Consider the following 57,844-nt stretch of genomic DNA (forward strand, 5'->3'; position numbering starts at 1 on the left):
GAGCTACTTTCCGAAGTCCGCGGACTGCCTTGACTGGGCTTACGGAGACGTCATCGGCGACAATTCTTATATTTTCGTCGCCGGATACATCAATCCGCACTCCCCAGTCGTTTTGCAGCTTGGCGGGCAAGAGTCCAAAGATTGGACCCTGCCTCCGCGTACCTCAGTCTGTAGAGCCCCCATCCACGGATCCCGAAAGATATTCCCCAACTGGCAACACTCCTGGATGCTCGTTTCTGAACCCTCGCCGGATGGTGTCATGGAGCTGCTCTCGGCATATGTTCCTCACTGTAGGGTCTCTACAAGTGAGGAGCTGAGCAGCCCTGGCGATGGTCCAGATATCGGCATCATCAGTGAGGCGGCATGTTCCTAGGCCCCCAACCCGCCGGTCCGCGTAGAAAAACGGGACCGTTGCGTGATTGGGAAGGTTGCAAATAAGGCCTAGAAACTTCCTGCACTCAGTGTCCAGTTGGGTAAGACAGTCTTTCAGGACCCGACCCGAAGCGAGGTGATGGGAAAGGGAGGGAAGAAGGTGGCTACGGAAGATTTCAAGTTTTTGCCATGGTGCGAGGTGGGAGGCGGCAATCTTGTCGAGGTTAGGGATAAGGTCAGTTGGTGGTCGGAACCGCAATTTTCCTCCGATTGGTGTACCAAGATATGTTTCTTGGTCGTCTGGACCCAAGCACCGAATTAATTGATCACCAATTCGGCACTGGGCGTCAGACGGCTTGCCTTTGTCGAAGACCAGGCAAGCACACTTCCCGGCATTAAATTGCAGCCCCAAGGTGTTTGCGGTGAGGTAAAAACGTTTAAAATATTTTGGAGCTCGGAAGGGAGAATTTGTAACCACGGCAATGTCGTCAGCATATGCCGTGGTTTTCTGCGAGCGAGCCAAATAATAAAAATCCGGGGTTAATATTGGACTTTCCGGCCCTGACGAGGGGCTCGGAAGCCAGGTTAAAAATAGGGGAGCTAAGAGCGTCACCCTGGCGAACACCTGCTGTCGGGAAAATGCGGATGGATTCTTTCCCAACGGCAAAATCCATCCGATTTCCCGAATATATGTCCACCAGGATGCGCCGGAGGTCCTCTGGTATTGGAAGTGATGTGAACAGCTCATTCAGAACGGCGTGAGGCACAGATCCAAACGCGTTGCACATGTCCAGCCATGCAATAGACATGTGCTTTCGTTTGGTCTTTGTCTCCTCGACAACCGTCTGTAAGAGCTGTGTATGTTCCTGAATACCATGGACCCCCGGGAGGAAACCCTTTTGCTCGGGAGATAACCAGCCAAGGTCTGAAGCGACTTGCGTTATTCTCTGGCTGATCACTCCCGAGAACAGCTTGTAAATGGTAGGAAGAAGGGATATTGGTCTAAAGTTGGAATAGTCACTAGTGTCCCCTTTCTTGAAAATGGGGACAGTTCGCGATGTCTTCCAACAATTAGGAACCCCTAGCTTCCAAACCATTTTACAAACTGTTTCCAGCAGAATGCAGTTGGGGTCGATGGCTCTAAGATGACGGTATTCTAGGCCATCAACCCCTGGTGATGTGTTGGTAGCCCGGCGAAGCTTAGCTTCAAGCTCTTGTTGGGTTGGCGCACGATTAAGGAAGTTCATCTGGTCCTCTGAAGGTTGGGACCAGTCGCAGGTGTCGTAGAGTTCCCTCGCACTTTGGCACTGCTGCGGAGATGGTCTCAATCGGTTGTAAGTCCTCTTGAGATATTCCTCCGCAGCTTGTACAGTACCATCGTAGGAGGGTGAACGGTCTTCGAGCACCTCTCGAACGGCTCTTCTTGGGTAAATGTTGAAGAGCCGCTGAATCTTCCTCGCCTCATACGCCTTTTGCTTGATATTTCGCCGGGCCTTCTGCATCTGCCGGTTTTGATTTCTTTTTCTTTTGTCAGGGTTTCCTCGGGGTTGTTCAGGGCTAGGGTCTTGTAAAATTTGTGCTTTAGGGAGCCAGTCAGCTGTGCAACGTGCGAGGACGTCGTCTAGGTCATGTAGAGTCCCACAGCTCAAGAAGGCAGGAACCCAGAGACTGACAAAATCGTCGTCTCTTTGGCTCTGCTCTTCTGAGCTGTTTTGACTACGTCCTCGATTGCTTTGCTGACTGGGGACAAAGGTTAAGGTCTCAGGGTTAGGTGAAGGGTCTAAAATCTCTTGTGATAAAATTGTGGGGCTAGTATTTTCTTGTGGGGGAGTTCATAAAGCCAACTAAAATTTTGTGTATTAAAAGAGGAGGCGAACTCCCTCCCAAGATCTAAAATAGGGCTTGCGGTAAAATTTGCTGGAGATAGGACATTACCAGGGGATTCCTCGATCGCTGGGATTTCCACCACGGATAGCTCATCACGCTCGTCTTCTGTTGCAGTAACACCCTCTAGAGAGATCATTGCAGCAGAAGAGTCACGGTTGGAGCCATCCATACTGGATATCCCAGCAAATCGGATGGAGGGTGACCCGATTGGAATGTAACCTTTGGTAATGTCCTTTTAGTGTAGGGCCATCTCCAGCAAATCCACACACTCCGCATTCCCAATATTTAACTAGTCGGAGTGTGTGGGCTGTCTCTAGGTGTCTGTGGATACTACCCATGGCTCTGGTGTTAGTTGCCAAGGTAGTCCACTCACACCTAGGACACTTCGTGGGTTTCCCAGGGTATTTTAAAATGATTTTGTCCCCTTCAATTCTGGAAGGGGAAAACGTGGGGAGAGAAGAGTGAGCGGGATAAGGAGACCCCTGCGAACCATCCATTGCAGATGCAATGGTTAGTTCGAGGGATTGGCGGAGAATACTGGAGGAAAGGGACTCAGTACAAGGTCTTGCATGTCTGCCGGCTGAAATAAACGAATTAAATTCCTTTTTACAGCCAAGGCAGACATACTGGGTGGTGTACTGAACCCCTCTCCTAGAATGTCTTTCTTTTATGTGTGTCTCCGCCAATTGTCTCTTGCGATCCCCAGACCAGGGACCGCTACCTCGCTCACCTTGACAGGATTTCTCCCCACATTTTAAAATGTTTGGCAGAGGAACTGGGATTTTAATGATTGTCCCATGGAGTCTTACTCTAGTAGAATTTCTACTAGATGCTCCTTCCTCTGCCATTGCTACCCTGGGCCCACTTACATATAAGAGTGTAAAACAGAAATTCTTATGAAGTAAAAATCAAAAATGAAATAAAATTCGGAAAAATATAGGGAGGGAAAAATTTAAAGACCAAAAATTTAAAAAAAAAAAAAAAAAAAAAAAAAAAAAAAAAAAAAAAAAAAAAAAAAAAAAAAAAAAAAAATTAAAGAAAAAATAGTAATGAAGAAAAAAAAAATATTTGTTTTTGTAAAAAAGAAGAGTTTTGATGAAGTTGGATAAAATAAAAAAATAATAATAAAAAAATGAGGAAATGGAAAAAAAATTCAAAGAACGGAAAATGAGATGGTTGACTATATGGTTTTGATGTAAAATGAGATTTAAAAGTAGTGAATATTTAAAAAATTTTAAAAATTTAAAAAATTTTCTGGGAACTTAGATTAAGATAAATAAAGATACCAAAATAAAAGTGCAAATTAGAAAATCTGAAAATAAAATAATTTTTTTTTTTTTTTAATAATAAAATTTTAATCCGAAGAAAAGAAAATTAGCGATCAATAAAGTGATTTGAATTTTTTTAAAAAAAAAAGATAAATCAATTAAAAATTAAAATAAATAAACAATTAGAATGGAATATTAAGATTAAAGAAAAAATAGTATTGAATAAAAGCAAAATATTTGTTTTTGTAAAAACAGAAGAGTTTCTCGGATGAAGTTAGATAAAAAAGAAGAACGATATAACGAACTAAGAACATAACATCCATAAAAACCAGAGCTCTTTTAAAAACACGTCTGCTCTCGACAAAGTCTAGCAGACGGATAGCAGACGGACGGTCGAGAAGCACACGTGTCCTCGGTAGTATAGTGGTTAGTTTATGGAGGGGTTTCCGGAAGGGGAATAAACATGTATGGGGTGAGTGCATTTTAAAATATTACTAAAATTACATAAATAAAATAAATGGGGAAGAGTCTACTAATCTACTGGGTAGGGAGTTTCTACGGGAAGAGGGGGGATATCCTCAGCTTCGGGGTTTGGTGCACCATGATGGAAATGGGCACACACCATATCCATTGATCCCTGGATCGCTGCCAATCGGGCCTTGAATCGGAAGGCACCCCAGGATCTTCCGTTGATTCCGAGAATCGAACGGATTTCGTCGTTCCTGGGGTACCATGATCCAAGAGACCCGACAACCAGGGGGAGAATCCTCCCATGCGAAGAATATTTATCATATTTCCGCTGGTAGGCATTCTCCATACTCCCTGGTTGGTCATAGGAGACCACGACGTCAACCATCACCCGGGAACCGGATAGTTGAAATTCAACATCCGGTCTTAACCTTTGCCCGGGGATGGCATTGTTGATCGTGACGTCGTGTCCCTGCTTGACTAGCAGCGACTCCAAGAGATCTTGGATGGTGTTGTGCCTCTTGGTGGCGAGCTGGAGACCTTCTTCACAGTGGTTAAGCACATGAAACCCGGTCTCGTTTTCCTTTCCGCATCGGCGGCAACTCGTATCTTGCTCCTGTGAGCAAAACCACGAGTGCCCCCGAAGAGGAAGGATGTCGAGCCGGGCCCTGTGAAGATATCTCCAGTCTCGGAAGGAGAGGGGCGTACGGCAGGATACCAGGCGAGCCATGTCTTTCGACTTGTCTTCCAGGGAGAGGCCAGTGGCAACTACTCCCTGGTGGCTCTTGTCGGAAATTAGGGTCCCTGGTATAGCGCTGCCGAGCTACTTTCCGAAGTCCGCGGACTGCCTTGACTGGGCTTACGGAGACGTCATCGGCGACAATTCTTAGTATTTTCATCGCCGGATACATCAATCCGCACTCCCAGTCGTTTGGCAGCTTGGCGGGCAAGAGTCCAAAGATTGGACCCTGCCTCCGCGTACCTCAGTCTGTAGAGCCCCCATCCACGGATCCCGAAAGATATTCCCCAACTGGCAACACTCCTGGATGCTCGTTTCTGAACCCTCGCCGGATGGTTTCATGGAGCTGCTCTCGACATATGTTCCTCACTGTAGGGTCTCTACAAGTGAGGAGCTGAGCAGCCCTGGCGATGGTCCAGATATCGGCATCATCAGTGAGGCGGCATGTTCCTAGGCCCCCAACCCGCCGGTCCGCGTAGAAAAACGGGACCGTTGCGTGATTGGGAAGGTTGCAAATAAGGCCTAGAAACTTCCTACACTCAGTGTCCAGTTGGGTAAGACAGTCTTTCAGGACCCGACCCGAAGCGAGGTGATGGGAAAGGGAGGGTAGAAGGTGGCTACGGAAAATCTCAAGTTTTTGCCATGGTGCGAGGTGGGAGGCGGCAATCTTGTCGAAGGTTAGGGATAAGGTCAGTTGGAGGACGGAAACCGCAATTTTCCGCCGATCGGTGTACCAAGATATGTTTCTTGGTCGTCTGGTCCCAAGCACCGAATGGGTAATTGAGTACCGATTCGGCACAGGGCCTCAGACGGCTTGCCTTTGTCGAATGACCAGGCAAGCACACTTCCCGGCGTTAAATTGCAGCCCTAAGGTGTCAGCGGTGAGGGATAAAACGTTTAAAATATTTTGGAGCTCGTCAGGAGAATTTGTAACCACGGCAATGTCGTCAGCATATGCCGTGGTTTTCTGACGAGCCAAATAATAAAAATCCGGGGTTGATATTGGACTTTCCGGCCCTGACGAGGGGCTCGGAAGCCAGATTAAAAATAGGGGCGCTAAGAGCGTCACCCTGACGAACACCTGCTGTTGGGAAAATACGAATAGATTCTTTCCCAACGGCAAAATCCATCCGATTCCCCGAGTATAATGTCCACCAGGATGCGCCGGAGGTCGTCTGGGATCGGAAGTGAAGCAAACAGCTCATCCAAGAACGGCGTGAGGCACAGAACCAAACGCATTGCACATGTCTAGCCATGCTATAGACATGTGCCTACGTTTGGTCTTTGTCTCCTCGACAACCGTCTGTAAGAGCTGTGTGTGCTCCTGAATACCATGGACCCCCGGGAGGAAACCCTTTTGCTCGGGAGATAACCAGCCAAGATCTGAGGCGACTTGCGTTAGTCTCTGGCTGATCACTCCCGAGAACAGTTTGTAGATGGTCGGAAGAAGGGAAATTGGTCTAAAGTTGGAATAATCGCTAGTGTCCCCTTTCTTAAAGATGGGGACTGTTCGCGATGTCTTCCAACAGTTAGGAACCCCTTCCAATCTTCCAAACTATTTTACAAACTGTTTCCAGCAGAATGCAGTCGGGGTCGAGGGCTCTTAGATGTCGATATTCTAGGCCATCGACCCCTGGTGATGTGTTGGTAGCCCGGCGAAGTTTAGCCTCAAGCTCTTTTTGGCTAGGCGCACGATTGAGGAAGTCCATCTGGTCCTCTGAAGGATGGGACCAGTCGCAGGTGTCGTAGAGTTCCCTCGCACTTTGGCACTGCTGCGGAGATGGTCTCAATCGGTTGTAAGTCCTCTCGAGATATTCCTCCGCAGCTTCAACAGTACCATCGTAGGAGGGTGAACGGTCTTCGAGCACCTCTCGAACGGCTCTTCTTGGGTAAATATTGAAAAGCCGCTGAATCTTCCTCGCCTCGTACGCCTTGAGCTTGATCTGTCGCCGGGCCTTCTGCATCTGCCGGTTTTGGTTTCTTTTTCTACCATTTTTAGGGTTTCCTCGGGGTTTTTCAGGGCTAGGGTCTTGTAAAATTTGTGCTTTAGGGAGCCAGTCAGCTGTGCAACGTTCGAGGACGTCCTTCGAGATCATGTAAGAGTCTCACAGCTCAAGAAAGCAGGAACCCAGAGACTGACAAGCGAAATCGTCGTCTCTTTGGCTCTGCTCTTCTGAGCTGTCTTGGCTACATCCTCGAACATTGCTTTGCTGACTGGGGACAAAGGGTTAAGGTCTCTGAGGGTTAGGTGAAGGGTCTAAAATCTCTTGTGATAAAATTGTGGGGCTAAGTATTTTCTTGTAGAGGGAGTTCATAAAGCCAACTAAAATTTTGTGTATTAAAAGAGGAGGGCGAACTCCCTCCCAAGATCTAAAATGGGGCTTTGGGTAAAATTTGCTGGAGATAGGGCATTACCAGGCCCCTCTCCTCGATCGCTGGCATTTCCACCACGGATAACTCATCACGCTCGTCTTCTGTTGCAGTCATCCCTCTAGAGAAGATCATTGCAGCAGAAGAGTCCCGGTTGGAGCCATCCATACTGGATATCCCAGCTTAAATCCGGATGGAGGGTATCCGATTGCTGTGGTCTGAATGTAACCTTTGGTAATGTCCTTTTAGTGTAGGGCCATCTCCAGCAAATCCACACACTCCGCATTCCCAATATTTAACTAGTCGGAGTGTGTGGGCTGTCTCTAGGTGTCTGTGGATACTACCCATGGCTCTGGTGTTAGTTGCCAAGGTAGTCCACTCACACCTAGGACACTTCGTGGGTTTCCCAGGGTATTTTAAAATGATTTTGTCCCCTTCAATTCTGGAAGGGGAAAACGTGGGGAGAGAAGAGTGAGCGGGATTAAGAAGACCCCTGCGAACCATCCATTGCAGATGCAATGGTTAGTTCGAGGGATTGGCGGAGAATACTGGAGGAAAGGGACTCAGTACAAGGTCTTGCATGTCTGCCGGCTGAAATAAAGGAATTAAATTCCTTTTTACAGCCAAGGCAGACATACTGGGTGGTGTACTGAACCCCTCTCCTAGAATGTCTTTCTTTTATGTGTGTCTCCGCCAATTGTCTCTTGCGATCCCCAGACCAGGGACCGCTACCTCGCTCACCTTGACAGGATTTCTCCCCACATTTTAAAATGTTTGGCAGAGGAACTGGGATTTTAATGATTGTCCCATGGAGTCTTACTCTAGTAGAATTTCTACTAGATGCTCCTTCCTCTGCCATTGCTACCCTGGACCCACTTACATATAAGAGTGTAAAACAGAAATTCTTAGGAAGTAAAAACAAAAAATGAAATAAAATTCGGAAAAATATAGGGAGAAAAATTTAAAGACCAATTAAAATATGAAGAAAAATATTTTTTTATAGGATTTTAGTATTTAGGATAAAAATAAATAAATAAATAATAAGGGAAATGGGAAAAAAATTTAAAAGAACGGAAAATGAGATGAAAAATAAATATAAATAAACAAGTAGAATGGAATATTAAAATTAAAGAAAAATAGTATTGAATAAAGAAAATATTTGTTTTAAAAAGAGGTTTCTCATGAAGTTAGATAAAGAGAAGTACAATATATCGAGCTAAAACATAACATCAAAAAAAACCAAAACCCTTTTGAAAACACGTCTGCTCTCGAAAAGAAGAAGAAAAATAAAAAAAAAAAAAAAAAAAAAAAAAAAAAAAAAAAAAAAAAAAAAAAAAAAAAAAAAAAAATTGACAAAGTTTAGTAGAAGATTAAAAAAATAATAATAATAAGGAAATGGAAAAAAATTCAAAGAACGGAAAATGAGATGGTTGACTATATGGTTTTGATGTAAAATGAGATTTAAAAGAAGAAAAAATTTAAAAATTTTAAAAATTTAAAAAATTTCTGGGAATTTAAAAGATTAAGATAAATAAAGATACCAAAATAAAAGTGAATTAAAAAATTGAAAATAAATAATTTTTTTTAAAAAAAAAAAAAAAAAAAAAAAATAAACAATTAGAATGGAATATTAAGATTAAAGAAAAAATAGTATTGAATAAAAGCAAAATATTTGTTTTTGTAAAAACAGAAGAGTTTCTCGGATGAAGTTAGATAAAAAGAGAAGAACAAAATAACGAGCTAAAACATAACATCAATAAAAACCCAGAGCCCTTTAAAAACACGTCTGCTCTCGACAAAGTCTAGCAGACGGGGTGAGAAGATCCTCGTAGTATAGTGGTCAGTATCCCCGCCTGTCACGCGGGAGACCGGGGTTCAATTCCCCGCCGGGGAGGGGGTCAGCTTTGCTGTTTCAAGTACATGCTTCTTTTTAAACAGCCACCTGTAAACAACAACAGCAACCTTAAAACAAACTGAATCTTGCTCTGGTTACTATTCCCTTCGCTCTCCTTCGTGTAGAACAAGTCTACAACATTGAGCACTGGTTTCTTAAACGTTGACACTTGAACCACGTTCTTCTCGACCACGAGAATACACATTCGATTTTGACTCATGGAATCCGACATCACACGCCATCTCATGTTTATCTCTTGAACTACATAGCCAAATTGAGTTCAAGTTGTGTCTTTTGTCGAACTAGGAACCTGCTAATGGGGACATCACTTTCAACCCGGATGTATAGCTTTTGATCTCTAAAAGCTTCCTCGGTAGTATATTGGGTTGACATCATTATACTTACATTCCGTGAGAACGCGGAATGACCACACATGAAAAAAATGCAATCAAAGTACATAAGCAACATGAAAATTAATACTTGAAGAATTTACAGAGATAGGGGAAAAGCACGGAAAATATGCGGAAAGAAATTACATGTAAGTAATAAAATACATAAAACGTCAGAAAATTCCATAACAAGAATACAGTTAGAAGAATGCTGTGAACAATTTGTGCATCGTGTTGACCTGAAGTACCAACCAAGTGTTTCCTAACCACCTCCATCTATTCGTGGATCGCTGCCAATCGGTTCCCTCCTGAATGTAGACCAGCTAGGGTGGTCTATTCCTAAAATAGACCGGATGTAGTCATTTAGAGGGTACGAAGAATCTAGGGATCCAAGCACCAGTGGCAGCCCTCGCCCTAGGTGTTGGTACTTGAGGACTTTCCGTCTGTATGCTACTTCGAGCATGTAGCAGAGATCGTCGAGAAGCACACGTGTCCTCGGTAGTATAGTGGTTAGTTTATGGAGGGGTTTCCGGAAGGGGAATAAACATGTATGGGGTAGGTGCATTTTAAAATATTGCTAAAATTACATAAATAAAATAGATGGGAAAGAGTCTACTAATCTACTGGGTAGGGAATTTCTACGGGAAGAGGGGGGATATCCTCAGCTTCGGGGTTTGGTGCACCATGATGGAAATGGGCACACACCATATCCATTGATCCCTGGATCGCTGCCAATCGGGCCCTGAATCGGAAGGCACCCCAGGATCTTCCGTTGATTCCAAGAATCGAACGGATTTCGTCGTTCCTGGGATACCATGATCCAAGAGACCCGACAACCAGGGGGAGAATCCTCCCATGCGAAGAATATTTATCATATTTCCGCTGGTAGGCATTCTCCATACTCCCTGGTTGGTCAAAGCAGACCACGACGTCGACCATCACCCGGGAACCGGATAGTTGAAATTCAACATCCGGTCTTAACCTCTGCCCGGGGATGGCATTGTTGATCGTGACGTCGTGTCCTTGCTTGACTAGCAGCGACTCCAAGAGATCCTGGATGGTGTTGTGCCTCTTGGTGGCGAGCTGGAGACCTTCTTCACAGTGGTTAAGCACATGAAACCCGGTCTCGTTTTCCTTTCCACATCGGCGGCAACTCGTATCTTGCTCCTGTGAGCAAAACCACGAGTGCAGGAAGTTTCTAGGCCTTATTTGCAACCTTCCCAATCACGCAACGGTCCCGTTTTTCTACGCGGACCGGCGGGTTGGGGGCCTAGGAACATGCCGCCTCACTGATGATGCCGATATCTGGACCATCGCCAGGGCTGCTCAGCTCCTCACTTGTAGAGACCCTACAGTGAGGAACATATGCCGAGAGCAGCTCCATGACACCATCCGGCGAGGGTTCAGAAACGAGCATCCAGGAGTGTTGCCAGTTGGGGAATATCTTTCGGGATCCGTGGATGGGGGGCTCTACAGACTGAGGTACGCGGAGGCAGGGTCCAATCTTTGGACTCTTGCCCGCCAAGCTGCAAAACGACTGGGAGTGCGGATTGATGTATCCGGCGACGAAAATATAAGAATTGTCGCCGATGACGTCTCCGTAAGCCCAGTCAAGGCAGTCCGCGGACTTCGGAAAGTAGCTCGGCAGCGCTATACCAGGGACCTAATTTCTGACAAGAGCCACCAGGGAGTAGTTGCCACTGGCCTCTCCCTGGAAGACAAGTCGAAAGACATGGCTCGCCTGGTATCCTGCCGTACGCCCCTCTCCTTCCGAGACTGGAGATATCTTCACAGGGCCCGGCTCGACATCCTTCCTCTTCGGGGGCACTCGTGGTTTTCATCAGTATCCCCGCCTGTCACGCGGGAGACCGGGGTTCAATTCCCCGCCGGGGAGGGGGTCAGCTTTGCTGTTTCAAGTACATGCTTCTTTTTAAACAGCCACCTGTAAACAACAACAGCAACCTTAAAACAAACTGAATCTTGCTCTGGTTACTATTCCTTTTCGCTCTCCTTCGTGTAGAACAAGTCTACAACATTGAGCACTGGTTTCTTAAACGTTGACACTTGAACCACGTTCTTCTCGACCACGAGAATACACATTCGATTTTGACTCATGGAATCCGACATCACACGCCATCTCATGTTTATCTCTTGAACTACATAGCCAAATTGAGTTCAAGTTGTGTCTTTGTCGAACTAGGAACCTGCTAATGGGGACATCACTTTCAACCCGGATGTATAGCTTTTGATCTCTAAAAGCTTCCTCGGTAGTATATTGGGTTGACATCATTATACTTACATTCCGTGAGAACGCGGAATGACCACACATGAAAAAAATGCAATCAAAGTACATAAGCAACATGAAAATTAATACTTGAAGAATTTACAGAGATAGGGGAAAAGCACGGAAAATATGCGGAAAGAAATTACATGTAAGTAATAAAATACATAAAACGTCAGAAAATTCCATAACAAGAATACAGTTAGAAGAATGCTGTGAACAATTTGTGCATCGTGTTGACCTGAAGTACCAACCAAGTGTTTCCTAACCACCTCCATCCATTCGTGGATCGCTGCCAATCGGTTCCCTCCTGAATGTAGACCAGCTAGGGTGGTCTATTCCTAAAATAGACCGGATGTAGTCATTAAGAGGGTACGAAGAATCTAGGGATCCAAGCACCAGTGGCAGCCCTCGCCCTAGGTGTTGGTACTTGAGGACTTTCCGTCTGTATGCTACTTCGAGCATGTCGCAGAGATCGTCGAGAAGCACACGTGTCCTCGGTAGTATAGTGGTCAGTATCCCCGCCTGTCACGCGGGAGACCGGGGTTCAATTCCCCGCCGGGGAGGGGGTCAGCTTTGCTGTTTCAAGTACATGCTTCTTTTTAAACAGCCACCTGTAAACAACAACAGCAACCTTAAAACAAACTGAATCTTGCTCTGGTTACTATTCCCTTCGCTCTCCTTCGTGTAGAACAAGTCTACAACATTGAGCACTGGTTTCTTAAACGTTGACACTTGAACCACGTTCTTCTCGACCACGAGAATACACATTCGATTTTGACTCATGGAATCCGACATCACACGCCATCTCATGTTTATCTCTTGAACTACATAGCCAAATTGAGTTCAAGTTGTGTCTTTGTCGAACTAGGAACCTGCTAATGGGGACATCACTTTCAACCCGGATGTATAGCTTTTGATCTCTAAAAGCTTCCTCGGTAGTATATTGGGTTGACATCATTATACTTACATTCCGTGAGAACGCGGAATGACCACACATGAAAAAAATGCAATCAAAGTACATAAGCAACATGAAAATTAATACTTGAAGAATTTACAGAGATAGGGGAAAAGCACGGAAAATATGCGGAAAGAAATTACATGTAAGTAATAAAATACATAAAACGTCAGAAAATTCCATAACAAGAATACAGTTAGAAGAATGCTGTGAACAATTTGTGCATCGTGTTGACCTGAAGTACCAACCAAGTGTTTCCTAACCACCTCCATCTATTCGTGGATCGCTGCCAATCGGTTCCCTCCTGAATGTAGACCAGCTAGGGTGGTCTATTCCTAAAATAGACCGGATGTAGTCATTTAGAGGGTACGAAGAATCTAGGGATCCAAGCACCAGTGGCAGCCCTCGCCCTAGGTGTTGGTACTTGAGGACTTTCCGTCTGTATGCTACTTCGAGCATGTCGCAGAGATCGTCGAGAAGCACACGTGTCCTCGGTAGTATAGTGGTCAGTATCCCCGCCTGTCACGCGGGAGACCGGGGTTCAATTCCCCGCCGGGGAGGGGGTCAGCTTTGCTGTTTCAAGTACATGCTTCTTTTTAAACAGCCACCTGTAAACAACAACAGCAACCTTAAAACAAACTGAATCTTGCTCTGGTTACTATTCCCTTCGCTCTCCTTCGTGTAGAACAAGTCTACAACATTGAGCACTGGTTTCTTAAACGTTGACACTTGAACCACGTTCTTCTCGACCACGAGAATACACATTCGATTTTGACTCATGGAATCCGACATCACACGCCATCTCATGTTTATCTCTTGAACTACATAGCCAAATTGAGTTCAAGTTGTGTCTTTTGTCGAACTAGGAACCTGCTAATGGGGACATCACTTTCAACCCGGATGTATAGCTTTTGATCTCTAAAAGCTTCCTCGGTAGTATATTGGGTTGACATCATTATACTTACATTCCGTGAGAACGCGGAATGACCACACATGAAAAAAATGCAATCAAAGTACATAAGCAACATGAAAATTAATACTTGAAGAATTTACAGAGATAGGGGAAAAGCACGGAAAATATGCGGAAAGAAATTACATGTAAGTAATAAAATACGTAAAACGTCAGAAAATTCCATAACAAGAATACAGTTAGAAGAATGCTGTGAACAATTTGTGCATCGTGTTGACCTGAAGTACCAACCAAGTGTTTCCTAACCACCTCCATCTATTCGTGGATCGCTGCCAATCGGTTCCCTCCTGAATGTAGACCAGCTAGGGTGGTCTATTCCTAAAATAGACCGGATGTAGTCATTTAGAGGGTACGAAGAATCTAGGGATCCAAGCACCAGTGGCAGCCCTCGCCCTAGGTGTTGGTACTTGAGGACTTTCCGTCTGTATGCTACTTCGAGCATGTCGCAGAGATCGTCGAGAAGCACACGTGTCCTCGGTAGTATAGTGGTCAGGCTTCAAGGGTATTTTCCAAAAGGGAAGAAACTTGTATTAAAAGGGTTCATTTTAAAATGTATTAAAATAAGAGAAAAGTACAAAAATATATTTAAAACAAAATACAATTAAATAAAATTGACTAAAAAAACTATTCTACTGGGAGTGGGGAATCTACGGGACTTGGGGGTTTTCCTCGTCTTCGGGGTTTGTTGCACCGTAGTGGAAGTGGGCACACACCATTTCCATTGATCCCTGGATTGCTGCTAATCGGGCCTTGAATCGAAATGCACCCCAGGACCGTCCATCGATACCAAGTATCGAGCGAATTTCTTCATTCCTGGGGTTCCATGATCCAAGGGACCCGATAACCAGGGGGAGAATCCTACCAAGGGAAGAATATTTAGCAATCTTTCGCTGGTAGGCATTCTCCATGCTCCCTGGTTGGTCATAGCAGAACCACGACGTCAACCATCACCCGGGAACCAGATAATGTTAATTCAACATCTGGTCTTAGGCGTTGCCCGGGGATGGCTTTGTTGACAGTGACATCGTGGCCTAGCTTGCCAAGCAGCGTTTCCAGGAGATCTTGGACGGTGTTGTGCCTCTTGGTGGCTAACTGGAGACCTTCTTCACAGTGATTAAGAACGTGATACCCAGTCTCGTTTTCCTTCCCACATCGTCGACAACTCGTATCCTGCTCCTGAGAGCAAAACCACGAGTGCCCCCGAAGAGGAAGGATGTCGAGCCGGGCTCTGTGAAGGTATCTCCAGTCGCGAAAGGAGAGGGGCGTACGGCAGGATACCAGGCGGGCCATGTCTTTCGATGTTCCTTCCAGGGAGAGGCAATGGGCTACAACTCCCTGGTGGCTCTTGTCGGTGAGCAGGTTCCTGGTATAGCGCTGCCGTGCTACTTTCCGAAGTCCACGGACTGCCTTAACTGGGCTTACGGAGACGTCATCGGCGACAATTCTTAAATTTTCGTCGCCGGATACATCAATCCGCACTCCCAGTCGTTTGGCAGCTTGGCGGGCAAGAGTCCAAAGGTTAGACCCTGCCTCCGCGTACCTCAGTCTGTAGAGCCCCCCATCCATGGATCCTGAAAGATATTCCCCAACTGGTAACACTCCTGGATGCTCAGTTCTGAACCCTCGCCGAATTGTGTCGTGGAGCTGCTCTCGGCAAACATTCCTCACTGTAGGATCTCTACAAGTGAGGAGCTGAGCAGCTCTGGCGATGGTCCAGATATCAGCATCATCAGTGAGGCGGCATGTTCCTAGGCCCCCAACCCGCCGATCTGCATAGAAAAAGGGGACAGTTGCGTGGTTGGGTAAGTTGCAAATAAGGCCTAGGAACTTCCTGCACTCAGTGTCCAGTTGTGTAAGGGAATCTTTCAGGACCCGACCCGAAGCGAGGTGATCGGGCGACTTAAGTGTCCGCGATGCCTCAAATACAAACGGCTCTTTAAAAAATAAAGGTCGCTTTAAGCATTTTTTTCAAATTTTGGTAAAGGTGTCCTCGGTAGTATAGTGGTCAGTATCCCCGCCTGTCACGCGGGAGACCGGGGTTCAATTCCCCGCCGGGGAGGGGGTCAGCTTTGCTGTTTCAAGTACATGCTTCTTTTTAAACAGCCACCTGTAAACAACAACAGCAACCTTAAAACAAACTGAATCTTGCTCTGGTTACTATTCCCTTCGCTCTCCTTCGTGTAGAACAAGTCTACAACATTGAGCACTGGTTTCTTAAACGTTGACACTTGAACCACGTTCTTCTCGACCACGAGAATACACATTCGATTTTGACTCATGGAATCCGACATCACACGCCATCTCATGTTTATCTCTTGAACTACATAGCCAAATTGAGTTCAAGTTGTGTCTTTTGTCGAACTAGGAACCTGCTAATGGGGACATCACTTTCAACCCGGATGTATAGCTTTTGATCTCTAAAAGCTTCCTCGGTAGTATATTGGGTTGACATCACTATACTTACATTCCGTGAGAACGCGGAATGACCACACATGAAAAAAATGCAATCAAAGTACATAAGCAACATGAAAATTAATACTTGAAGAATTTACAGAGATAGGGGAAAAGCACGGAAAATATGCGGAAAGAAATTACATGTAAGTAATAAAATACATAAAACGTCAGAAAATTCCATAACAAGAATACAGTTAGAAGAATGCTGTGAACAATTTGTGCATCGTGTTGACCTGAAGTACCAACCAAGTGTTTCCTAACCACCTCCATCTATTCGTGGATCGCTGCCAATCGGTTCCCTCCTGAATGTAGACCAGCTAGGGTGGTCTATTCCTAAAATAGACCGGATGTAGTCATTTAGAGGGTACGAAGAATCTAGGGATCCAAGCACCAGTGGCAGCCCTCGCCCTAGGTGTTGGTACTTGAGGACTTTCCGTCTGTATGCTACTTCGAGCATGTCGCAGAGATCGTCGAGAAGCACACGTGTCCTCGGTAGTATAGTGGTTAGTTTATGGAGGGGTTTCCGGAAGGGGAATAAACATGTATGAGGTAGGTGCATTTTAAAATATTACTAAAATTACATAAATAAAATATGAGGGAAAGAATCTACTAATCTACTGGGTGGGGAGTTTCTACGGGAAAAGGGGGGATATCCTCAGCTTCGGGGTTTGGTGCACCATGATGGAAATGGGCACACACCATATCCATTGATCCCTGGATCGCTGCCAATCGGGCCTTGAATCGGAAGGCACCCCAGGATCTTCCGTTGATTCCGAGAATCGAACGGATTTCGTCGTTCCTGGGGTACCATGATCCAAGAGACCCGACAACCAGGGGGAGAATCCTCCCATGCGAAGAATATTTATCATATTTCCGCTGGTAGGCATTCTCCATACTCCCTGGTTGGTCATAGCAGACCACGACGTCAACCATCACCCGGGAACCGGATAGTTGAAATTCAACATCCGGTCTTAACCTTTGCCCGGGGATGGCATTGTTGATCGTGACGTCGTGTCCCTGCTTGACTAGCAGCGATTCCAAGAGATCTTGGATGGTGTTGTGCCTCTTGGTGGCGAGCTGGAGACCTTCTTCACAGTGGTTAAGCACATGAAACCCGGTCTCGTTTTCCTTTCCGCATCGGCGGCAACTCGTATCTTGCTCCTGTGAGCAAAACCACGAGTGCCCCCGAAGAGGAAGGATGTCGAGCCGGGCCCTGTGAAGATATCTCCAGTCGCGGAAGGAGAGGGGCGTACGGCAGGATACCAGGCGAGCCATGTCTTTCGACTTGTCTTCCAGGGAGAGGCCAGTGGCAACTACTCCCTGGTGGCTCTTGTCGGAAATTAGGTCCCTGGTATAGCGCTGCCGAGCTACTTTCCGAAGTCCGCGGACTGCCTTGACTGGGCTTACGGAGACGTCATCGGCGACAATTCTTAGATTTTCGTCGCCGGATACATCAATCCGCACTCCCAGTCGTTTGGCAGCTTGGCGGGCAAGAGTCCAAAGATTGGACCCTGCCTCCGCGTACCTCAGTCTGTAGAGCCCCCCATCCACGGATCCCGAAAGATATTCCCCAACTGGCAACACTCCTGGATGCTCGTTTCTGAACCCTCGCCGGATGGTGTCATGGAGCTGCTCTCGGCATATGTTCCTCACTGTAGGGTCTCTACAAGTGAGGAGCTGAGCAGCCCTGGCGATGGTCCAGATATCGGCATCATCAGTGAGGCGGCATGTTCCTAGGCCCCCAACCCGCCGGTCCGCGTAGAAAAACGGGACCGTTGCGTGATTGGGAAGGTTGCAAATTAGGCCTAGAAACTTCCTACACTCAGTGTCCAGTTGGGTAAGACAGTCTTTCAGGACCCGACCCGAAGCGAGGTGATGGGAAAGGGAGGGAAGAAGGTGGCTACGGAAGATTTCAAGTTTTTGCCATGGTGCGAGGTGGGAGGCGGCAATCTTGTCGAGGTTAGGGATAAGGTCAGTTGGTGGTCGGAACCGCAATTTTCCTCCGATCGGTGTACCAAGATATGTTTCTTGGTCGTCTGGACCCAAGCACCGAATTAATTGATCACCAATTCGGCACTGGGCGTCAGACGGCTTGCCTTTGTCGAAGACCAGGCAAGCACACTTCCCGGCATTAAATTGCAGCCCCAAGGTGTTTGCGGTGAGGGTAAAAACGTTTAAAATGTTTTGGAGCTCGGAGAGGAGAATTTGTAACCACGGCAATGTCGTCAGCATATGCCGTGGTTTTCACGAGCGAGCCAAATATTAAAAATCCGGGGTTAATATTGGACTTTCCGGCCCTGACGAGGGGTTCGGAAGCCAGGTTAAAAATAGGGGAACTAAGAGCGTCACCCTGGCGAACACCTGCTGTCGGGAAAATGCGGATGGATTCTTTCCCAACGGCAAAATCCATCCGATTTCCCGAATATATGTCCACCAGGATGCGCCGGAGGTCCTCTGGTATTGGAAGTGATGTGAACAGCTCATTCAGAACGGCGTGAGGCACAGATCCAAACGCGTTGCACATGTCCAGCCATGCAATAGACATGTGCTTTCGTTTGGTCTTTGTCTCCTCGACAACCGTCTGTAAGAGCTGTGTATGTTCCTGAATACCATGGACCCCCGGGAGGAAACCCTTTTGCTCGGGAGATAACCAGCCAAGGTCTGAAGCGACTTGCGTTATTCTCTGGCTGATCACTCCCGAGAACAGTTTGTAAATGGTAGGAAGAAGGGATATTGGTCTAAAGTTGGAATAGTCGCTAGTGTCCCCTTTCTTGAAAATGGGGACAGTTCGCGATGTCTTCCAACAATTAGGAACCCCTAGCTTCCAAACCATTTTACAAACTGTTTCCAGCAGAATGCAGTTGGGGTCGATGGCTCTAAGATGACGGTATTCTAGGCCATCAACCCCTGGTGATGTGTTGGTAGCCCGGCGGAGCTTAGCTTCAAGCTCTTGTTGGGTTGGCGCACGATTAAGGAAGTTCATCTGGTCCTCTGAAGGTTGGGACCAGTCGCAGGTGTCGTAGAGTTCCCTCGCACTTTGGCACTGCTGCGGAGATGGTCTCAATCGGTTGTAAGTCCTCTTGAGATATTCCTCCGCAGCTTGTACAGTACCATCGTAGGAGGGTAAACGGTCTTCGAGCACCTGTCGAACGGCTCTTCTTGGGTAAATGTTGAAGAGCCGCTGAATCTTCCTCGCCTCGTACGCCTTTTGCTTGATATGTCGCCGGGCCTTCTGCATCTGCCGGTTTTGGTTTCTTTTTCTTTTGTCAGGGTTTCCTCGGGGTTGTTCAGGGCTAGGGTCTTGTAAAATTTGTGCTTTAGGGAGCCAGTCAGCTGTGCAACGTTCGAGGACATCGTCTAGGTCATGTAGAGTCTCACAGCTCAAGAAGGCAGGAACCCAGAGACTGACAAAATCGTCGTCTCTTTGACTCTGCTCTTCTGAGCTGTGGTGACTACGTCCTCGATTGCTGTGCTGACTGGGGACAAAGGATAAGGTCTCGGGGTTAGGTGAAGGGTCTAAAATCTCTTGTGTTAAAATTGTGGGGCTAGTATTTTCTTGTGGGGGAGTTCATAAAGCCAACTAAAATTTTGTGTATTAAAAGAGGAGGCGAACTCCCTCCCAAGATCTAAAATAGGGCTAGCGGTAAAATTTGCTGGAGATAGGACATTACCAGGGGATTGCTCGATCGCTGGGATTTCCACCACGGATAGCTCATCACGCTCGTCTTCTGTTGCAGTAACATCCTCTAGAGAGATCACTGCAGCAGAAGAGTCACGGTTTGAGCCATCCATACTGGATATCCCAGCAAATCGGATGGAGGGTGATGGGTTGTTATTAGAATGTAACCTTTGGTAATGTCCTTTTAGTGTAGGGCCATCTCCAGCAAATCCACACACTCCGCATTCCCAATATTTAACTAGTCGGAGTGTGTGGGCTGTCTCTAGGTGTCTGTGGATACTACCCATGGCTCTGGTGTTAGTTGCCAAGGTAGTCCACTCACACCTAGGACACTTCGTGGGTTTACCAGGGTATTTTAAAATGATTTTGTCCCCTTCAATTCTGGAAGGGGAAAACGTGGGGAGAGAAGAGTGAGCGGGATTAGGAGACCCCTGCGAACCATCCATTGCAGATGCAATGGTTAGTTCGAGGGATTGGCGGGGAATACTGGAGGAAAGGGACTCAGTACAAGGTCTTGCATGTCTGCCGGCTGAAATAAACGAATTAAATTCCTTTTTACAGCCAAGGCAGACATACTGGGTGGTGTACTGAACCCCTCTCCTAGAATGTCTTTCTTTTATGTGTGTCTCCGCCAATTGTCTCTTGCGATCCCCAGACCAGGGACCGCTACCTCGCTCACCTTGACAGGATTTCTCCCCACATTTTAAAATAATTGGCAGAGGAACTGGGATTTTAATGATTGTCCCATGGAGTCTTACTCTAGTAGCATTTCTACTAGATGCTCCTACCTCTGCCATTGCTACCCTGGGCCCACTTACATATGAAAGAATAAAACAGTAATTCTTATTGACTAAAAACAAACAAATAAAGAAAAAATCGGTAAAATATTGTTAGAAAAATTTAAAAAAAACCATTAAAAATCTGAAGAGAAAATTCTAAAAAAATATAGAAAGAGAGGAAGCACACGTGTCCTCGGTAGTATAGTGGTCAGTATCCCCGCCTGTCACGCGGGAGACCGGGGTTCAATTCCCCGCCGGGGAGGGGGTCAGCTTTGCTATTTCAAGTACATGCTTCTTTTTAAACAGCCACCTGTAAACAACAACAGCAACCTTAAAACAAACTGAATCTTGCTCTGGTTACTATTCCCTTCGCTCTCCTTCGTGTAGAACAAGTCTACAACATTGAGCACTGGTTTCTTAAACGTTGACACTTGAACCACGTTCTTCTCGACCACGAGAATACACATTCGATTTTGACTCATGGAATCCGACATCACACGCCATCTCATGTTTATCTCTTGAACTACATAGCCAAATTGAGTTCAAGTTGTGTCTTTTGTCGAACTAGGAACCTGCTAATGGGGACATCACTTTCAACCCGGATGTATAGCTTTTGATCTCTAAAAGCTTCCTCGGTAGTATATTGGGTTGACATCATTATACTTACATTCCGTGAGAACGCGGAATGACCACACATGAAAAAAATGCAATCAAAGTACATAAGCAACATGAAAATTAATACTTGAAGAATTTACAGAGATAGGGGAAAAGCACGGAAAATATGCGGAAAGAAATTACATGTAAGTAATAAAATACATAAAACGTCAGAAAATTCCATAACAAGAATACAGTTAGAAGAATGCTGTGAACAATTTGTGCATCGTGTTGACCTGAAGTACCAACCAAGTGTTTCCTAACCACCTCCATCTATTCGTGGATCGCTGCCAATCGGTTCCCTCCTGAATGTAGACCAGCTAGGGTGGTCTATTCCTAAAATAGACCGGATGTAGTCATTTAGAGGGTACGAAGAATCTAGGGATCCAAGCACCAGTGGCAGCCCTCGCCCTAGGTGTTGGTACTTGAGGACTTTCCGTCTGTATGCTACTTCGAGCATGTCGCAGAGATCGTCGAAAAGCACACGTGTCCTCGGTAGTACAGTGGTTAGTTTATGGAGGGGTTTCCGGAAGGGGAATAAACATGTATGGGGTAGGTGCATTTTAAAATATTGCTAAAATTACATAAATAAAATAGATGGGAAAGAGTCTACTAATCTACTGGGTAGGGAATTTCTACGGGAAGAGGGGGGATATCCTCAGCTTCGGGGTTTGGTGCACCATGATGGAAATGGGCACACACCATATCCATTGATCCCTGGATCGCTGCCAATCGGGCCCTGAATCGGAAGGCACCCCAGGATCTTCCGTTGATTCCAAGAATCGAACGGATTTCGTCGTTCCTGGGGTACCATGATCCAAGAGACCCGACAACCAGGGGGAGAATCCTCCCATGCGAAGAATATTTATCATATTTCCGCTGGTAGGCATTCTCCATACTCCCTGGTTGGTCAAAGCAGACCACGACGTCGACCATCACCCGGGAACCGGATAGTTGAAATTCAACATCCGGTCTTAACCTCTGCCCGGGGATGGCATTGTTGATCGTGACGTCGTGTCCTTGCTTGACTAGCAGCGACTCCAAGAGATCCTGGATGGTGTTGTGCCTCTTGGTGGCGAGCTGGAGACCTTCTTCACAGTGGTTAAGCACATGAAACCCGGTCTCGTTTTCCTTTCCGCATCGGCGGCAACTCGTATCTTGCTCCTGTGAGCAAAACCACGAGTGCCCCCGAAGAGGAAGGATGTCGAGCCGGGCCCTGTGAAGATATCTCCAGTCTCGGAAGGAGAGGGGCGTACGGCAGGATACCAGGCGAGCCATGTCTTTCGACTTGTCTTCCAGGGAGAGGCCAGTGGCAACTACTCCCTGGTGGCTCTTGTCAGAAATTAGGTCCCTGGTATAGCGCTGCCGAGCTACTTTCCGAAGTCCGCGGACTGCCTTGACTGGGCTTACGGAGACGTCATCGGCGACAATTCTTATATTTTCGTCGCCGGATACATCAATCCGCACTCCCAGTCGTTTTGCAGCTTGGCGGGCAAGAGTCCAAAGATTGGACCCTGCCTCCGCGTACCTCAGTCTGTAGAGCCCCCCATCCACGGATCCCGAAAGATATTCCCCAACTGGCAACACTCCTGGATGCTCGTTTCTGAACCCTCGCCGGATGGTGTCATGGAGCTGCTCTCGGCATATGTTCCTCACTGTAGGGTCTCTACAAGTGAGGAGCTGAGCAGCCCTGGCGATGGTCCAGATATCGGCATCATCAGTGAGGCGGCATGTTCCTAGGCCCCCAACCCGCCGGTCCGCGTAGAAAAACGGGACCGTTGCGTGATTGGGAAGGTTGCAAATAAGGCCTAGAAACTTCCTGCACTCAGTGTCCAGTTGGGTAAGACAGTCTTTCAGGACCCGACCCGAAGCGAGGTGATGGGAAAGGGAGGGAAGAAGGTGGCTACGGAAGATTTCAAGTTTTTGCCATGGTGCGAGGTGGGAGGCGGCAATCTTGTCGAGGTTAGGGATAAGGTCAGTTGGTGGTCGGAACCGCAATTTTCCTCCGATTGGTGTACCAAGATATGTTTCTTGGTCGTCTGGACCCAAGCACCGAATTAATTGATCACCAATTCGGCACTGGGCGTCAGACGGCTTGCCTTTGTCGAAGACCAGGCAAGCACACTTCCCGGCATTAAATTGCAGCCCCAAGGTGTTTGCGGTGAGGGTAAAAACGTTTAAAATATTTTGGAGCTCGAAGGGAGAATTTGTAACCACGGCAATGTCGTCAGCATATGCCGTGGTTTTCACGAGCGAGCCAAATAATAAAAATCCGGGGTTAATATTGGACTTTCCGGCCCTGACGAGGGGCTCGGAAGCCAGGTTAAAAATAGGGGAGCTAAGAGCGTCACCCTGGCGAACACCTGCTGTCGGGAAAATGCGGATGGATTCTTTCCCAACGGCAAAATCCATCCGATTTCCCGAATATATGTCCACCAGGATGCGCCGGAGGTCCTCTGGTATTGGAAGTGATGTGAACAGCTCATTCAGAACGGCGTGAGGCACAGATCCAAACGCGTTGCACATGTCCAGCCATGCAATAGACATGTGCTTTCGTTTGGTCTTTGTCTCCTCGACAACCGTCTGTAAGAGCTGTGTATGTTCCTGAATACCATGGACCCCCGGGAGGAAACCCTTTTGCTCGGGAGATAACCAGCCAAGGTCTGAAGCGACTTGCGTTATTCTCTGGCTGATCACTCCCGAGAACAGCTTGTAAATGGTAGGAAGAAGAGATATTGGTCTAAAGTTGGAATAGTCACTAGTGTCCCCTTTCTTGAAAATGGGGACAGTTCGCGATGTCTTCCAACAATTAGGAACCCCTAGCTTCCAAACCATTTTACAAACTGTTTCCAGCAGAATGCAGTTGGGGTCGATGGCTCTAAGATGACGGTATTCTAGGCCATCAACCCCTGGTGATGTGTTGGTAGCCCGGCGAAGCTTAGCTTCAAGCTCTTGTTGGGTTGGCGCACGATTAAGGAAGTTCATCTGGTCCTCTGAAGGTTGGGACCAGTCGCAGGTGTCGTAGAGTTCCCTCGCACTTTGGCACTGCTGCGGAGATGGTCTCAATCGGTTGTAAGTCCTCTTGAGATATTCCTCCGCAGCTTGTACAGTACCATCGTAGGAGGGTGAACGGTCTTCGAGCACCTCTCGAACGGCTCTTCTTGGGTAAATGTTGAAGAGCCGCTGAATCTTCCTCGCCTCGTACGCCTTTTGCTTGATATTTCGCCGGGCCTTCTGCATCTGCCGGTTTTGATTTCTTTTTCTTTTGTCAGGGTTTCCTCGGGGTTGTTCAGGGCTAGGGTCTTGTAAAATTTGTGCTTTAGGGAGCCAGTCAGCTGTGCAACGTGCGAGGACGTCGTCTAGGTCATGTAGAGTCCCACAGCTCAAGAAGGCAGGAACCCAGAGACTGACAAAATCGTCGTCTCTTTGGCTCTGCTCTTCTGAGCTGTTTTGACTACGTCCTCGATTGCTTTGCTGACTGGGGACAAAGGTTAAGGTCTCAGGGTTAGGTGAAGGGTCTAAAATCTCTTGTGATAAAATTGTGGGGCTAGTATTTTCTTGTGGGGGAGTTCATAAAGCCAACTAAAATTTTGTGTATTAAAAGAGGAGGCGAACTCCCTCCCAAGATCTAAAATAGGGCTTGCGGTAAAATTTGCTGGAGATAGGACATTACCAGGGGATTCCTCGATCGCTGGGATTTCCACCACGGATAGCTCATCACGCTCGTCTTCTGTTGCAGTAACACCCTCTAGAGAGATCACTGCAGCAGAAGAGTCACGGTTGGAGCCATCCATACTGGATATCCAGCAAATCGGATGGAGGATGACCGATTGGAATGTAACCTTTGGTAATGTCCTTTTAGTGTAGGGCCATCTCCAGCAAATCCACACACTCCGCATTCCCAATATTTAACTAGTCGGAGTGTGTGGGCTGTCTCTAGGTGTCTGTGGATACTACCCATGGCTCTGGTGTTAGTTGCCAAGGTAGTCCACTCACACCTAGGACACTTCGTGGGTTTCCCAGGGTATTTTAAAATGATTTTGTCCCCTTCAATTCTGGAAGGGGAAAACGTGGGGAGAGAAGAGTGAGCGGGGTTAGGAGACCCCTGCGAACCATCCATTGCAGATGCAATGGTTAGTTCGAGGGATTGGCGGAGAATACTGGAGGAAAGGGACTCAGTACAAGGTCTTGCATGTCTGCCGGATGAAATAAACGAATTGAATTCCTTTTTACAGCCAAGGCAGACATACTGGGTGGTGTACTGAACCCCTCTCCTAGAATGTCTTTCTTTTATGTGTGTCTCCGCCAATTGTCTCTTGCGATCCCCAGACCAGGGACCGCTACCTCGCTCACCTTGACAGGATTTCTCCCCACGTTTTAAAATGTTTGGCAGAGGAACTGGGATTTTAATGATTGTCCCATGGAGTCTTACTCTAGTAGAATTTCTACTAGATGCTCCTTCCTCTGCCATTGCTACCCTGGGCCCACTTACATGTAAGAGTGCAAAACAGAAATTCTTATGAAGTAAAAATCAAAAATGAAATAAAATTCGGAAAAATATAGGGAGAAAAATTTAAAGACCAATTAAAAATATGAAGAAAAATATTTTTTTAAAGGATTTGATAGGATTAAAAAAAATAATAATAATAAGGGAAATGGAAAAAAAAATTCAAAGAACGGAAAATGAGATGGTTGACTATATGGTTTTGATGTAAAATGAGATTTAAAAGTAGTGAATATTTAAAAAATTTTAAAAATTTTAAAAATTTTCTGGGAACTTAGATTAAGATAAATAAAGATACCAAAATAAAAGTGCAAATTAGAAAATCTGAAAATAAAATAATTTTTTTTTTTTTAATAATAAAATTTTAATCCGAAGAAAAGAAAATTAGCGATCAATAAAGTGATTTGAATTTTTTTAAAAAAAAAAGATAAATCAATTAAAAATTAAAATAAATAAACAATTAGAATGGAATAGTAAGATTAAAGAAAAAATAGTATTGAATAAAAGCAAAATATCTGTTTTTGTAAAAACAGAAGAGTTTCTCGGATGAAGTTAGATAAAAAAGAAGAACGATATAACGAGCTAAAACATAACCAATGTAGTATAGTGGTTAGTTTATGGAGGGGTTTCCGGAAGGGGAATAAACATGTATGGGGTGGGTGCATTTAAAAATATTACTAAAATTACCTAAATAAAATAAATGGGGAAGAGTCTACTAATATACTGGGTGTGGAGTTACTACGGGAAGAGGGGGGTTATCCTCAGCTTCGGGGTTTGGTGCACCATGATGGAAATGGGCACACACCATATCCATTGATCCCTGGATCGCTGCCAATCGGGCCTTGAATCGGAAGGCACCCCAGGATCTTCCGTTGATTCCAAGAATCGAACGGATTTCGTCGTTCCTGGGGTACCATGATCCAAGAGACCCGACAACCAGGGGGAGAATCCTCCCATGCGAAGAATATTTATCATATTTCCGCTGGTAGGCATTCTCCATACTCCCTGGTTGGTCAAAGCAGACCACGACGTCAACCATCACCCGGGAACCGGATAGTTGAAATTCAACATCCGGTCTTAACCTCTGCCCGGGGATGGCATTGTTGATCGTAACGTCGTGTCCTTGCTTGACTAGCAGCGACTCCAAGAGATCCTGGATGGTGTTGTGCCTCTTGGTGGCGAGCTGGAGACCTTCTTCACAGTGGTTAAGCACATGAAACCCGGTCTCGTTTTCCTTTCCACATCGGCGGCAACTCGTATCTTGCTCCTGTGAGCAAAACCACGAGTGCCCCCGAAGAGGAAGGATGTCGAGCCGGGCCCTGTGAAGATATCTCCAGTCTCGGAAGGAGAGGGGCGTACGGCAGGATACCAGGCGAGCCATGTCTTTCGACTTGTCTTCCAGGGAGAGGCCAGTGGCAACTACTCCCTGGTGGCTCTTGTCAGAAATTAGGTCCCTGGTATAGCGCTGCCGAGCTACTTTCCGAAGTCCGCGGACTGCCTTGACTGGGCTTACGGAGACGTCATCGGCGACAATTCTTATATTTTCGTCGCCGGATACATCAATCCGCACTCCCAGTCGTTTGGCAGCTTGGCGGGCAAGAGTCCAAAGATTGGACCCTGCCTCCGCGTACCTCAGTCTGTAGAGCCCCTCATCCACGGATCCCGAAAGATATTCCCCAACTGGCAACACTCCTGGATGCTCGTTTCTGAACCCTCGCCGGATGGTGTCATGGAGCTGCTCTCGGCATATGTTCCTCACTGTAGGGTCTCTACAAGTGAGGAGCTGAGCAGCCCTGGCGATGGTCCAGATATCGGCATCATCAGTGAGGCGGCATGTTCCTAGGCCCCCAACCCGCCGGTCCGCGTAGAAAAACGGGACCGTTGCGTGATTGGGAAGGTTGCAAATAAGGCCTAGAAACTTCCTACACTCAGTGTCCAGTTGGGTAAGACAGTCTTTCAGGACCCGACCCGAAGCGAGGTGATGGGAAAGGGAGGGAAGAAGGTGGCTACGGAAGATTTCAAGTTTTTGCCATGGTGCGAGGTGGGAGGCGGCAATCTTGTCGAGGTTAGGGATAAGGTCAGTTGGTGGTCGGAACCGCAATTTTCCTCCGATCGGTGTACCAAGATATGTTTCTTGGTCGTCTGGACCCAAGCACCGAATTAATTGATCACCAATTCGGCACTGGGCGTCAGACGGCTTGCCTTTGTCGAAGACCAGGCAAGCACACTTCCCGGCATTAAATTGCAGCCCCAAGGTGTTTGCGGTGAGGGTAAAAACGTTTAAAATGTTTTGGAGCTCGGAGGGAGAATTTGTAACCACGGCAATGTCGTCAGCATATGCCGTGGTTTTCTACGAGCGAGCCAAATATTAAAAATCCGGGGATAATATTGGACTTTCCGGCCCTGACGAGGGGTTCGGAAGCCAGGTTAAAAATAGGGGAACTAAGAGCGTCACCCTGGCGAACACCTGCTGTCGGGAAAATGCGGATGGATTCTTTCCCAACGGCAAAATCCATCCGATTTCCCGAATATATGTCCACCAGGATGCGCCGGAGGTCCTCTGGTATTGGAAGTGATGTGAACAGCTCATTCAGAACGGCGTGAGGCACAGATCCAAACGCGTTGCACATGTCCAGCCATGCAATAGACATGTGCTTTCGTTTGGTCTTTGTCTCCTCGACAACCGTCTGTAAGAGCTGTGTATGTTCCTGAATACCATGGACCCCCGGGAGGAAACCCTTTTGCTCGGGAGATAACCAGCCAAGGTCTGAAGCGACTTGCGTTATTCTCTGGCTGATCACTCCCGAGAACAGTTTGTAAATGGTAGGAAGAAGGGATATTGGTCTAAAGTTGGAATAGTCGCTAGTGTCCCCTTTCTTGAAAATGGGGACAGTTCGCGATGTCTTCCAACAATTAGGAACCCCTAGCTTCCAAACCATTTTACAAACTGTTTCCAGCAGAATGCAGTTGGGGTCGATGGCTCTAAGATGGCGGTATTCTAGGCCATCAACCCCTGGTGATGTGTTGGTAGCCCGGCGGAGCTTAGCTTCAAGCTCTTGTTGGGTTGGCGCACGATTAAGGAAGTTCATCTGGTCCTCTGAAGGTTGGGACCAGTCGCAGGTGTCGTAGAGTTCCCTCGCACTTTGGCACTGCTGCGGAGATGGTCTCAATCGGTTGTAAGTCCTCTTGAGATATTCCTCCGCAGCTTGTGCAGTACCATCGTAGGAGGGTAAACGGTCTTCGAGCACCTGTCGAACGGCTCTTCTTGGGTAAATGTTGAAGAGCCGCTGAATCTTCCTCGCCTCGTACGCCTTTTGCTTGATATGTCGCCGGGCCTTCTGCATCTGCCGGTTTTGGTTTCTTTTTCTTTTGTCAGGGTTTCCTCGGGGTTGTTCAGGGCTAGGGTCTTGTAAAATTTGTGCTTTAGGGAGCCAGTCAGCTGTGCAACGTTCGAGGACATCGTCTAGGTCATGTAGAGTCTCACAGCTCAAGAAGGCAGGAACCCAGAGACTTACAAAATCGTCGTCTCTTTGACTCTGCTCTTCTGAGCTGTGGTGACTACGTCCTCGATTGCTGTGCTGACTGGTGACAAAGGATAAGGTCTCGGGGTTAGGTGAAGGGTCTAAAATCTCTTGTGATAAAATTGTGGGGCTAGTATTTTCTTGTGGGGGAGTTCATAAAGCCAACTAAAATTTTGTGTATTAAAAGAGGAGGCGAACTCCCTCCCAAGATCTAAAATAGGGCTAGCGGTAAAATTTGCTGGAGATAGGACATTACCAGGGGATTCCTCGATCGCTGGGATTTCCACCACTGATAGCTCATCACGCTCGTCTTCTGTTGCAGTAACATCCTCTAGAGAGATCACTGCAGCAGAAGAGTCACGGTTTGAGCCATCCATACTGGATATCCCAGCAAATCGGATGGAGGGTGATGGGTTGTTATTAGAATGTAACCTTTGGTAATGTCCTTTTAGTGTAGGGCCATCTCCAGCAAATCCACACACTCCGCATTCCCAATATTTAACTAGTCGGAGTGTGTGGGCTGTCTCTAGGTGTCTGTGGATACTACCCATGGCTCTGGTGTTAGTTGCCAAGGTAGTCCACTCACACCTAGGACACTTCGTGGGTTTCCCAGGGTATTTTAAAATGATTTTGTCCCCTTCAATTCTGGAAGGGGAAAACGTGGGGAGAGAAGAGTGAGCGGGGTTAGGAGACCCCTGCGAACCATCCATTGCAGATGCAATGGTTAGTTCGAGGGATTGGCGGAGAATACTGGAGGAAAGGGACTCAGTACAAGGTCTTGCATGTCTGCCGGCTGAAATAAACGAATTAAATTCCTTTTTACAGCCAAGGCAGACATACTGGGTGGTGTACTGAACCCCTCTCCTAGAATGTCTTTCTTTTATGTGTGACTCCGCCAATTGTCTCTTGCGATCCCCAGACCAGGGACCGCTACCTCGCTCACCTTGACAGGATTTCTCCCCACATTTTAAAATAGTTGGCAGAGGAACTGGGATTTTAATGATTGTCCCATGGAGTCTTACTCTAGTAGCATTTCTACTAGATGCTCCTACCTCTGCCATTGCTACCCTGGGCCCACTTACATATGAAAGAATAAAACAGTAATTCTTATTGACTAAAAACAAACAAATAAAGAAAAAATCGGTAAAATATTGTTAGAAAAATTTAAAAAAACCATTAAAAATCTGAAGAGAAGATTCTAAAAAAATATAGAAAGAGAGGAATTTAGAAATTTAAGAAAGAAAGAAAAAAATAGCAAAATAGATGTTTTAAGTACTAAAAATTAAAAATTAAATAATTTTGTAAAGAATAAAAAAAAATAGAAACCGAAGAAATTGTGGAATAAAAAAAATTTAGTAAAGAATAAAGAAAAATTTTAAAAACAGAGAAATTGTGGAATAAAAAAATAAATGAAGAATTAAAAAAAAATAATAATTTAAAAACCGAAGAAAGTGTGAAATCGAATGAAAAAAAAATCATGGATGAAAAGAATCAATAAATAAATTCTATAGAGTACTAAAATTAAAGAAAGATATGCATTAAAATTCAATATTTGTTTTGGTTAAAGCATAATAAAAAATTTTTTTAAAGGGTTTTTTGGATGTAAATGGATAAAATGTAAAAATAATACAAGGAGCTAAAACATTTCATCAATGAAAACGGGAGCTCTTTAAAAACACGTCTGCTCTACACGAAGTCTAGCAGACGGATGAGTGTGTGGGTGCCGCGCGACTTAAGTGTCCGCGATGCCTCAAATACAAACGGCTCTTTAAAAAATAAAGGTCGCTTTAAGCATTTTTTTTCAAATTTTTTGCAACAAGAATACAGTTAGAAGAATGCTGTGAACAATTTGTGCATCGTGTTGACCTGAAGTACCAACCAAGTGTTTCCTAACCACCTCCATCTATTCGTGGATCGCTGCCAATCGGTTCCCTCCTGAATGTAGACCAGCTAGGGTGGTCTATTCCTAAAATAGACCGGATGTAGTCATTTAGAGGGTACGAAGAATCTAGGGATCCAAGCACCAGTGGCAGCCCTCGCCCTAGGTGTTGGTACTTGAGGACTTTCCGTCTGTATGCTACTTCGAGCATGTCGCAGAGATCGTCGAGAAGCACACGTGTCCTCGGTAGTATAGTGGTCAGTATCCCCGCCTGTCACGCGGGAGACCGGGGTTCAATTCCCCGCCGGGGAGGGGGTCAGCTTTGCTGTTTCAAGTACATGCTTCTTTTTAAACAGCCACCTGTAAACAACAACAGCAACCTTAAAACAAACTGAATCTTGCTCTGGTTACTATTCCCTTCGCTCTCCTTCGTGTAGAACAAGTCTACAACATTGAGCACTGGTTTCTTAAACGTTGACACTTGAACCACGTTCTTCTCGACCACGAGAATACACATTCGATTTTGACTCATGGAATCCGACATCACACGCCATCTCATGTTTATCTCTTGAACTACATAGCCAAATTGAGTTCAAGTTGTGTCTTTTGTCGAACTAGGAACCTGCTAATGGGGACATCACTTTCAACCCGGATGTATAGCTTTTGATCTCTAAAAGCTTCCTCGGTAGTATATTGGGTTGACATCATTATACTTACATTCCGTGAGAACGCGGAATGACCACACATGAAAAAAATGCAATCAAAGTACATAAGCAACATGAAAATTAATACTTGAAGAATTTACAGAGATAGGGGAAAAGCACGGAAAATATGCGGAAAGAAATTACATGTAAGTAATAAAATACATAAAACGTCAGAAAATTCCATAACAAGAATACAGTTAGAAGAATGCTGTGAACAATTTGTGCATCGTGTTGACCTGAAGTACCAACCAAGTGTTTCCTAACCACCTCCATCTATTCGTGGATCGCTGCCAATCGGTTCCCTCCTGAATGTAGACCAGCTAGGGTGGTCTATTCCTAAAATAGACCGGATGTAGTCATTTAGAGGGTACGAAGAATCTAGGGATCCAAGCACCAGTGGCAGCCCTCGCCCTAGGTGTTGGTACTTGAGGACTTTCCGTCTGTATGCTACTTCGAGCATGTCGCAGAGATCGTCGAGAAGCACACGTGTCCTCGGTAGTATAGTGGTTAGTTTATGGAGGGGTTTCCGGAAGGGGAATAAACATGTATGGGGTAGGTGCATTTTAAAATATTGCTAAAATTACATAAATAAAATAGATGGGAAAGAGTCTACTAATCTACTGGGTAGGGAATTTCTACGGGAAGAGGGGGGATATCCTCAGCTTCGGGGTTTGGTGCACCATGATGGAAATGGGCACACACCATATCCATTGATCCCTGGATCGCTGCCAATCGGGCCCTGAATCGGAAGGCACCCCAGGATCTTCCGTTGATTCCAAGAATCGAACGGATTTCGTCGTTCCTGGGGTACCATGATCCAAGAGACCCGACAACCAGGGGGAGAATCCTCCCATGCGAAGAATATTTATCATATTTCCGCTGGTAGGCATTCTCCATACTCCCTGGTTGGTCAAAGCAGACCACGACGTCGACCATCACCCGGGAACCGGATAGTTGAAATTCAACATCCGGTCTTAACCTCTGCCCGGGGATGGCATTGTTGATCGTGACGTCGTGTCCTTGCTTGACTAGCAGCGACTCCAAGAGATCCTGGATGGTGTTGTGCCTCTTGGTGGCGAGCTGGAGACCTTCTTCACAGTGGTTAAGCACATGAAACCCGGTCTCGTTTTCCTTTCCGCATCGGCGGCAACTCGTATCTTGCTCCTGTGAGCAAAACCACGAGTGCCCCGAAGAGGAAGGATGTCGAGCCGGGCCCTGTGAAGATATCTCCAGTCTCGGAAGGAGAGGGGCGTACGGCAGGATACCAGGCGAGCCATGTCTTTCGACTTGTCTTCCAGGGAGAGGCCAGTGGCAACTACTCCCTGGTGGCTCTTGTCAGAAATTAGGTCCCTGGTATAGCGCTGCCGAGCTACTTTCCGAAGTCCGCGGACTGCCTTGACTGGGCTTACGGAGACGTCATCGGCGACAATTCTTATATTTTCGTCGCCGGATACATCAATCCGCACTCCCAGTCGTTTTGCAGCTTGGCGGGCAAGAGTCCAAAGATTGGACCCTGCCTCCGCGTACCTCAGTCTGTAGAGCCCCCCATCCACGGATCCCGAAAGATATTCCCCAACTGGCAACACTCCTGGATGCTCGTTTCTGAACCCTCGCCGGATGGTGTCATGGAGCTGCTCTCGGCATATGTTCCTCACTGTAGGGTCTCTACAAGTGAGGAGCTGAGCAGCCCTGGCGATGGTCCAGATATCGGCATCATCAGTGAGGCGGCATGTTCCTAGGCCCCCAACCCGCCGGTCCGCGTAGAAAAACGGGACCGTTGCGTGATTGGGAAGGTTGCAAATAAGGCCTAGAAACTTCCTGCACTCAGTGTCCAGTTGGGTAAGACAGTCTTTCAGGACCCGACCCGAAGCGAGGTGATGGGAAAGGGAGGGAAGAAGGTGGCTACGGAAGATTTCAAGTTTTTGCCATGGTGCGAGGTGGGAGGCGGCAATCTTGTCGAGGTTAGGGATAAGGTCAGTTGGTGGTCGGAACCGCAATTTTCCTCCGATTGGTGTACCAAGATATGTTTCTTGGTCGTCTGGACCCAAGCACCGAATTAATTGATCACCAATTCGGCACTGGGCGTCAGACGGCTTGCCTTTGTCGAAGACCAGGCAAGCACACTTCCCGGCATTAAATTGCAGCCCCAAGGTGTTTGCGGTGAGGGTAAAAACGTTTAAAATATTTTGGAGCTCGAAGGGAGAATTTGTAACCACGGCAATGTCGTCAGCATATGCCGTGGTTTTCTACGAGCGAGCCAAATAATAAAAATCCGGGGTTAATATTGGACTTTCCGGCCCTGACGAGGGGCTCGGAAGCCAGGTTAAAAATAGGGGAGCTAAGAGCGTCACCCTGGCGAACACCTGCTGTCGGGAAAATGCGGATGGATTCTTTCCCAACGGCAAAATCCATCCGATTTCCCGAATATACGTCCACCAGGATGCGCCGGAGGTCCTCTGGTATTGGAAGTGATGTGAACAGCTCATTCAGAACGGCGTGAGGCACAGATCCAAACGCGTTGCACATGTCCAGCCATGCAATAGACATGTGCTTTCGTTTGGTCTTTGTCTCCTCGACAACCGTCTGTAAGAGCTGTGTATGTTCCTGAATACCATGGACCCCCGGGAGGAAACCCTTTTGCTCGGGAGATAACCAGCCAAGGTCTGAAGCGACTTGCGTTATTCTCTGGCTGATCACTCCCGAGAACAGCTTGTAAATGGTAGGAAGAAGGGATATTGGTCTAAAGTTGGAATAGTCACTAGTGTCCCCTTTCTTGAAAATGGGGACAGTTCGCGATGTCTTCCAACAATTAGGAACCCCTAGCTTCCAAACCATTTTACAAACTGTTTCCAGCAGAATGCAGTTGGGGTCGATGGCTCTAAGATGACGGTATTCTAGGCCATCAACCCCTGGTGATGTGTTGGTAGCCCGGCGAAGCTTAGCTTCAAGCTCTTGTTGGGTTGGCGCACGATTAAGGAAGTTCATCTGGTCCTCTGAAGGTTGGGACCAGTCGCAGGTGTCGTAGAGTTCCCTCGCACTTTGGCACTGCTGCGGAGATGGTCTCAATCGGTTGTAAGTCCTCTTGAGATATTCCTCCGCAGCTTGTACAGTACCATCGTAGGAGGGTGAACGGTCTTCGAGCACCTCTCGAACGGCTCTTCTTGGGTAAATGTTGAAGAGCCGCTGAATCTTCCTCGCCTCGTACGCCTTTTTGCTTGATATTTCGCCGGGCCTTCTGCATCTGCCGGTTTTGATTTCTTTTTCTTTTGTCAGGGTTTCCTCGGGGTTGTTCAGGGCTAGGGTCTTGTAAAATTTGTGCTTTAGGGAGCCAGTCAGCTGTGCAACGTGCGAGGACGTCGTCTAGGTCATGTAGAGTCCCACAGCTCAAGAAGGCAGGAACCCAAGAGACTGACAAAATCGTCGTCTCTTTGGCTCTGCTCTTCTGAGCTGTTTTGACTACGTCCTCGATTGCTTTGCTGACTGGGGACAAAGGTTAAGGTCTCAGGGTTAGGTGAAGGGTCTAAAATCTCTTGTGATAAAATTGTGGGGCTGGTATTTTCTTGTGGGGGGAGTTCATAAAGCCAACTAAAATTTTGTGTATTAAAAGAGGAGGCGAACTCCCTCCCAAGATCTAAAATAGGGCTTGCGGTAAAATTTGCTGGAGATAGGACATTACCAGGGGATTCCTCGATCGCTGGGATTTCCACCACGGATAGCTCATCACGCTCGTCTTCTGTTGCAGTAACACCCTCTAGAGAGATCACTGCAGCAGAAGAGTCACGGTTGGAGCCATCCATACTGGATATCCCAGCAAATCGGATGGAGGATGACCGATTGGAATGTAACCTTTGGTAATGTCCTTTTAGTGTAGGGCCATCTCCAGCAAATCCACACACTCCGCATTCCCAATATTTAACTAGTCGGAGTGTGTGGGCTGTCTCTAGGTGTCTGTGGATACTACCCATGGCTCTGGTGTTAGTTGCCAAGGTAGTCCACTCACACCTAGGACACTTCGTGGGTTTCCCAGGGTATTTTAAAATGATTTTGTCCCCTTAAATTCTGGAAGGGGAAAACGTGGGGAGAGAAGAGTGAGCGGGATTAGGAGACCCCTGCGAACCATCCATTGCAGATGCAATGGTTAGTTCGAGGGATTGGCGGAGAATACTGGAGGAAAGGGACTCAGTACAAGGTCTTGCATGTCTGCCGGCTGAAATAAACGAATTGAATTCCTTTTTACAGCCAAGGCAGACATACTGGGTGGTGTACTGAACCCCTCTCCTAGAATGTCTTTCTTTTATGTGTGTCTCCGCCAATTGTCTCTTGCGATCCCCAGACCAGGGACCGCTACCTCGCTCACCTTGACAGGATTTCTCCCCACATTTTAAAATGTTTGGCAGAGGAACTGGGATTTTAATGATTGTCCCATGGAGTCTTACTCTAGTAGAATTTCTACTAGATGCTCCTTCCTCTGCCATTGCTACCCTGGGCCCACTTACATGTAAGAGTGCAAAACAGAAATTCTTATGAAGTAAAAATCAAAAATGAAATAAAATTCGGAAAAATATAGGGAGAAAAATTTAAAGACAAATTAAAAATATGAAGAAAAATATTTTTTTTTAAAGGATTTGATAGGATTAAAAAAAATAATAATAATAAGGGAAATGGAAAAAAAAATTCAAAGAACGGAAAATGAGATGGTTGACTATATGGTTTTGATGTAAAATGAGATTTAAAAGTAGTGAATATTTAAAAAATTTTAAAAATTTTAAAAATTTTCTGGGAACTTAGATTAAGATAAATAAAGATACCAAAATAAAACTGCAAATTAGAAAATCTGAAAATAAAATAATTTTTTTTTTTTTTTAATAATAAAATTTTAATCCGAAGAAAAAAACACACGTGTCCTCGGTAGTATAGTGGTCAGTATCCCCGCCTGTCACGCGGGAGACCGGGGTTCAATTCCCCGCCGGGGAGGGGGTCAGCTTTGCTGTTTCAAGTACATGCTTCTTTTTAAACAGCCACCTGTAAACAACAACAGCAACCTTAAAACAAACTGAATCTTGCTCTGGTTACTATTCCCTTCGCTCTCCTTCGTGTAGAACAAGTCTACAACATTGAGCACTGGTTTCTTAAACGTTGACACTTGAACCACGTTCTTCTCGACCACGAGAATACACATTCGATTTTGACTCATGGAATCCGAGATCACACGCCATCTCATGTTTATCTCTTGAACTACATAGCCAAATTGAGTTCAAGTTGTGTCTTTTGTCGAACTAGGAACCTGCTAATGGGGACATCACTTTCAACCCGGATGTATAGCTTTTGATCTCTAAAAGCTTCCTCGGTAGTATATTGGGTTGACATCATTATACTTACATTCCGTGAGAACGCGGAATGACCACACATGAAAAAAATGCAATCAAAGTACATAAGCAACATGAAAATTAATACTTGAAGAATTTACAGAGATAGGGGAAAAGCACGGAAAATATGCGGAAAGAAATTACATGTAAGTAATAAAATACATAAAACGTCAGAAAATTCCATAACAAGAATACAGTTAGAAGAATGCTGTGAACAATTTGTGCATCGTGTTGACCTGAAGTACCAACCAAGTGTTTCCTAACCACCTCCATCTATTCGTGGATCGCTGCCAATCGGTTCCCTCCTGAATGTAGACCAGCTAGGGTGGTCTATTCCTAAAATAGACCGGATGTAGTCATTTAGAGGGTACGAAGAATCTAGGGATCCAAGCACCAGTGGCAGCCCTCGCCCTAGGTGTTGGTACTTGAGGACTTTCCGTCTGTATGCTACTTCGAGCATGTCGCAGAGATCGTCGAGAAGCACACGTGTCCTCGGTAGTATAGTGGTCAGTATCCCCGCCTGTCACGCGGGAGACCGGGGTTCAATTCCCCGCCGGGGAGGGGGCCAGCTTTGCTGTTTCAAATACATGCTTCTTTTTAAACAGCCACCTGTAAACAACAACAGCAACCTTAAAACAAACTGAATCTTGCTCTGGTTACTATTCCCTTCGCTCTCCTTCGTGTAGAACAAGTCTACAACATTGAGCACTGGTTTCTTAAACGTTGACACTTGAACCACGTTCTTCTCGACCACGAGAATACACATTCGATTTTGACTCATGGAATCCGACATCACACGCCATCTCATGTTTATCTCTTGAACTACATAGCCAAATTGAGTTCAAGTTGTGTCTTTTGTCGAACTAGGAACCTGCTAATGGGGACATCACTTTCAACCCGGATGTATAGCTTTTGATCTCTAAAAGCTTCCTCGGTAGTATATTGGGTTGACATCATTATACTTACATTCCGTGAGAACACGGAATGACCACACATGAAAAAAATGCAATCAAAGTACATAAGCAACATGAAAATTAATACTTGAAGAATTTACAGAGATAGGGGAAAAGCACGGAAAATATGCGGAGAGAAATTACATGTAAGTAATAAAATACATAAAACGTCAGAAAATTCCATAACAAGAATACAGTTAGAAGAATGCTGTGAACAATTTGTGCATCGTGTTGACCTGAAGTACCAACCAAGTGTTTCCTAACCACCTCCATCTATTCGTGGATCGCTGCCAATCGGTTCCCTCCTGAATGTAGACCAGCTAGGGTGGTCTATTCCTAAAATAGACCGGATGTAGTCATTTAGAGGGTACGAAGAATCTAGGGATCCAAGCACCAGTGGCAGCCCTCGCCCTAGGTGTTGGTACTTGAGGACTTTCCGTCTGTATGCTACTTCGAGCATGTCGCAGAGATCGTCGAGAAGCACACGTGTCCTCGGTAGTATAGTGGTCAGTATCCCCGCCTGTCACGCGGGAGACCGGGGTTCAATTCCCCGCCGGGGGAGGGGGTCAGCTTTGCTGTTTCAAGTACATGCTTCTTTTTAAACAGCCACCTGTAAACAACAACAGCAACCTTAAAACAAACTGAATCTTGCTCTGGTTACTATTCCCTTCGCTCTCCTTCGTGTAGAACAAGTCTACAACATTGAGCACTGGTTTCTTAAACGTTGACACTTGAACCACGTTCTTCTCGACCACGAGAATACACATTCGATTTTGACTCATGGAATCCGACATCACACGCCATCTCATGTTTATCTCTTGAACTACATAGCCAAATTGAGTTCAAGTTGTGTCTTTTGTCGAACTAGGAACCTGCTAATGGGGACATCACTTTCAACCCGGATGTATAGCTTTTGATCTCTAAAAGCTTCCTCGGTAGTATATTGGGTTGACATCATTATACTTACATTCCGTGAGAACGCGGAATGACCACACATGAAAAAAATGCAATCAAAGTACATAAGCAACATGAAAATTAATACTTGAAGAATTTACAGAGATAGGGGAAAAGCACGGAAAATATGCGGAAAGAAATTACATGTAAGTAATAAAATACATAAAACGTCAGAAAATTCCATAACAAGAATACAGTTAGAAGAATGCTGTGAACAATTTGTGCATCGTGTTGACCTGAAGTACCAACCAAGTGTTTCCTAACCACCTCCATCTATTCGTGGATCGCTGCCAATCGGTTCCCTCCTGAATGTAGACCAGCTAGGGTGGTCTATTCCTAAAATAGACCGGATGTAGTCATTTAGAGGGTACGAAGAATCTAGGGATCCAAGCACCAGTGGCAGCCCTCGCCCTAGGTGTTGGTACTTGAGGACTTTCCGTCTGTATGCTACTTCGAGCATGTCGCAGAGATCGTCGAGAAGCACACGTGTCCTCGGTAGTATAGTGGTTAGTTTATGGAGGGGTTTCCGGAAGGGGAATAAACATGTATGGGGTAGGTGCATTTTAAAATATTGCTAAAATTACATAAATAAAATAGATGGGAAAGAGTCTACTAATCTACTGGGTAGGGAATTTCTACGGGAAGAGGGGGGATATCCTCAGCTTCGGGGTTTGGTGCACCATGATGGAAATGGGCACACACCATATCCATTGATCCCTGGATCGCTGCCAATCGGGCCCTGAATCGGAAGGCACCCCAGGATCTTCCGTTGATTCCAAGAATCGAACGGATTTCGTCGTTCCTGGGGTACCATGATCCAAGAGACCCGACAACCAGGGGGAGAATCCTCCCATGCGAAGAATATTTATCATATTTCCGCTGGTAGGCATTCTCCATACTCCCTGGTTGGTCAAAGCAGACCACGACGTCGACCATCACCCGGGAACCGGATAGTTGAAATTCAACATCCGGTCTTAACCTCTGCCCGGGGATGGCATTGTTGATCGTGACGTCGTGTCCTTGCTTGACTAGCAGCGACTCCAAGAGATCCTGGATGGTGTTGTGCCTCTTGGTGGCGAGCTGGAGACCTTCTTCACAGTGGTTAAGCACATGAAACCCGGTCTCGTTTTCCTTTCCGCATCGGCGGCAACTCGTATCTTGCTCCTGTGAGCAAAACCACGAGTGCCCCCGAAGAGGAAGGATGTCGAGCGGGGCCCTGTGAAGATATCTCCAGTCTCGGAAGGAGAGGGGCGTACGGCAGGATACCAGGCGAGCCATGTCTTTCGACTTGTCTTCCAGGGAGAGGCCAGTGGCAACTACTCCCTGGTGGCTCTTGTCAGAAATTAGGTCCCTGGTATAGCGCTGCCGAGCTACTTTCCGAAGTCCGCGGACTGCCTTGACTGGGCTTACGGAGACGTCATCGGCGACAATTCTTATATTTTCGTCGCCGGATACATCAATCCGCACTCCCAGTCGTTTTGCAGCTTGGCGGGCAAGAGTCCAAAGATTGGACCCTGCCTCCGCGTACCTCAGTCTGTAGAGCCCCCCATCCACGGATCCCGAAAGATATTCCCCAACTGGCAACACTCCTGGATGCTCGTTTCTGAACCCTCGCCGGATGGTGTCATGGAGCTGCTCTCGGCATATGTTCCTCACTGTAGGGTCTCTACAAGTGAGGAGCTGAGAGCCCCTGGCGATGGTCCAGATATCGGCATCATCAGTGAGGCGGCATGTTCCTAGGCCCCCAACCCGCCGGTCCGCGTAGAAAAACGGGACCGTTGCGTGATTGGGAAGGTTGCAAATAAGGCCTAAGAACTTCCTACACTCAGTGTCCAGTTGGGTGAGGCAGTCTTTCAGGACCCGACCCGAAGCGAGGTGATGGGAAAGGGAAGGTAGAAGGTGGCTACGGAAAATCTCAAGTTTTTGCCATGGTGCGAGGTGGGAGGCGGCAATCTTGTCAAGGTTAGGGATAAGGTCAGTGGGAGGACGAAACCGCAATTTCCCGCCGATCGGTGTACCAAGATATGTCTCTTGGTCGTCTGGTCCCAAGCACCGAATGGGTTGAGTACCGATTCGGCACAGAGCCTCAGACGGCTTGCCTTTGTCAATGACCAAGCAAGCACACTTCCCGGCGTTGAATTGCAGCCCTAAGGTGTCAGCGGTGAGGGATAAAATGTCTAAAATATTTTGGAGCTCGTCAGGAGAATTTGTAACCACGGCAATGTCGTCAGCATATGCCGTGGTCTTGACGAGCGAGCCAAATAATAAAAATCCGGGGTTGATATTGGACTTTCCGGCCCTGACGAGGGGCTCGGAAGCCAGATTAAAAATAGGGGCGCTAAGAGCGTCACCCTGACGAACACCTGCTGTTGGGGAAATACGAACAGATTCTTTCTGAACGGCAAAATCCATCCGATTCCCCGAGTAAATGTCCGCCAGGATGCGCCGGAGGTCGTCTGGTATCGGAAGAGAAGCAAACAGCTCTCCAAGAACGGCGTGAGGCACAGAACCAAACGCATTGCACATGTCTAGCCATGCTATAGACACATGCCTACGTTTGGTCCTTTGCCTCCTCGACAACGGTCTGCAAGAGCTGTGTGTGCTCCTGGATACCATGGACCCCCGGGAGGAAACCCTTTTGCTCGGGAGATAACCAGCCAAGATCTGAGGCGACCTCTGTGAGTCTCTGACTGATTACTCCCGAGAACAGTTTGTAGATGGTCGGAAGAAGGGAAATTGGCCTAAAGTTGGAATAATCGCTAGTGTCCCCTTTCTTAAAGATGGGGACTGTTCGCGATATTTTCCAACAGTTAGGAATTCCAATCTTCCAAACTATTCTACAAACTGTTTCCAGCAAGATGCAGTCGGGGTCGAGGGCCCTTAGATGTCGATATTCTAAGCCATCGACCCCTGGTGATGTATTTGTTGCCCGGCGAAGTTTAGCCTCAAGCTCTTTTTGGCTAGGCGCACGATTGAGGAAGTCCATCTGGTCCCTTGATGGATGGGACCAGTCGCAGGTGTCGTAGAGTACCCTCGCACTCTGGCACTGCTGCGAAGGTAGACTCGAGCGGTGGTAAGTCCTCTCGAGGTATTCCTCCGCAGCTTCAACAGTGCCATCGTACGAGGGTGAACGATCTCCGAGCACCTCTCGAACGGCTCTTCTTGGGTATATATTGAAGAGCCGTTGAATCTTCCTCGCTTCGTAGGCCTTGAGCTTGATCTGTCGCCGGGCTTTCTGCATCTGCCGGTTTTGGTTTCTTTTTCTACCATTAGGGTTTCCTCGGGGTTTTTCAGGGCTAGGGTCTTCTAAAATCTGTGCTTTGAGGAGCCAGTCAGCAGTGCAACGTTCGAGGACGCCTTCGAGATCAAGAAGAGTCTCGCAGCTCAGAAAAGCAGGTACCCAGAGACAAGCGAAATCGCCGCCTCTTTGGCTTTGCTCTTCTGAGCTGTCTTGGCTGCATCCTCGAACATTTTGCTGACTGGGGGAGAAGGGTTGGGTCTCTTGAACGGGATCGGGTTGTGGCCCTTCCGGAGCTACAGGTGGTGGATAAGAAATTTCTTGTAGAGGGAGTTCGTAGAGCCAACTAAAATTTTGTGTATTAAAAGATGCGGCGAACTCCCTCTCAAGAATTAAAATGGGGCTTTGGGTAAAATTTGCTGGAGATTGGGCATTACCAGGCCCCTCCTCTTCGATCGCCGGCATTCCCATCACGGATAACTCTTGACGCTCATCTTCTGTGACAGCGATCTCCTCTTGGAAGTTTGCTACCACAGAAGAATCCCGAACAGAGGTATCCGCGTTGAAAAACCGTGGCGACCGGATGGAGGGTGATTGCTGTGGTGCTGAGTGCAATCTCTGGTAATGCCCTTTTAGTGTAGGGCCATCTCCAGCAAATCCACACACTCCGCATTCCCAGTATTTCAAAAGTCGGAGTGTGTGGGCTGTCTCTAGGTGTCGATGAATACTACCCATGGCTCTGGTGTTCTGTGCCAGGGTAGTCCATTCACACCTAGGACATTTAGTGGGTCCTCCAGGGTATCTTAAAATTATTTTGTCCCCCTCGATTCTACAAGGGGGAAAAGTGGGGAAAGGTGAGTGAGCGGGATTTGGGGACCCCTGCGAACCACCGATTTCAGAAGAAACGGTGAGTTCGAGGGATTGGCGGAGAATACTGGAAGAAAGGGACTCAGTGCAGGGCCTTGCATGCCTGCCGGCTGAAATAAAGGAATTAAACTCCTTTTTGCAGCCAATGCAGACATACTGGGTCATGAACTGAACCCCTCTCTTCGAGTGTCGATCTTTGATGTGTTTCTCCGCCAACTGTCTCTTGCGTTCCCCTGACCAGGGCCCGTTACCCCGCTCACCCTGGCAAGCTCGTTCCCCACATCTTAATATGTTTGGCAGAGGAACTGGGATTTTAATAGCATTCCCATGGAGTCTTACTCTAGTAGCGTTTCTACTAGATGCTCCTTCCTCTGCCATTCTAACCCTGGGACCACTTTCATAAAAGATTAAAGGAAAGAAAGGAATAAAGGAATAAAAAGAAATAAAAAGAAAAGAGCAGAGAAATTATATAAAAAAGGAAAGAAAATGATTAAAACGATAAATATATTGGCTATTGTTTTAAAAAAGGTATCAAAAAGGTTTCACGAAAAATAAGGATAAAAGATCGTCTGCTCATGTAAACAAACGATAAAAACGGGAGCTCATAAAAACACGTCTGCTTCGGACGGAGTCAGACAGAAGGATCTGCAGTATGCTACTTCGAGCATGTCGCAGAGATCGTCGAGAAGCACACGTGTCCTCGGTAGTACAGTGGTCAGTATCCCCGCCTGTCACGCGGGAGACCGGGGTTCAATTCCCCGCCGGGGAGGGGGTCAGCTTTGCTGTTTCAAGTACATGCTTCTTTTTAAACAGCCACCTGTAAACAACAACAGCAACCTTAACAGCCTAAACAAACTGAATCTTGCTCTGGTTACTATTCCCTTCGCTCCCCTTCTTTTAGAACAAGTCTACAACATTGAGCACTGGTTTCTTAAACGTTGACACTTGAACCACGTTCTTCTCGACCACGAGAATACACATTCGATTTTGACTCATGGAATCCGACATCACACGCCATCTCATGTTTATCTCTTGAACTACATAGCCAAATTGAGTTCAAGTTGTGTCTTTTGTCGAACTAGGAACCTGCTAATGGGGACATCACTTTCAACCCGGATGTATAGCTTTTGATCTCTAAAAGCTTCCTCGGTAGTATATTGGGTTGACATCATTATACTTACATTCCGTGAGAACGCGGAATGACCACACATGAAAAAAATGCAATCAAAGTACATAAGCAACATGAAAATTAATACTTGAAGAATTTACAGGGATAGGGGAAAAGCACGGAAAATATGCGGAAAGAAATTACATGTAAGTAATAAAATACATAAAACGTCAGAAAATTCCATAACAAGAATACAGTTAGAAGAATGCTGTGAACAATTTGTGCATCGTGTTGACCTGAAGTACCAACCAAGTGTTTCCTAACCACCTCCATCTATTCGTGGATCGCTGCCAATCGGTTCCCTCCTGAATGTAGACCAGCTAGGGTGGTCTATTCCTAAAATAGACCGGATGTAGTCATTTAGAGGGTACGAAGAATCTAGGGATCCAAGCACCAGTGGCAGCCCTCGCCCTAGGTGTTGGTACTTGAGGATTTTCCGTCTGTATGCTACTTCGAGCATGTCGCAGAGATCGTCGAGAAGCACACGTGTCCTCGGTAGTATAGTGGTTAGGCTTTAAGGGTATTTTCCAAAAAGGAAGAAACTTGTATTAAAAGGGTTCATTTTAAAATGTATTAAAATAAGGGAAAAGTACAAAAATATCTTTAAAACAAAATAAAATAAAATAAAATTGACTAAAAAAAAACTATTCTACTGGGAGTGGGGAATCTACGGGACTTGGGGGTTTTCCTCGTCTTCGGGGTTTGTTGCACCGTAGTGGAAGTGGGCACACACCATTTCCATTGATCCCTGGATTGCTGCTAGTCGGGCCTTGAATCGAAATGCACCCCAGGACCGTCCATCGATACCAAGTATCGAGCGAATTTCTTCATTCCTGGGGTTCCATGATCCAAGGGACCCGATAACCAGGGGGAGAATCCTACCAAGGGAAGAATATTTAGCAATCTTTCGCTGGTAGGCATTCTCCATGCTCCCTGGTTGGTCATAGCAGACCACGACGTCAACCATCACCCGGGAACCAGATAATGTTAATTCAACATCTGGTCTTAGGCGTTGCCCGGGGATGGCTTTGTTGACAGTGACATCGTGGCCTTGCTTGACAAGCAGCGTTTCCAGGAGATCTTGGACGGTGTTGTGCCTCTTGGTGGCTAACTGGAGACCTTCTTCACAGTGATTAAGAACGTGATACCCAGTCTCGTTTTCCTTCCCACATCGTCGACAACTCGTATCCTGCTCCTGAGAGCAAAACCACGAGTGCCCCCGAAGAGGAAGGATGTCGAGCCGGGCTCTGTGAAGGTATCTCCAGTCGCGAAAGGAGAGGGGCGTACGGCAGGATACCAGGCGAGCCATGTCTTTCGATGTTCCTTCCAGGGAGAGGCAATGGGCTACAACTCCCTGGTGGCTCTTGTCGGTGAGCAGGTTCCTGGTATAGCGCTGCCGTGCAACTTTCCGAAGTCCGCGGACTGCCTTAACTGGGCTTACGGAGACGTCATCGGCGACAATTCTTAAATTTTCGTCGCCGGATACATCAATCCGCACTCCCAGTCGTTTGGCAGCTTGGCGGGCAAGAGTCCAAAGGTTAGACCCTGCCTCCGCGTACCTCAGTCTGTAGAGCCCCCCATCCATGGATCCTGAAAGATATTCCCCAACTGGTAACACTCCTGGATGCTCATTTCTGAACCCTCGCCGAATGGTGTCGTGGAGCTGCTCTCGGCAAACATTCCTCACTGTAGGATCTCTACAAGTGAGGAGCTGAGCAGCTCTGGCGATGGTCCAGATATCAGCATCATCAGTGAGGCGGCATGTTCCTAGGCCCCCAACCCGCCGATCTGCATAGAAAAAGGGGACAGTTGCGTGGTTGGGTAAGTTGCAAATAAGGCCTAGGAACTTCCTGCACTCAGTGTCCAGTTGGGTAAGGGAATCTTTCAGGACCCGACCCGAAGCGAGGTGATGGGAAAGGGAGGGAAGAAGGTGACTACGGAAAATTTCAAGTTTTTGCCATGGTGCAAGGTTGGAGGCGGCAATCTTGTCAAGGTTAGGGATAAGGTCAGTTGGTGGTCGGAACCGCAATTTTCCGCCTATCGGTGTACCAAGATATGTTTCTTGGTCGTCTGGACCCAAGCACCGAATCAATTGATTATCAATTCGGCACTGGGTCTCAGACGGCTTGCCTTTGTCAAAGACCAGACAAGCACACTTCCCGGCATTAAATTGCAGTCCCAAGGTGTTAGCGGTGTGGGTTAAAACGTTTAAAATATTTTGGAGCTCGGAAGGAGAATTTGTAACCACGGCAATGTCGTCAGCATATGCCGTGGTTTTCATGAGCGAGCCAAATAATAAAAATCCGGGGTTAATATTGGACTTTCCGGCCCTGACGAGGGGCTCGGAAGCCAGGTTAAAAATAGGGGAACTAAGAGCGTCACCCTGGCGAACACCCGCTGTCGGGAAAATGGCGAATGGATTCTTTCCCAACGGCAAAATCCATCCGATTTCCCGAATATATGTCCACCAGGATGCGCCGGAGGTCTTCTGGTATTGGAAGTGATGTGAACAGCTCATCCAGAACGGCGTGAGGCACAGAACCAAACGCATTGCACATGTCCAGCCATGCTATGGACATGTTCCTTCGCTTGGTCTTTGTTTCCTCGACAACCGTCTGTAAGAGCTGTGTATGTTCTTGAATACCATGGACCCCCGGGAGGAAACCCTTTTGCTCGGGAGATAACCAGCCAAGGTCTGAGGCGACCTCCGTTATTCTTTGGCTGATCACTCCCGAGAACAGTTTGTAAATGGTGGGAAGAAGGGATATTGGTCTATAGTTGGAATAGTCGCTAGTGTCCCCCTTCTTGAAAATGGGGACAGTTCGCGATGTCTTCCAACAGTTAGGAATCCCCAGCTTCCAGACCATTTTACAAACTGTTTCCAGCAGAATGCAGTTGGGGTCGATGGCTCTAAGATGACGGTATTCTAGGCCATCAACCCCTGGTGATGTATTGGTAGCCCGGCGAAGCTTAGCTTCAAGCTCTTGTTGGGTTGGCGCACGATTCAGGAAGTTCATCTGGTCCTCTGATGGTTGGGACCAGTCGCAGGTGTCGTAGAGTTCCTTCGCACTTTGGCACTGCTGCGGAGATGGTCTCAATCGGTTGTAAGTCCTCTCGAGATATTCCTCCGCAGCTTGAACAGTACCATCGTACGAAGGTGAACGGTCTTCGAGCACCTCTCGAACGACTCTTCTTGGGTAGATGTTGAAGAGCCGCTGAATCTTCCTCGCCTCGTACGCCTTTTGCTTGATATGTCGCCGGGCCTTCTGCATCTGCCGGTTTTGGTTTCTTTTTCTTTTGTCAGGGTTTCCTCGGGGTTGTTCAGGGCTAGGGTCTTGTAAAATTTGAGCTTTAGGGAGCCAGTCAGCTGTGCAGCGCTCGAGGACGTCGTTTAGGTCATTAAGTGTCACACAGCCCAAGAAGGCAGGGACCCAGAGACTAACAAAATCGTCGTCTCTTTGGCTCTGCTCTTCTGAGCTGTGCTGACTACGTCCTCGAATACTTTGCTGACTGGGGACAAGGGATAACATCTCAAGGTTCGGTGAAGGGTCTAAAATCTGTTCTGTTAAAATTTGGGGGTTAATATTTTCTTGTGGAGGGAGTTCATAAAGCCAACTAAAATTTTGTGTATTAAAAGAAGTGGTGAACTCCCTCCTAAGATCTAAAATTGGGCTGTCGTTAAAATATGCTGGAGATAGGACATTACCAAGGGATTCAACGATCGCTGGGATTTCCACCACGGATTGCTCATCACGCTCGTCTTCTGTTGCAGTAACCTCCTCTAGAGAGATCACTGCAGCAGAAGAGTCACGGTTGGAGCAATCCATATTGGGCATCCCAGCAAATCGGATGGAGGGTGATGGATTGGGACTGGAATGTAATCTTTGGTAATGTCCTTTTAGGGTAGGGCCATCTCCAGCAAATCCACACACTCAACATTCCCAATATTTCACTAGTCGGAGTGTGTGGGCTGTCTCTAGGTGTCTGTGGATACTACCCATGGCTCTGGTGTTAGTTGCTAAGGTAGTCCACTCACACCTAGGACATTTCGTGGGCTTCCCAGGGTATTTTAAAATAATTTTGTCCCCTTCTATTCTGGAAGGGGAAAACGTGGGGAGAGAAGAGTGATCGGGGTAAGGAGACCCCTGCGAACCATCCATTGCTGATGCAATGGTTAGTTCGAGGGATTGACGGAGAATACTGGAGGAAAGGGCTTAATACTTGAAGAATTTACAGGGATAGGGGAAAAGCACGGAAAATATGCGGAAAGAAATTACATGTAAGTAATAAAATACATAAAACGTCAGAAAATTCCATAACAAGAATACAGTTAGAAGAATGCTGTGAACAATTTGTGCATCGTGTTGACCTGAAGTACCAACCAAGTGTTTCCTAACCACCTCCATCTATTCGTGGATCGCTGCCAATCGGTTCCCTCCTGAATGTAGACCAGCTAGGGTGGTCTATTCCTAAAATAGACCGGATGTAGTCATTTAGAGGGTACGAAGAATCTAGGGATCCAAGCACCAGTGGCAGCCCTCGCCCTAGGTGTTGGTACTTGAGGATTTTCCGTCTGTATGCTACTTCGAGCATGTCGCAGAGATCGTCGAGAAGCACACGTGTCCTCGGTAGTATAGTGGTCAGTATCCCCGCCTGTCACGCGGGAGACCGGGGTTCAATTCCCCGCCGGGGAGGGGGTCAGCTTTGCTGTTTCAAGTACATGCTTCTTTTTAAACAGCCACCTGTAAACAACAACAGCAACCTTAAAACAAACTGAATCTTGCTCTGGTTACTATTCCCTTCGCTCTCCTTCGTGTAGAACAAGTCTACAACATTGAGCACTGGTTTCTTAAACGTTGACACTTGAACCACGTTCTTCTCGACCACGAGAATACACATTCGATTTTGACTCATGGAATCCGACATCACACGCCATCTCATGTTTATCTCTTGAACTACATAGCCAAATTGAGTTCAAGTTGTGTCTTTTGTCGAACTAGGAACCTGCTAATGGGGACATCACTTTCAACCCGGATGTATAGCTTTTGATCTCTAAAAGCTTCCTCGGTAGTATATTGGGTTGACATCATTATACTTACATTCCGTGAGAACGCGGAATGACCACACATGAAAAAAATGCAATCAAAGTACATAAGCAACATGAAAATTAATACTTGAAGAATTTACAGAGATAGGGGAAAAGCACGGAAAATATGCGGAAAGAAATTACATGTAAGTAATAAAATACATAAAACGTCAGAAAATTCCATAACAAGAATACAGTTAGAAGAATGCTGTGAACAATTTGTGCATCGTGTTGACCTGAAGTACCAGCCAAGTGTTTCCTAACCACCTCCATCTATTCGTGGATCGCTGCCAATCGGTTCCCTCCTGAATGTAGACCAGCTAGGGTGGTCTATTCCTAAAATAGACCGGATGTAGTCATTTAGAGGGTACGAAGAATCTAGGGATCCAAGCACCAGTGGCAGCCCTCGCCCTAGGTGTTGGTACTTGAGGACTTTCCGTCTGTATGCTACTTCGAGCATGTCGCAGAGATCGTCGAGAAGCACCCGTGTCCTCGGTAGTATAGTGGTAAGGCTTTAAGGGTATTTTCCAAAAGGGAAGAAACTTGTATTAAAAGGGTTCATTTTAAAATGTATTAAAATAAGGGAAAAATAAAAAAATAAATTTAAAACAAAATACAATTAAATAAAATTGACTAAAAAAAAACTATTCTACTGGGAGTGGGGAATCTACGGGACTTGGGGGTTTTCCTCGTCTTCGGGGTTTGTTGCACCGTAGTGGAAGTGGGCACACACCATTTCCATTGATCCCTGGATTGCTGCTAATCGGGCCTTGAATCGAAATGCACCCCAGGACCGTCCATCGATACCAAGTATCGAGCGAATTTCTTCATTCCTGGGGTTCCATGATCCAAGGGACCCGATAACCAGGGGGAGAATCCTACCAAGGGAAGAATATTTAGCAATTTTTCGCTGGTAGGCATTCTCCATGCTCCCTGGTTGGTCATAGCAGACCACGACGTCAACCATCACCCGGGAACCAGATAATGTTAATTCAACATCTGGTCTTAGGCGTTCCCCGGGGATGGCTTTGTTGACAGTGACATCGTGGCCTTGCTTGACAAGCAGCGTTTCCAGGAGATCTTGGACGGTGTTGTGCCTCTTGGTGGCTAACTGGAGACCTTCTTCACAGTGATTAAGAACGTGATACCCAGTCTCGTTTTCCTTCCCACATCGTCGACAACTCGTATCCTGCTCCTGAGAGCAAAACCACGAGTGCCCCCGAAGAGGAAGGATGTCGAGCCGGGCTCTGTGAAGGTATCTCCAGTCGCGAAAGGAGAGGGGCGTACGGCAGGATACCAGGCGAGCCATGTCTTTCGATGTTCCTTCCAGGGAGAGGCAATGGGCTACAACTCCCTGGTGGCTCTTGTCGGTGAGCAGGTTCCTGGTATAGCGCTGCCGTGCTACTTTCCGAAGTCCGCGGACTGCCTTAACTGGGCTTACGGAGACGTCATCGGCGACAATTCTTAAATTTTCGTCGCCGGATACATCAATCCGCACTCCCAGTCGTTTGGCAGCTTGGCGGGCAAGAGTCCAAAGGTTAGACCCTGCCTCCGCGTACCTCAGTCTGTAGAGCCCCCCATCCACGGATCCTGAAAGATATTCCCCAACTGGTAACACTCCTGGATGCTCATTTCTGAACCCTCGCCGAATGGTGTCGTGGAGCTGCTCTCGGCAAACATTCCTCACTGTAGGATCTCTACAAGTGAGGAGCTGAGCAGCTCTGGCGATGGTCCAGATATCAGCATCATCAGTGAGGCGGCATGTTCCTAGGCCCCCAACCCGCCGATCTGCATAGAAAAAGGGGACAGTTGCGTGGTTGGGTAAGTTGCAAATAAGGCCTAGGAACTTCCTGCACTCAGTGTCCAGTTGGGTAAGGGAATCTTTCAGGACCCGACCCGAAGCGAGGTGATGGGAAAGGGAGGGAAGAAGGTGACTACGGAAAATTTCAAGTTTTTGCCATGGTGCAAGGTTGGAGGCGGCAATCTTGTCAAGGTTAGGGATAAGGTCAGTTGGTGGTCGGAACCGCAATTTTCCGCCTATCGGTGTACCAAGATATGTTTCTTGGTCGTCTGGACCCAAGCACCGAATCAATTGATTATCAATTCGGCACTGGGTCTCAGACGGCTTGCCTTTGTCAAAGACCAGACAAGCACACTTCCCGGCATTAAATTGCAGTCCCAAGGTGTTAGCGGTGTAGGTTAAAACGTTTAAAATATTTTGGAGCTCGGAAGGAGAATTTGTAACCACGGCAATGTCGTCAGCATATGCCGTGGTTTTCATGAGCGAGCCAAATAATAAAAATCCGGGGTTAATATTGGACTTTCCGGCCCTGACGAGGGGCTCGGAAGCCAGGTTAAAAATAGGGGAACTAAGAGCGTCACCCTGGCGAACACCCGCTGTCGGGAAAATGCGAATGGATTCTTTCCCAACGGCAAAATCCATCCGATTTCCCGAATATATGTCCACCAGGATGCGCCGGAGGTCTTCTGGTATTGGAAGTGATGTGAACAGCTCATCCAGAACGGCGTGAGGCACAGAACCAAACGCATTGCACATGTCCAGCCATGCTATGGACATGTGCCTTCGCTTGGTCTTTGTTTCCTCGACAACCGTCTGTAAGAGCTGTGTATGTTCTTGAATACCATGGACCCCCGGGAGGAAACCCTTTTGCTCGGGAGATAACCAGCCAAGGTCTGAGGCGACCTCCGTTATTCTTTGGCTGATCACTCCCGAGAACAGTTTGTAAATGGTGGGAAGAAGGGATATTGGTCTATAGTTGGAATAGTCGCTAGTGTCCCCCTTCTTGAAAATGGGGACAGTTCGCGATGTCTTCCAACAGTTAGGAATCCCCAGCTTCCAGACCATTTTACAAACTGTTTCCAGCAGAATGCAGTTGGGGTCGATGGCTCTAAGATGACGGTATTCTAGGCCATCAACCCCTGGTGATGTATTGGTAGCCCGGCGAAGCTTAGCTTCAAGCTCTTGTTGGGTTGGCGCACGATTGAGGAAGTTCATCTGGTCCTCTGATGGTTGGGACCAGTCGCAGGTGTCGTAGAGTTCCTTCGCACTTTGGCACTGCTGCGGAGATGGTCTCAATCGGTTGTAAGTCCTCTCGAGATATTCCTCCGCAGCTTGAACAGTACCATCGTACGAAGGTGATCGGTCTTCGAGCACCTCTCGAACGGCTCTTCTTGGGTAGATGTTGAAGAGCCGCTGAATCTTCCTCGCCTCGTACGCCTTTTGCTTGATATGTCGCCGGGCCTTCTGCATCTGCCGGTTTTGGTTTCTTTTTCTTTTGTCAGGGTTTCCTCGGGGTTGTTCAGGGCTAGGGTCTTGTAAAATTTGAGCTTTAGGGAGCCAGTCAGCTGTGCAGCGTTCGAGGACGTCGTTTAGGTCATTAAGTGTCACACAGCCCAAGAAGGCAGGGACCCAGAGACTAACAAAATCGTCGTCTCTTTGGCTCTGCTCTTCTGAGCTGTGCTGACTACGTCCTCGAATACTTTGCTGACTGGGGACAAGGGATAACATCTCAAGGTTCGGTAAAGGGTCTAAAATCTGTTCTGTTAAAATTTGGGGGTTAATATTTTCTTGTGGAGGGAGTTCATAAAGCCAACTAAAATTTTGTGTATTAAAAGAAGTGGTAAACTCCCTCCTAAGATCTAAAATTGGGCTGTCGTTAAAATATGCTGGAGATAGGACATTACCAGGGGATTCAACGATCGCTGGGATTTCCACCACGGATTGCTCATCACGCTCGTCTTCTGTTGCAGTAACCTCCTCTAGAGAGATCACTGCAGCAGAAGAGTCACGGTTGGAGCAATCCATATTGGGCATCCCAGCAATTCGGATGGAGGGTGATGGATTGGGACTGGAATGTAATCTTTGGTAATGTCCTTTTAGGGTAGGGCCATCTCCAGCAAATCCACACACTCCGCATTCCCAATATTTAACTAGTCGGAGTGTGTGGGCTGTCTCTAGGTGTCTGTGGATACTACCCATGGCTCTGGTGTTAGTTGCCAAGGTAGTCCACTCACACCTAGGACACTTCGTGGGTTTCCCAGGGTATTTTAAAATGATTTTGTCCCCTTCAATTCTGGAAGGGGAAAACGTGGGGAGAGAAGAGTGAGCGAGATTAGGAGACCCCTGCAAACCATCCATTGCAGATGCAATGGTTAGTTCGAGGGAATGGCGGAGAATGCTGGAGGAAAGGGACTCAGTACAAGGTCTTGCATGTCTGCCGGCTGAAATAAAGGAATTAAATTCCTTTTTACAGCCAAGGCAGACATACTGGGTGGTGAACTGAACCCCTCTCCTAGAATGTCTTTCTTTTATGTGTGTCTCCGCCAATTGTCTCTTGCGATCCCCAGACCAGGGACCGCTACCTCGCTCACCTTGACAGGATTTCTCCCCACATTTTAAAATGTTTGGCAGAGGAACTGGGATTTTAATGATTGTCCCATGGAGTCTTACTCTAGTAGAATTTCTACTAGATGCTCCTTCCTCTGCCATTGCTACCCTGGGCCCACTTACATATAAGAGTGTAAAACAGAAATTCTGATGAAGTAAAACAAAAAAAATGAAATAAGAATCAGGAAAAATATAGGGAGAAAAATTTAAAGACCAATTAAAAATATGAAGAAAAATATATTTTTTTAAAAGGATTTGATAGGATTTAAAAAAAATAAATAAATAATAAGGGAAATGGAAAATGGGAAAAAAAGTTTAAAGAACGGAAAATGAGATGGTTGACCATATGATTTTGATGTAAAATGAGATTCAAAAGTAGTGAATATAAAAAAAAAATTTTAAATTTTCTGGGAACTTAGATTGAGATAAATTAAGATACCAAAATAAAAGTGCAAACTAGATGTTTGAAATAAGAAAATCTGAAAATAAAATAATTTTTTTTTTTTTTTTTTTTTTTTTTTTTAAATAATAAAATTTTAATCCGTAAAAAAGAAAATTGGCGATAAATGAAGTGATTTTAATTTGAAAAAAAAAATATAAATAAATTTTAAAATGAAAATAAATAAAGAATTAGAATGGAATATAAAAATTAAAGAAAAAATAGTATTGAATAAAAGCAAAATATTTGTTTTTGTAAAAAAAGAAGAGTTTCTCGGATGAAGTTAGATAAAAAAGAAGAACAATATAACGAGCTAAAACATAACATCCATAAAAACCCAGAGCTCTTTGAAAACACGTCTGCTCTCGACAAAGTCTAGTAGACCGTAGTATAGTGGTCAGTATCCCCGCCTGTCACGCGGGAGACCGGGGTTCAATTCCCCGCCGGGGAGGGGGTCAGCTTTGCTGTTTCAAGTACATGCTTCTTTTTAAACAGCCACCTGTAAACAACAACAGCAACCTTAAAACAAACTGAATCTTGCTCTGGTTACTATTCCCTTCGCTCTCCTTCGTGTAGAACAAGTCTACAACATTGAGCACTGGTTTCTTAAACGTTGACCCTTGAACCACGTTCTTCTCGACCACGAGAATACACATTCGATTTTGACTCATGGAATCCGACATCACACGCCATCTCATGTTTATCTCTTGAACTACATAGCCAAATTGAGTTCAAGTTGTGTCTTTTGTCGAACTAGGAACCTGATAATGGGGACATCACTTTCAACCCGGATGTATAGCTTTTGATCTCTAAAAGCTTCCTCGGTAGTATATTGGGTTGACATCACTATACTTACATTCCGTGAGAACGCGGAATGACCACACATGAAAAAAATGCAATCAAAGTACATAAGCAACATGAAAATTAATACTTGAAGAATTTACAGAGATAGGGGAAAAGCACGGAAAATATGCGGAAAGAAATTACATGTAAGTAATAAAATACATAAAACGTCAGAAAATTCCATAACAAGAATACAGTTAGAAGAATGCTGTGAACAATTTGTGCATCGTGTTGACCTGAAGTACCAACCAAGTGTTTCCTAACCACCTCCATCTATTCGTGGATCGCTGCCAATCGGTTCCCTCCTGAATGTAGACCAGCTAGGGTGGTCTATTCCTAAAATAGACCGGATGTAGTCATTTAGAGGGTACGAAGAATCTAGGGATCCAAGCACCAGTGGCAGCCCTCGCCCTAGGTGTTGGTACTTGAGGACTTTCCGTCTGTATGCTACTTCGAGCATGTCGCAGAGATCGTCGAGAAGCACACGTGTCCTCGGTAGTATAGTGGTTAGTTTATGGAGGGGTTTCCGGAAGGGGAATAAACATGTATGAGGTAGGTGCATTTTAAAATATTACAAAAATTACATAAATAAAATATGAGGGAAAGAATTTACTAATCTACTGGGTAGGGAGTTTCTACGGGAAAAGGGGGGATATCCTCAGCTTCGGGGTTTGGTGCACCATGATGGAAATGGGCACACACCATATCCATTGATCCCTGGATCGCTGCCAATCGGGCCTTGAATCGGAAGGCACCCCAGGATCTTCCGTTGATTCCGAGAATCGAACGGATTTCGTCGTTCCTGGGGTACCATGATCCAAGAGACCCGACAACCAGGGGGAGAATCCTCCCATGCGAAGAATATTTATCATATTTCCGCTGGTAGGCATTCTCCATACTCCCTGGTTGGTCATAGCAGACCACGACGTCAACCATCACCCGGGAACCGGATAGTTGAAATTCAACATCCGGTCTTAACCTTTGCCCGGGGATGGCATTGTTGATCGTGACGTCGTGTCCCTGCTTGACTAGCAGCGACTCCAAGAGATCTTGGATGGTGTTGTGCCTCTTGGTGGCGAGCTGGAGACCTTCTTCACAGTGGTTAAGCAGATGAAACCCGGTCTCGTTTTCCTTTCCGCATCGGCGGCAACTCGTATCTTGCTCCTGTGAGCAAAACCACGAGTGCCCCCGAAGAGGAAGGATGTCGAGCCGGGCCCTGTGAAGATATCTCCAGTCTCGGAAGGAGAGGGGCGTACGGCAGGATACCAGGCGAGCCATGTCTTTCGACTTGTCTTCCAGGGAGAGGCCAGTGGCAACTACTCCCTGGTGGCTCTTGTCGGAAATTAGGTCCCTGGTATAGCGCTGCCGAGCTACTTTCCGAAGTCCGCGGACTGCCTTGACTGGGCTTACGGAGACGTCATCGGCGACAATTCTTATATTTTCATCGCCGGATACATCAATCCGCACTCCCAGTCGTTTGGCAGCTTGGCGGGCAAGAGTCCAAAGATTGGACCCTGCCTCCGCGTACCTCAGTCTGTAGAGCCCCCCATTCACGGATCCCGAAAGATATTCCCCAACTGGCAACACTCCTGGATGCTCGTTTCTGAACCCTCGCCGGATGGTTTCATGGAGCTGCTCTCGACATATGTTCCTCACTGTAGGGTCTCTACAAGTGAGGAGCTCAGCAGCCCTGGCGATGGTCCAGATATCGGCATCATCAGTGAGGCGGCATGTTCCTAGGCCTCCAACCCGCCGGTCCGCGTAGAAAAACGGGACCGTTGCGTGATTGGGAAGGTTGCAAATAAGGCCTAAGAACTTCCTACACTCAGTGTCCAGTTGGGTGAGGCAGTCTTTCAGGACCCGACCCGAAGCGAGGTGATGGGAAAGGGAAGGTAGAAGGTGGCTACGGAAAATCTCAAGTTTTTGCCATGGTGCGAGGTGGGAGGCGGCAATCTTGTCAAGGTTAGGGATAAGGTCAGTGGGAGGACGAAACCGCAATTTCCCGCCGATCGGTGTACCAAGATATGTCTCTTGGTCGTCTGGTCCCAAGCACCGAATGGGTTGAGTACCGATTCGGCACAGAGCCTCAGACGGCTTGCCTTTGTCAATGACCAAGCAAGCACACTTCCCGGCGTTGAATTGCAGCCCTAAGGTGTCAGCGGTGAGGGATAAAATGTCTAAAATATTTTGGAGCTCGTCAGGAGAATTTGTAACCACGGCAATGTCGTCAGCATATGCCGTGGTCTTGACGAGTGAGCCAAATAAAAAAATCCGGGGTTGATATTGGACTTTCCGGCCCTGACGAGGGGCTCGGAAGCCAGATTAAAAATAGGGGCGCTAAGAGCGTCACCCTGACGAACACCTGCTGTTGGGGAAATACGAACAGATTCTTTCTGAACGGCAAAATCCATCCGATTCCCCGAGTAAATGTCCGCCAGGATGCGCCGGAGGTCGTCTGGTATCGGAAGAGAAGCAAACAGCTCTCCAAGAACGGCGTGAGGAACAGAACCAAACGCATTGCACATGTCTAGCCATGCTATAGACACATGCCTACGTTTGGTCCTTGTCTCCTCGACAACGGTCTGCAAGAGCTGTGTGTGCTCCTGGATACCATGGACCCCCGGGAGGAAACCCTTTTGCTCGGGGAGATAACCAGCCAAGATCTGAGGCGACCTCTGTGAGTCTCTGGCTGATTACTCCCGAGAACAGTTTGTAGATGGTCGGAAGAAGGGAAATTGGCCTAAAGTTGGAA

At 46.7% G+C, this 57,844-nt stretch overlaps 10 non-coding genes across 10 annotated transcripts; all 10 read left to right on the forward strand.

The window, feature by feature from the left end:
• Positions 1-12,162: 12,162 nt before the first annotated feature.
• Trnad-guc lies at positions 12,163-12,234 on the forward strand. Its single transcript has one exon. It is a non-coding gene; the product is annotated as a tRNA-Asp (tRNA).
• Positions 12,235-13,114: 880 nt separating this feature from the next.
• Trnad-guc lies at positions 13,115-13,186 on the forward strand. The gene has a single exon. It is a non-coding gene; the product is annotated as a tRNA-Asp (tRNA).
• Positions 13,187-15,583: 2,397 nt separating this feature from the next.
• Trnad-guc lies at positions 15,584-15,655 on the forward strand. The gene has a single exon. It is a non-coding gene; the product is annotated as a tRNA-Asp (tRNA).
• A 5,043-nt stretch (positions 15,656-20,698) lies between these two features.
• On the forward strand, positions 20,699-20,770 carry Trnad-guc. Its single transcript has one exon. It is a non-coding gene; the product is annotated as a tRNA-Asp (tRNA).
• A 10,536-nt stretch (positions 20,771-31,306) lies between these two features.
• Positions 31,307-31,378, forward strand: Trnad-guc. The gene has a single exon. It is a non-coding gene; the product is annotated as a tRNA-Asp (tRNA).
• A 5,294-nt stretch (positions 31,379-36,672) lies between these two features.
• On the forward strand, positions 36,673-36,744 carry Trnad-guc. Its single transcript has one exon. It is a non-coding gene; the product is annotated as a tRNA-Asp (tRNA).
• Positions 36,745-37,625: 881 nt separating this feature from the next.
• On the forward strand, positions 37,626-37,697 carry Trnad-guc. Its single transcript has one exon. It is a non-coding gene; the product is annotated as a tRNA-Asp (tRNA).
• Positions 37,698-38,578: 881 nt separating this feature from the next.
• On the forward strand, positions 38,579-38,650 carry Trnad-guc. The gene has a single exon. It is a non-coding gene; the product is annotated as a tRNA-Asp (tRNA).
• A 5,195-nt stretch (positions 38,651-43,845) lies between these two features.
• On the forward strand, positions 43,846-43,917 carry Trnad-guc. Its single transcript has one exon. It is a non-coding gene; the product is annotated as a tRNA-Asp (tRNA).
• Positions 43,918-48,938: 5,021 nt separating this feature from the next.
• Positions 48,939-49,010, forward strand: Trnad-guc. Its single transcript has one exon. It is a non-coding gene; the product is annotated as a tRNA-Asp (tRNA).
• Positions 49,011-57,844: the final 8,834 nt, after the last annotated feature.

This window comes from Daphnia magna, unplaced genomic scaffold (genome assembly GCF_020631705.1).
Source record: "Daphnia magna isolate NIES unplaced genomic scaffold, ASM2063170v1.1 Dm_contigs144, whole genome shotgun sequence".
Taxonomy (NCBI): Eukaryota; Metazoa; Arthropoda; class Branchiopoda; order Diplostraca; family Daphniidae; genus Daphnia; species Daphnia magna.